The sequence below is a fragment of the Lycium barbarum genome, chromosome 12, assembly GCF_019175385.1.
Source record: "Lycium barbarum isolate Lr01 chromosome 12, ASM1917538v2, whole genome shotgun sequence".
NCBI classification, from domain to species: domain Eukaryota; kingdom Viridiplantae; phylum Streptophyta; class Magnoliopsida; order Solanales; family Solanaceae; genus Lycium; species Lycium barbarum.
In genome coordinates this window covers 65,100,989-65,167,310 of record NC_083348.1, presented here as the reverse complement: position 1 = coordinate 65,167,310, position 66,322 = coordinate 65,100,989, and the positions used below count along the sequence as shown (strand labels likewise).

The 66,322-nt window shown below is 35.3% G+C and overlaps 3 protein-coding genes across 8 annotated transcripts; 1 reads left to right on the top strand and 2 right to left on the bottom strand.

Annotated features, from left to right (window-relative positions):
* Positions 1 to 6,211: 6,211 nt before the first annotated feature.
* Positions 6,212 to 9,617, bottom strand: LOC132621546 (ninja-family protein AFP3). Its single transcript, XM_060335865.1, has 2 exons — positions 8,729 to 9,617; positions 6,212 to 6,719 (listed from the first exon to the last, which is right to left on the bottom strand). Exons 1-2 carry the CDS (start codon positions 9,252 to 9,254, stop codon positions 6,328 to 6,330), a joined length of 918 nt encoding a protein of 305 aa, XP_060191848.1. The 5' UTR covers positions 9,255 to 9,617; the 3' UTR covers positions 6,212 to 6,327.
* A 5,025-nt stretch (positions 9,618 to 14,642) lies between these two features.
* Positions 14,643 to 31,501, bottom strand: LOC132621824 (nuclear transport factor 2-like). 3 transcript variants are annotated; one of them, XM_060336270.1, is made up of 9 exons: positions 31,344 to 31,472; positions 28,551 to 28,610; positions 26,788 to 26,965; positions 22,834 to 23,131; positions 22,327 to 22,752; positions 21,917 to 22,038; positions 21,766 to 21,831; positions 15,346 to 15,409; positions 14,643 to 15,185 (listed from the first exon to the last, which is right to left on the bottom strand). In XM_060336270.1, the coding sequence occupies exons 3-9, from the start codon at positions 26,962 to 26,964 to the stop codon at positions 14,956 to 14,958; spliced, it is 1,383 nt and encodes a 460-aa protein (XP_060192253.1). In that variant the 5' UTR covers position 26,965; positions 28,551 to 28,610; positions 31,344 to 31,472; the 3' UTR covers positions 14,643 to 14,955. The 3 variants fall into 3 exon arrangements, with proteins under 3 accessions (XP_060192253.1, XP_060192252.1, XP_060192254.1); XM_060336269.1 differs by lacking the exon at positions 28,551 to 28,610 and having other exon boundaries at positions 31,344 to 31,501; XM_060336271.1 differs by lacking the exon at positions 28,551 to 28,610 and having other exon boundaries at positions 22,327 to 22,698; positions 31,344 to 31,501.
* Positions 31,502 to 48,135: 16,634 nt separating this feature from the next.
* On the top strand, positions 48,136 to 62,646 carry LOC132623352 (uncharacterized). 4 transcript variants are annotated; one of them, XR_009576207.1, is made up of 3 exons: positions 48,136 to 48,651; positions 58,031 to 58,149; positions 58,321 to 60,555. XR_009576207.1 is itself a non-coding variant. In XM_060338094.1 (2 exons), exon 1 carries the CDS (start codon positions 48,262 to 48,264, stop codon positions 48,640 to 48,642), a length of 381 nt encoding a protein of 126 aa, XP_060194077.1. In that variant the 5' UTR covers positions 48,136 to 48,261; the 3' UTR covers positions 48,643 to 48,651; positions 58,031 to 60,575. The 4 variants fall into 4 exon arrangements, 3 of the variants coding, with proteins under 3 accessions (XP_060194077.1, XP_060194076.1, XP_060194075.1); XM_060338094.1 differs by having other exon boundaries at positions 58,031 to 60,575; XM_060338093.1 differs by lacking the exons at positions 58,031 to 58,149; positions 58,321 to 60,555 and adding an exon at positions 57,984 to 58,000.
* Positions 62,647 to 66,322: the final 3,676 nt, after the last annotated feature.

The following is a 66,322-nucleotide window of genomic DNA, read 5'->3' as shown; positions in this document are numbered from 1 at the left end:
ATGAGTCTACAACATGTTTTTACAGATTTCCACATTGTCCTTAGTTTCAGTTTGATTATATTTAGCAGGTTCGTATACAAGTGTCCAGCTCGGGCACCGGTCATGGCCCATCGGTTTGGGTCGTGACAAATAACCACTTAATCCTCATCATCAAACTCTCACATTATCCTATGAACTAAACATCACATAAGCAGAATTCAAGTAAGAAAAATAATGGACTAAAATGCTACCATAAACAGACTCTCTTTAACTAAACTAAACTGAACAAAACATAAACAAGAAAGCAATAAACTGAAGTACTGGCCTAACTAGAATCTTTATAAACTAAGCAAGACATAAAATAAGAAAAGGCATTAAACTAAAAAGGGTATTAAACTAAACTACATAAGAAGACTTCAAGTAGTGAAACATGGAACTAAAAATGTTACTTTAAAACAGAATCCTCATCAACTAAAACTAAACCAAACTAAACTGAACCAAACATAACATAACAACAAACTAAAGCAACACCCTAACTAGCATCTAATGAATTAAACCAGACAGAAGGTAAGAAAAGGCATTAAACTAAAGGCATTAAACTAAAACTACATAGGCAGACTTCAGTAATGAACACATAGAACTAAAAGGTTACTTTAAAACAGAATCTTCATCAACCAAAACTAAACTAAACTAAACTGAACCAAACATAACATAACAATAAACTAAGCACCACCCTAATTAGCATCTAGTGAATTAAACAAAACAAAAAATAAGAAAAGGCATTAAACTAAAATGTAGTTACCTTTTGTGGGTGTAACCGGGGCACAAACGATGGACTAAGAAGCCTTATGCTTCAATTCCCAACTCAGGCCATCACAGACACCAACAACAAATTAACAAAAATGAATTTTAGGACTGGAAACTTAAAGAAAATGAAAATTTTGACTTTGGAAACATTCAAGACTAAAATGGCAAATTTCAGTCTATATCAGGATTTTTCCTCCTTTTTATTTTGAATGAATGGGGGTTTCTAAAACTAACATTATCGATGTGGGACTTGCAAATTTATGCAAGTCCTACTCTCAAACTTGAACCTACGGCTCAGATCTATGGTACAACCGTAACATCAACAGCTTACAACCCTTCACTACCGACATTAATGGCAAAAAATAAAAAAGGAAGGGGAGTCGTACCTTCAAAGGCTCGTTTTGCCCGATTTTGGGGAGAGAAGGACAAAGCATTGAATGCTTTGCCTTCTCTCTTCATGCCACCAGATGTGCGAGATGGGATGGGACCATAAAAAGAGCGGGGGTAGGTGGTGAACAGGAGACGGCGCTGGGGTTTTGCTCCCTAGTCGCCTCCCTCTTCTCTTCTTTACATAGAGACCCCTAGGGTCATTTTGTGGACGGGGAGGGGGGGGGGGGAGTATAATACTCCCCCCATTTTAATCCCTTATTGGACCGGGTCTCGGTCCTTTAGGCTGGGCCTGGTCCATTATTTTCTGAAAAAGGCTGGGCCAAATCCCTCTTCATATATATATATATATATATATATATATATATATATACATACATACATAGATTGTATATGCACCATGTATATTGGTATATACATGGTGTATATACATATATATGCATAAAAAGGTCGGGGGAAAAATAAACTAGTAAATAAATAAGTAAAGAAAAAACTTAATTATTAGTCCATTGGGACTTAAAATAATTTAAACATGGCTCATAAATAAATAAATGAATAAAATTATTTTGCAGATAATGCTTTGAATTAATTAATCAGATAAAAGCGAAATTAATCAACTACGCAAACTTACATAGAATCAAGAATTAAAGGGTAAAATGGTCAATCCTTTCAATTACTCAAAATACCTTGGACAGTAATATGGAATAAAATCATCCATTAATCTAATTTTTCCTTGATTTAATTAATGAGACAAATGATTATCAAAAAGGGTTTTCTTGCCCCTCCTTTGATTAATTTCAACAATAAAAGAAAATTCTTCGAATATAATTAATTTCTACAAAAATTAAAATTACCCTGGAGACTTCTTTATCAATTTGAAAAGGTGAGATATTATCCGAAAAGGTGAGATATTATCCGAACTGAAACGAGATTATAAAAATACCACTAACATCATTAGATTGCAAATAGAGTGGATGATTATGATCCATACCCGATCCTTGATTGCTTTGACCAAGACCTGGGTTGTTCACATTTGTTGAAGGTTGAGTTTGGCTACTATTTCCATTGGTTGGAGGTGCTTCTTGACTCAATCCATTCATAGTAGTTGTTGCATGTGTTTCATGGGTTCCCATTTTCTTGAAATTTCTTGTAGAACACATGAATTTGAGTTTCTTACTCCAAGATCGATTTGATCAGATTTTGGTTGCGGAATTTTGTTTTTCAACCAGAACTAGCTACAGATTAAGCTAGCAGGCTCTGATACCATGTTATTCTTTGTAATTGAGATGACTAATTCATGAGAAATGATGAAGACGAATTGAGGAAGAAGATAGAGTTTTGAGAGAAGAAAAAAATATATTCTGTATTCAATCATCTGAGAATTACAATGAAGTAATTAACCTTATATACATTGATTAATCTCAACCATAACTTGGAAAGGTTAGTTAGAGTTTTAACTAACTTTGAGAAATTACAAATCTGTCCCTCTTGTTTTGTTTTCTTCATTTCATACTCCAACAAAACTACTTAGCACTGTGACATTTGATGTAAAGAAGGTAATGTACAAAGTTTAACTGCTTATATATTTTCCTTCTATTTACCTTAGGTGGCCATCTTATAGGAGGCGAAGCCAGAATTTGAAGTTTGTGGGTTCGGGGTTCTAATTTTTTTAAGTTACTGGGTTCTAAATTAATAATTTGTACATATTTAATAAAAAGTGTAATAAAATTATATGACTCGGGCAAAAGCTACTGGGTTCGGACGAACTCACGCCCGAAGGGCTAGCTCTGCGCCTGCTTGTGGCCATGTATATAACCGCTTGTACTTTTTTAAAAAATAAAAATAAAAATAACCCACTCATCAATTTTAAATTCTGGACCTCAGACCAAATGACCACTTTCAGCTAGAGACTATTGGTCAAACATAACCAACTTTTGAAACATAAGGTCACTAGTGACCATTTGTGCAAAACGCCAAAACCAATCACACCTCCAAGTGGAGAATTTTTGTAATTCATTTAATTTGTTACCTGAATTCTCGCTTTATTAGTAAACATTTTGTGGTATACACCACGTTGTAACCTCCTCCGCTTCTTTTTTTCTTTTTTTGGATGAAGTAAGGTGTTTCATAGATAGGCATCAAGTAGATGCAGAATTACAAGAGAAACAAAAGGGCTCATAGAGAGCACAAGCAATAGTTGTTAGCTTCTTTACAATATGTCAAACTAGCACTAGAGAGCTAACAAAGTCCAAAAAATGTTCAGTGCTAAATACAGGGGTTAGATTAACCCAACTGAACAGAAGAAATAGACAACTAGCTTTAAGAGAGTGGTTTGGAGTTGAAATCACATCAAAACATTTATGGTTCCTTTCAGTCCATAAACTCCAAAAAATAACTCCAGGGATCATCACCCAGACTTTCTTGATGGACTTATCGACTCTCCATGACTTCCAGCCTACATAAGCCTCTCACATTTTGGGGCGTGACCCATTGTAAGCCAAAAATACAGCAGAACATATTCCATAGGTCTTTGCCACTGCACAGTGAAGGAGCAGGTGATTGACTGTTTCTGGGCTGTTTTGACAGATATAGCACTTATCTTCCAGTTCGAAGCCCCTCCTCCGCTTCTTCTTTCCCTCCTCCCTTTGTATAACAATAACAACATCCCAATATAACCCTAAAGGTGAGCTTGGGAAGGCTAGAGAATACACAGACCTTAACCCTATCTCATGGAGGTCGAGAGACTATTTCCAGAAGATCCCCCTCACCCACCCCCATGTATAATTAATAAAAATCACTGCTCCGTGTCCCCAGCCACCAGGTGCACAAGAAGAGGGTGAGAAGTGCACAACTAGTAACTTTTGGGGCTACTATTTTAAAAATAGCCAATAAACAACGTATTTAAAATTTAGCTACTTGTTTCAGATGGAGCAAACTTTTATGCCTCGGGGCTGAAGGTTGCCAGTTGAACTGTTGTAGCCAAATTTAGACCCGTAGTCTGAAGTTCAACTATAATTGAACTTTAGAGCAGTAACTTATAAGTTGGCTGTGGCCTCTTCTTGTGGTCAATTTGCAAATATGCTGTGGACCTGCAGTTGACATTTTGGTGCAATTGCTTTTTCTTCATGTTGCATGTTTCCTCTTTTCCTTATTCGAAATATTGAAGTTCTATTGCTTCCTCCTTTTAGTTTGATGATAATGGTATTCCTTACTTTTTTTATAGTGAAATTCAACTTCAGTCATGTATTCAGAACAAATAAAGAGTAAAAATTTCTTTAAATCAACTGTCTGGTGAAATTAGTCAATTATATGAGCTTATGAGATGCAAATTTTCTCGAAGAAGCTCCAAAATTAATGTAGGAAGATGAAAAAGAAGGAAGTGTACCAGAGTTAAATGTGTACTAATAGCCCCGATCACTGTTGGTCAGAAGACGTAACCTCCTAAGCACGGCCCATTATTGGCCTGAAACCAGTAACGAGAGCAGTCCCCCCACGAGCAAATGGTCATCAGAACATTTAGTAATTGAAACACCCCTAAATGGATGCTCATATAATTCATCCAAACCCGTTGCTCTCTATGAAAAACTCTGACTATTATCACAAGACTCGTTCGACGTAAGTAAGGGTGGTAACCGGTTTGGTCTTACCGGTTTTAACCAGTAACCGGACCGGTTAAACCGGAACCGGAACCGGAACCGGTAGCACCGGTTAACCGGTTCCGGTTAACCGTTTAATGGTTTACCGGTCCGGTTCCAATATTTTGGAAACCGGAACCGGTTAAACCGGTAAAACCGGAACCGGAACCGGTTAAACCGGTTAAACCGGTAAAAAATTAAAAAAAAAAAAAAACTAAAGTATATAAGTAGTATATATAGTATATATATTAAGTTATACACATATATAAGTATATATAGTATATAAATATATATAGTATATATATTAAGTATATATAGTATATAAATATATATAGTAGATATGTATATATAAGTATATATAGTAGATATGTATATATAAGTATATATAGTATATAAATATATATAGTATATATATTAAGTATATATAGTATATATAGTAGATATGTATATATAGTATATATATTAAGTTATACATATAGTATATATATTAAGTTATACATATATATAAGTATATAGAGTATATAGTACATATATATTAAGTATATACATATATATAAGTATATATGTATAGTAGATATGTATATATAGTATATAGTACATATATATATAAGTATGTATATATATATTAAGTATATATAGTAGATATGTATATATATATATAGTATATATATTAAGTTATACATATATATAAGTATATATAGTATATTAAGTTATACATATATATAAGTATATGTAAGTTATACATATATATGTATACGAAAAGCACTATTCTGTATTGTTGACTTGCTGTTAGGTTGTTAGTCAGTAAATATTTAAACTTTAATTATAAAATTGTATAACATATGAAAATATAGCTACAATATACAAATAAATACTATAATATATATATATATAATACAAAAAACAAAAAAAAAATAGATTTTAATCACTCCCGGTTCCGGTTTGAGGTTTAAAACCGGTAAACCGGAACCGGTTAGGCGGTTCCGGTTTTGGAACCGGAACCGGCCGGTTTCCTAACCGGTTCCGGTTCCAACCGGTTATAACACCCTTAGACGTAAGCTACGCTGAAATACCTTAATGTAATTATATACTGCATATACTTTTCGTCACTCACCGCTTCGCAATTAGTCTTGGAACGGTTTTCAAGATCACATATTAAAATCATGAATACATTCCACTCTTGAAAACGGGACAAAAAGCCCAACCCACTATCAGGTTAAATTTTTTGTCGAATAGGAACTATTGGTTGCTTCCAATTAAAGACCAAATCAGCAGGCCTGATTTCAGCAACGAACACCTGTGACCACTTCAATTGTTATTCTATAAGTTGCAACAGAGGTACTGTCATCTTTGTTACTCCATATTATTTCTCATATACTAACATATATGCAAAACAGGCAGAATGACTGAAAAACAACCATAATAACTTTGATTAGAGGAACTTAGTCCGCACGACAAAAGGAAGATTAAATAACAATGATATTAAAGCTAATCCATTTTTTGGGGCAAAAAGCTATCATCACAACAAAGGTGAAGGATTAATAACAATATGCCTTAAAGGGTGTTCTACATCACCTCCACCAGCATGTTTGACAAACTCAGCTGGAGATAGAAAAGTACCATGACAAACACAGAGTATCTTCACTTCTTCTCCCTTCCTATATCCGTATAAGAATCCCTCAATGTTCTTTCCGTTTGGTCCCTCGCCTCTTGTGGAAACACAAGGCATGTTGAGCATGAAGTTTCTGAGCGTTTCTTTAGCTTTTTTACCGACTGTCCCTGACGAGACTGGTGGTTTTTTATTTGTCATTTCGGGTGCTATTGCTACAACAGGTTTCTGCTCCTGCTCGTGCTCGTGCAACGGAGATTGGCCGCTGGCGGGAGGTCTTGCCTCAGTGCTATCACTTGGCCCTGCAATAAAGAGAAGTGCAAGGTACAAATTGCTAGTTAATGATGAATAACCAGATATAGACTGCGAAAATTCTTTACTTCGATCACTACAAGGAAATAAAGTTAGTATGAAGTTAAGATTCATTCTACTTGCTACAAGCAAAAGATTAACTTGGCATAATGTCTCAGGTCGAGGCGAAATCCAGGAACTAATCTATTATAATATTATGTATGCACTGTTCAAGCCTAAAGTAATGAGTCCAGTTGATCACATAAGAACCGCCTCTGATTCAGGCTGGACAGCCAACAGCACACATTTCCCGTTATAGAGTTAAACGCCGTTGCTACCAGTGAAGGAAAATACAAAAGCATTTAACTCTCCTCAAGGGCCAAAGAAGAATAGTGTAGAATTTTTTGGACAACGAAGAAGAATACATAGACAATATATTAATTAGACATATAATCTGGCCTCCGTGTGTCAAGTGTATCCATTTTCTAATCTCTTTCTAATCTCTCATAAACAAGTAGAATAACTTTGCCTTAACAAATTAGTCGAGGACTTGCTATGCACTAGACATAACTACAACTATTGTGCTAATTAATCAATATCTGCAGGGCCTAAAAAAAAGATTACTGACACTAGGGCAAAGCAGAGAGCAAGAGAAAATTTCCAAATAACATTAACTTTTGCAAGAGGCTTAAGTTCCACAACAATATTGCAGCATGTTGACGACCTTATTGTTCAAGTACAGATACCATATTTCACTAATAGAGATGAAATACGAGACCCGAACAATAATTTAGAGGGTCTCTTCATTTTCTGCAAATGAAACTGCCCAAATAGATGTTCATGTTCTGCTAACCACCATTCTTCCGAGAACGGAATCACACCTTAAAGATAATTTTCTTCCCAACTCTTGATTAAACTACTTATAGATTATTGACTAACAAACATTACCAAAATAGTGACCATCTACATTTCTATATATCTGATGTGGAATTGAAAGACTTTTAAAGAGGTTGTCCATGATGGATATTATTTAAGAAAGCTGCTGGTTACCTACTCAACTTGAAATTTCACCATTTCTTACAAAGTAGAATTAACTATATTCAGCAGATTGACATGGATAACTATGATTATATTTCCTCGTTTCTTATTCAAAATCTTGAAAGATTAGACCAAACGCAACTTTACTAGGTTTCTAGTGCCAAGCCACTCGAAGTAGCTGGTTGATACAATTTTTCGTGAACTTGCACATATTTCTTCCACCCAACTCAATATCCTATATCTGTCCTATGAAAGTAGGCAGAACCAGAAGGTACTTTTCTCCTAACAAACTTCTACCTAGAGCAATATTAACAACATTTTCACAAAACAGTTAAAGAGCAATTTTGCATATGTCAACAAGGGATTAGGTTTCAATAAGATCGAGTTTGAAAACTGCTCTGCCTATAGCAAATGCATTACAGTTGCCCACCAAAAACCTTAACCTTATCCCTGGAAGTTCTTGTTAATTAATTCGACCGTCATCGACTCATACATCTCTCTATTATTACCTCAAATTAGTACTAACCATATGCTACTGACTCCAATCTGAGTTTGGTTTAAATGTCCAATCCTAATACAACTCCCTTTAATGACTCAGCCCGTTTCGACTCGCTCAAATCTAGCCCAACCCACTCATTTGACACCCCTAGCTGCTTGAGATGTAGACCACCTACCCTCCTATGTTACAAGTATGAGCGGCTAATTTCACGCTCAAATACAGGAACAACTTTACCATTGCTGCTATAAGCATGAGGATCCCCTTCATGAGATGGCACATATTTTTTTATTCTTTTGGTTGGGAGGGGGGCCCGGGGGGGGGGGGGGGGGGGTTGTAACGCCGTGCAATGCTAAATATGGCTAATAGTTCTAAGATCGTGTTACAAAAATAAAAATCATCCAAAACTAAACGACTAATTTTAAAAAATAATGAAGGATTAAAAGGAAGAAATTCAAGTGGATAAAGCAATTAACTTTTTGATACCTTGAACAGGTTGTGGTTGGCTTTCCAAATCAGTCATCCCTGAAGAACCACTACCTTGTGATCCTCCTGAAGAAGGCAAAGAATTCCCACAAGCTTCACCATTATTACTATAACAACAATTTCCATTTTCTTCATTTTCCTTAATAGTAACAACTCTAACATTCTTCATTTTCTCCAATCTCTTCTTTTTTGCTTCCAAACGCCTTAAAGATTGCAATTCTTTCCTTTTCCTCCACTCTTCCTCTGTTTCCACAGGCAAAGAGCACGTCCTAATTAACGGTAATTGAAATCCATTTCCATTACTATCATCACCAGAAAGCACAAAATTCGTTATTGAAGAAGAACGGTTCAGTTTGTTTGCTCTTTTTGGGTCAACCCCAAATCTACCGTTCAATGAAAGTCCTAAACTTAACTCTATATCATCTTCACCCTCCACGTTTTCATGATTCCTTTTTCCATTAATGAATTTATCCAACATATCTCTTGAAAAACACCCCTTTTCTCTGTTTTCTTCAGCTTTCTCCATGTAGGAAAAAAAAAGATCAAGAAAGTCTTTAAAACAAGAAAGCTATTGAATTTAGGAATATACCCAAATGAGAATCTTGATCTAAAATTGAAAAATGATTCTTTTTATAAAATGGGAATATAAAAACACCCTTTTTCTCTGTTTTCTTCAGTTTTCTCCATTTTTGAAGTCTAAAAAACAAGAAAGCTATTGAATTTAGGAATACCCAAATCCAAATCTTGAACTAAAATTTTTAAAAAGTTTTTTTTTTATAAAATGGGAATGGAAAAACTCCAATAAAGCTTGAAAAGTGTATTTGTCGGAATTTTAAAACTGGCCGGAAAAAATATAGAGTCAGCCATGGGAGGTTATATTACAAAAGAGAAGATTAATAAAAGGGTGGGAAGGGTTGAATTTAATGGTGTGGGTTTAATGAAATGACAGAATTGTCCTTAGAAAGTAAAACGTAAATGGATAAGGACTTGACACGTGGCGTGTGGTGAGAGTACTAAAGACCCACGTGGCTAAGAAAAGGACTTTGGAAAGTGATGCCAAACAGACGTTACGTAGCTAGAATCTCAGAGGTAACCGACAAAAGGAACACGTGTCAGTTACCTAATGAGAACCCGAGTGGCCCTGCTACGTGTTTAGAAAATATCTGCTTATACATACTGTATCTCTTTTCATAAAGGTTGTTGAATAAAAAATCGTTTTCATAAATATTAATTACCCACTAAATTATAGTACTACTGGAACAAATAAATACAGACATGTTTTGCGTGCAAATTTTCATTTCACTGAAAATAATTAAATGTGATAAACTAATTAGATTAGAAAAATTTAATCTAGAGAGAATTTCAGGGAATAACATTAATTTTACTTGTGGTTTCCGATCATTAAAAGTTAAGGAATTAAATAAAATTTATTCTAAAATATTTAAGAAGTAAATCACTTCATTGCAAACGATTATGCTACTTAAATGTCATATTAAGTAAAATTTCGCATTAAATACTGTAAGCTTAAGTTGAGATTGATTATGGAGTAGACAGTTATCCACTATACTTTTTGAACTTTTATTTTTGTAATATAATTGTAGTGTCCAGGCTAATTTTCATGCATGCAATTAATTCACAGGATATCTATCACTTCTCATAAACATAAGTGTCGGTAACTATTTCAGAGTTAGGAAGTAAGAAGAGAGCACCTAATATTTTTTACTTCTACAGGAAATTAAATTTAAAACCTCGTGATTCTCGATTCACTTTCATCCTTCGCAATTTTTTGAACTATTGAGTATAATGTTTCTTTTTAACTTCCATTGAAAAACTTGACCTAAATATGTATGCTCGTTGACAACCATCTACCCCTCTAATTTCTTTTTATCTCTTACTAAAAACTAGTGGTGAGAGTCTTTAAAATCAAGAATTCATTAGAAGGATCTTTCTCAAATACAAATAATTTGATCTCCTAATTAAGTCTTACGTTAAGCGATAATTTCCTAAAATATTATTAGTCCAAAAGGTCCTTAGATTGCTTTTAATTCCGATACATTCTAAGCATTTAACTTATAATATGTATTGAGAGTATAAATAACTATTTAATCTATTATATTATATTATATTATCTGCAGTTATTAATTAGTGTACTCAATTAAAATTGTTAGAGAACTATACATTATAGTAAGTAATCTTGGTTTGATGATGTTAAAAAGTTATACATTGCTGGTGTAGAAGAGTTACACTCAATTAATTGTATATAGTATAATTGCACTACAGTATATAAACGAAATGTGTTTAATGATTTTGATTTAATGAAAAGTAATTAGAACCACAGAAGAAATGTTTTGTTAGTTACTTCATCCATGACGCATTTGACAATTAATTTTTTACAAGCAATCTCGGATTCATCAGCAGACAGCAACAGCACATTGCCCCCAGTATAATGTTTTATTCCAACTTGGCCTACATTTTTTGACTTTGTAAATACTACTGTATTTTTTTTCCTACAACTTGCTCTTCCTTTAATCATTTAGTACAGTTTTAATACAATTTGCAGCTAATTAGTAACTCTGTTTCCTTTCTCTTTCGTTTGATATTGGAATAATGAGAAAAGGACGGCAACAAAAAACTATGATATTGAAAAAGTAATAACAAAACCCATAGGCATTTAGGTTAATAAAACAATAGGGGATTTGCATGATGTTTTATGATTGGACCCAACTTGTTCTTTCTTACATGTCATAGTCCAAGAACACACACTATATATCCAACTTTTGTGTGTCCTCCCATTAGAAAAAGTCTAGTTGCATTACTCGAATACTACAAATTAGTTCATGTAAAAAAAAGAAAGAAATGAGGACAAAATAAAGTTGCACCGATTTTGATTCTTATAATCAGTTGACTAGATTCTTAAATATTACCAAGATAGCTTATTTTATAGAAAAATTTGAGATTACCTTTTTTGTCTTTGACTATTTGCATCGGCTGAAAAGATTAGTAGCATTTTCACTTATTCTAAATATAATTCAGACGCCTAGTTCATTGAGTGCGATTAAAGGTGGTAACCGGTTTGGCCTTACCGGTTTTAACCGGTAACCGGACCGGTTGAACCGGAACCGGTAGAACCGGTTAACCGGTTCCGGTTAACCGTTTAATGGTTTACCGGTCCGGTTTCAATATTTTGGAAACCGGAACCGGACCGGTTAAACCGGTTTAACCGGTAAAAAATTAAAAAAAAAAAAAAACTAAAGTATATATAGTATATAGTACATATATATAAGTATATATAGTATATATAGTATATTAAGTATATATAGTAGATATGTATATATTATATATATTAAGTTATACATATATATAGTATATATAATAAGTTATACATATATATATAAGTATATATAGTATATAATACATATATATAAGTATATATATTAAGTTATACATATATATAAGTATATGTAAGTTATACATATATATGTATACGAAAAACACTATTCTGTATTGCTGACTTGCTGTTAGGCTGTTAGTCAGTAAATATTTAAACTTTAATTATAAAGTTGTATAACATATGAAAATATAGCTACAATATACAAATAAATACTATAATATATATATATATATAATACAAAAAACAAAAAAAAAAATGATTTTAACCACTCCAAACCGGACCGGTTCCGGTTTGAGGTTTAAAACCGGTAAATCGGAACCGGAACCGGCCGGTTTCCTAACCGGTTCCATAACCGGTTCCGGTTGGAACCGGTTGCCACCTTTAAGTGCGATTATACTTTTTTGATCGAGCCCTAATAGTACTTTATCCAATCCATATTATCCTTGTTTTAAGGTCTTTGCATGTCATTTAAGAAAAATATGTCGTAATAGCCTCAACCATAACAAATGTCTAAATTGTCCTTTTATCTTCTCTTAAAATCTTACTTCATACCAACAGTAAGGGTAGACCAAGAAAAAAACAATAAAGTTGTTCTCATTTTTAATTTCTTATAAATATTTTAATCAATTTAATTTGCTAAACGATTAATAATTAGAACCAAATGAAAGGTAATTAGGACTTAAGTATGTTCAAACTTTCTTTTCTTTTGCTTTATTTAGTTAGTTAGACCAAATAAAAACCTAGGGTAGTTGTTTAAATAGAAAACAAAGACCAAATGACATGATTTTAAATGGCAAGTTGGTCCCAAAAAAGAAAAAAGAATCTCCCAATAATACGCCAAGGATAAAAAAAATCCAGCAGAAAATCTTAGGTGGGACACACAAGATAATCCAACTTACAGACTCAATGGAAGTGCGAAACGTGGAGGAATTATTGGGTTTGTGGAAGTGTACCTGTCAAACACTCAGTGGTTAAAGTCAGACAACAACTTGCTTGCAGAAGACTTGGCCATTGGAAAAGTGAAAGGGCCTTTGTCAGATTAAGATAGCATTTCTGTATGTAATAAATACTAGTCACTCCGTATTTTTTTTATACAATGGTGTTTGACTTAACGTGAAATTTAAAAGGGAAATGAAAATTTTAAATTTATGATTTAAAATAAGTCTTGTATATTTATATGATTATAAATTATCTTATAAAATTAAATAGTTTCTAAAGATATTTCTTTTAAAATAGACTAAAAACAAAAAAGCATAGCACATAAATTGCGACTGATGAAGAGTACTGCTTAGGCCAACTTGTTGTGTGTAGTGATACCACATAAAATGTGTCGCCGGTGGATGCCATTTCTTCTTTGTGGGGCCTATAACTTAGACTTGCCCCCCTATGTTTGATAAAATAACACTGTTTCTTTAAAGTGACATCTACTTTTTCCTTTTACAATAAAGAGTCAAATTTCGAAGTTGATTGTATATTTTGCTCTTCGTTGGACATTGCCTAAAAAAATCCAATCGGAGTTACTTAGTTGGCGTTTCTACGTGCCGGTGCTGACTTGAATTTCGGGTGACACGATAAGGCGGTCAGATGTGACGAGCAGTCAAGATCGAAGCGTTTGAGGGGAGCGAGAGGGGGCGTGGAGAGAGCTTGTAGGATTTATCCCATTAAAATATAATATTTAAATAGATAAAAATATATTCAAATATCTAGTTGTGTTATTGTGTTATTTAACTTAAAAATAAAAGTTCAAACTTCGTTAGTTTCAGTAGGAAAATGGTCAAATTTTTTCTTTCTTTTTTTTAAACTTGAAACTCATCTAAAAACAGATCAATCCAATATATAACCAAACTTTATTTCGAACAAAAAATGAAAGATTTGTAAGGACAAACGGGAACTTATAATAACTAAGGGAGATGAAATTATTGATATTGACTATAGTTCACATAAGTTGAAACCTGAATAATTCGTGTAATAAAAGAGCCAAGTTTCATCAAAGGAATCGTTGAATGTCACGTGGAATTACACATCAAGAAATCCTAAACTCGCAATGCTCTACTTTCAACTTACTCCATGATTTTCAGTTGTTTTTGCATGGGAGGAGTACATTATATCCTATGGTTATTTCACTATAATTTTCATTTGACTACAGCCCAAGAATGAAAGTGCCTTCCATGGGGTCAAATCTGTTGTAGTCAATTAGGCATAACAGCAAGAACGTCAATCGCAACTCTTAATCCAGATATTTTCATTATTCATCCCATGATGATAAATGATGCCACAAAAGTCCTACCTGGCCAGTGGACCACCACAAACAGCTGTAGTGTGGGCGGCAATCCACAAATTGAGAAATAAAATTTTTAACAATCCATCAGGATAGGAAATATATAAACAAAAAGAGAGGTTAAACTTTCTACCAAAGGTCACATCAAGATAGCAAATACTTCATTGATGCTAAATTTACCTTTCTTTTTCTTCCCAATCTTAGCTTCAGCAAAGAAGCAAAGCTAATTCTTGTGCAAATCACTCTTAGCATTCAACACAAGCCTTTTCCTATATATAATTGGATATAACATTAAGCGCTGCGAGTTACATTTTCTACCCTGTGAAACACGAGTCACAGGTCACCTACGCAAAAATTTGTTAGTAAAAGAAAATGCCCCACACTTTAACTTGAGAGAACCCAAGCAGTCAAGGAAAAAAGGGAAAAAAGACTAGAGCAAAGAATTAATGTCAACCTCAACTTTGATTTAAATTGATACCACTACACAGCTAAAACTGTTCCGCTGCTTGCACACTGGCAAACAAAGAAACTAGGTCAAAATTTATCCAGCCACACAAATCATGCTGTAGCAGAACTCTGACTAGGTCCACCTCTCCGTCCCCCTCTCCCTCTTACTTGATAGCCTTCACCACCTCGTCCACCTTGACCCCTTCCACGCCCTGAAAAATCACGTCCTCCAAATTCATTTCTCCCATAGCTTCGAACTCCACCAAAGTTTCCGCGGCCCCTGAAATTGTCATTTCGGAACCCTCCTCTTCCAGTATGGAAACGGCCTCTCCCACTACCAACTGCAACATCAAATAGGAAAACCAGGTTTATAATTATATATGAAGAAGTCGTGGTCCAATCAACTCCTACAGATTGATGGGATGAATAGATTGCAGAATTTGATGTCTATGTGGACTCAGCATCCGAAACTTCTAAGGATAACACACACTTTTCACTTACCTCTAGTTGTAGTTCTCTTCATCTCAACAACAGCTTGACGACCCCCAATGGTACAGGGTGAAGCCTGATGAAAAGAATTGCCACGGTAAAACAATGGATCCACGAATTTAACAGTTTCAATTATAAAAATGTTTGAAGTACTAGATAACAGAGAAGAATCATCTAATACCCTGAGTATAAGATAACTAAAAGGATAGAAGAGAGAGAGAAGTTATTTTCACACACATTATGCAACTAATTTGCACATTCCCGATCCTACTTCAGGCAAAACTTTGTATAACCATAAATGAAGCCCATGGTCTCAGAACTAGGATTAACTAATGCATGTCGACCCCAGTGATCCCAAACTCCTCAGCTACCAATTAAATAATTCGTCATAAATACATGAATATCTAAGTTCAACTTTAATTGGTTTGCATCTTTAATAATTAAATACTTTGCATAATTGCTACTGCTATTTTAGGTGAAGTTTCAATTATGGTAAGTCAGGAACACGCATAAGCAACAGATAATAGGCTTAAGTTGTCAACATCTGCTCAAGTCCAATGTCCAGAGAACACAAGCAAGAGAAACTAACACCACATAATCTTTTCTGTAGCCAACGGGGTTGTATCCATAATATCATTCCTGATATTCCTTCTTGGGTTGAAAGATCTTTTCTGTAGCCATTAGTAGGCTAATCTATATTGAACATTAGCTTCTGGGACATTTTCTTAATAAGGTAAATAATTTTATTAACAATTGGGGAAACCCCATTATACAAGCCGTATACCATAAGAAGAGAACCTACATCAAATATGGTTCTCAACAAAAGAGATCCAATCCTCTATACAAATAGGGACCTCGAAAGTATACCAAAAAGAAACTAGAGACAAAACATTACTTTGCATCTTTACAATATCTTGTTCCACCCCTTCAAAAGCCCTCCTATTTCTCTTTCCAAATGACCCACATGATTGCTAATGGGGCAACCCTCCATGCCCTTCTGCTTCTCTTCCCTCTCCTATGAGACCAACTTTGTAAAACCTCCTTCACTGTGCCTGGCATCCCCCATTGCATCCCAAACAAATTAAGGGCAACCCTCCATAACCGACTAGACACCTCGCAGTGCAATAGGAGATGATCTACACTTTCGCCTATACTCTTACACATAAAACACCAACATAGGTGATCCCCCTCTTCCTTAGATCCTCCAATGCTGAGATCGCACCTCTTGCCGCCACCCAAACAAAAAAAATACCTTCCTCGGTGCTCGAATCATGAGGGAAAACACGCTCCTCTCTCACTAATAGTCTCTTTTAAAAAGAGCTAACAGTGAATAAACCATCTCCACTCTCCCGACAGCTCCATACATCTAATAAGTTGTTAGGTGTGACTAGCCCATACAATAACTCACTCAAATTGTAAAATTCTTCCATCTCCTAATCCTGAAGGTTTCTTCTGAATCTTAAGTCCCAATGAATAACCCCCTCATGAGACCTACAAATTTGTTGACTATCATCTCTCTTTGGCATGAAACACGATATATGTTAGGGAAGGCTTCCCTCAACTCGCTCTCCCACACCACTTGTGAGCCCAAAAGTTAATCCTACTTCCATCTCCAATACATGTCCACAAAAGTCTTCCCACCTCTTCATAATACTCCTCCATAACCCACACCCAAATGGAGTTATAATGTTTCTAGTCCTCCATCCCCCTTCCACTATCCCATACTTTTCCGCTACCACACCCCTCTAAAAAGCATTCTCCTCCACCCCAAATCTCCATATCCACTTTCCTAACAAAGCTTTATTAAACATCTTGAGATCTTTCACTCCGAGAACTCCCATTCTTTTGGAGATGTGAAACTCTCCAGTTCACATGATGATGCTTCTTGATGCCATCCGCTGTATCGCATAAAAAGTTACGATGAAGTCTTTCCAACGTTTCAGTCACTTTGCCAGGAGCCTGCAATAGTGACATGAAATACATAGGAATGCTGGAAAGAGTGCTTTTGATCAAAACTTCCTTGCCTCCTTTCGATAAGTACCTCTTTGCCATCCAGCTAGCCGCTTCTCTACTCTCTCAATCACGGGATTCCACACTGCAAGATCTTCGTTGGACGCACCCAAAAGTAGACCCAAATAGGTAGTAGGTAGAGCACCCACCTTGCAATTTAGCACCTGTGCCATCTCCTCGATGTTACCCACTACTCCCACTGGTGTGATTTCACATTTTTTAAGATTGATCTTAAGTCCTGACACAACCTGACGAAATAAGGATCTGTCTCAAATGATCTAACTGGGACATCTCTGCATCACAAAAGACCAACGTATCATATGCGAATAAAAGATGCGTAACTGTCACATTGCTATGACCTCTGAAAGAAGCATCAAAACCCTTCAAGAGATCTCCACTTATTGCCCTATCCATCATTTTGCTCAATGCTTCTGTAACCAAAATGAATAACATAGGAGATAAGGGGTCCCTTTATCTTAGACCCCTCGAACTCCCAAAGAATCCGGAAGGACTCCCATTCACCATAACGAAGAATCTGGTAGTAGAAATGCAAAAATAGATCCACCTCCTCCACTTGTCCCCAAAGCCCATCTTCAACATGATGAACTCCAAGAATTCTCAATTCACATGATCGTATGCTTTATCCAGATCCAACTTACATAAAATTCCAGGCTCACCTTTCTTCTGTCTGGAATCAACCACTTCATTTGCCACCAAAGCTGCATCTAGAATCTGTCTTCCTTCCACAAAAGCGTTCTGAGAAGAGGACACCGTCTCATTCAGGACCTTTTTTAACCTATTATAAAGCACCTTAGACATGATCTTGTAAATGCTTCCTACCAGACTAATAGGTCCAAAGTCTTTTATACTTGTCGCTCCTTCCTTCGCACAATGGTAATAAAAGTGGCATTGAGACTTTTCTCGAACTCCCCAGTTTCTTGGAATCTGCAATGGTCTCCATCAAATCACCTTTAACTATCCTCCAACACTTTTTTGGAAAAAAGCTAAAGTGAATCCGTCTGGTCCCGGAGCCTTGTTCCCCGCACAACTCTCCACCGCTTCTCTCACATCTTCTTCTTCTATAGTCCTTTCCAGCCAATCCCTCATCCCCTCCCCCCACCCCCCCCCCCCCCCCCCCACCCCGTCAAACCTCCAATTTTGGTCTCCACCCGACATCTTCCTTGAACAGATTTCATAAAACCCTATAGTGGCCCCCTTCACTTCCTCCTTCCCCTCATACACTTCATCATTCACCTCTAAGGACTCAATAAACTTCCTCCTCCTATTTGCTATTGCAACCCTATGAATTTTTTTTGTATTAGAATCCCCCTCTTCCAACCATATCACTCGATTTTTGCCTCCAACTAATCTCCTGAGCAACCGCTAAGACAACAATCTCACCCTTTATCTCCTCCTTCCTAATCATCTCCCTCTCATCTAGCCCCATCACCCCTTCCACATGCTCTATTTCTGCCACCTCATCTATTAACTCCCTCAGTTTCACTTCCACCCTCCCAAACACCTCCCTATTCCACTTCCTTATATCTCCTTTTAACTATTTCAACTTGCAAGCAAGTCAGAAAGATGGTGAACCAACTACTTTATACCCATTCCACTAAGCATTAGCACTATCAACTAAACTTGATGCTCTGAGCCACATATTCTCGAACCTCAACAGGGTACGAATGTTCCTCCTCCTACTCCCATCTAGCATAATAGGCAAATGATCCAAGATCAATCTGGATAAAGCTTGCAAGACGTCTGGAACAATCTCCTCCCAATCGGTGGACACCAGGAATCTATCAAGTCTAGACTTAGATATAGAGTCTCCTCCTCTGGCCCAAGTAAAGTTTGCCCCATCAGCGGAAGATCAATAAGGCCCTAGTTATCAATAAACACCGAGACTCCCGCCCTAGAAATTGTCTGACAACCAACCCTCTCTTCCGAGAATCTTATTGTGTTAATATCTCCTCCCAACACCCAAGGTACCTCCCACCCTCCATTAAATTAGTTATCTCTTCCCAAAAAACTCTCTTTAGATCCCTCCCCACTAAACCATACACCCCCCCCCCCCCCAAAACCCCACTCTTCACCACTCTATAATTTTTTTTTTTTACGGACTGCGATCATGACCTCCCCCTTACTTACCTCCACAGCCTCCATCTTTCTTTCATCCCATAATACTATAATACCCCCTGCATTCCCTAACTCCGGAATCCAATCAAATTTCACCCATCTTCCCCCCATGGACTTGTCACAACCGCATCAGTCATTACCTCTATTTTAGTTTCTTGAAGGCACAAGAGATCCGGTCCCCATTCCCTAACTCCTGTTTTGATGATGCCCTTTTAATTGGGTCATTCATCCCACTCACATGCCATGTTATGATTTTAACTTTCATGGACACCATTTTTAGCCTCACCCCCACTCCTCCTCTCCCGTACCTCCGCCCCTAACCCTACTCCTACCTCTTCTCTCATACACCATCCATTTAGGTTCTTCCTCCTTGTCTTCCAATTTCTATTTAAGATGTGAGGCCTTAAATCTATTCATTAATTGATAATCTACTTTTACCGACAACATTTGCTCTGCACTATTTTTTTTTATGACATGGGAACCCGCAGCCGCTACCCTTCGGGTGCGCAGAGGGTAAACCCAACTCCTATGCAATAACTCGCAAACCACACAGGAGAGATAACCCGCACTTGGCAAGCCCCATGCGACGAGCTCGACCCAGAAGGCACACAGCAGGGGGTTTCGAACCTGAGACCTCCATTATGAAAGTCCGATGCTCAACCAACTGAACCCCCCTTGCGGGTTTTGCTCTGCACTATTAGACAATAACTTTTCTTTAATAATACACAAAATGTATGTGTACACACACACACCAGTGTTGTCAAAGGCGTGCTTTAAGTGCGCTTAATTCTTGAGGCGAGGCTCAAAACATGTTGAGTGCTTCGCCTCGCTATATGTGCGTTTCAATGTCGTCATCAAGGCTCTAAGACATCCTTTCCTTGAAATGTATGCCTCTCTCGAAGAGGTGACACTAGATGATTGATATTTCACTTTATCGTGATGTTTTTACAATTTCTTTGTCCATATATTTGTTATTCATGCTTACTATTATTAGTCTTGGACTAAACATACATATATTTGTAAATTTGCACCATTGTGCTTTTTTTTCAACTAAAGCCCACACTTTATTTGCGCTTTGGCGCTTAAAGCCCCAGCTAACCTTAGAGCTTTTTTGTGCTTTTCGCTTTTGATAACACTGACAAACAGACACCACTTATTTTTTTTAAATACTCATGTTATAGATGTAGGAGAACAATTTCGTTCTTGTGAGATTTTGATGAATGAGAAATTGTTGGAATTATATGAAGGAGTCTCGAAAGCAGGGCACTAGTCAAAGCAGTAAAAAGGGCAAGTAGCAAGTCGGAGCAATTAAGGGCTTTGCAATCATTAACGGGGAAAACTGTTTGTCGTGTCGGTTAATATTACAAGTCTGATGGTATCCGGCATTGTAGGTGTTTTATATGTGAAAGGGCAGGAGAGAGTGCTAATCACCTACTTTTGCATTGTGATTTTACCTGGCAGATTCAGACTATGTTTTTAAACATTTTTGGAGTACAATGGGTCATGCCATATGATGTGAAGATTTACTTCTTAGCTGGTATGGCAGAAAGTTGATGGCAGATTTAAAAACGCCTGGAAAGCTGTCCCTGTATGCATCATGTGGAGTTCTTGATTTGAAAGAAACAGGAGATATTTTAATGGGGAAACACAGCATATCTCTTTTGTAAATTATGGATGTTTACAGAATTTATATTGTTGGTGCAAGGAACAGATGGTTGGGGAATGAGCTGAAGATCATTTTGTTAAGGATGTAATTTCTATTCTTTTGTACTTTTGCAGTACCTCCTCAGTACTAGCTTTAATAAAAATTATCAAATAAAAATATTAAGGTCTATCTTCTCGTATTATTTTCTTCCCTTCACATTCATCAACAATTTTCAAATTGAAAGAATATTTTTAAGCCTGCGTTATAGCAATGTAGCACCACGACTGGAAGATGTGTGACCTTGCTCGCTAGCACAAGCCTTGTCAGACGGCTTGAGAGTGAAAGGTTCTTTACAACTCTACGCAAACAGTTGCTATTTTGACAAATAACCATTATATGCTGAACAGCACCCATATCAAAATCTGGCACGTTAACCATTATATTCCAAATAGAACTAACTTCAAAATCTGGCATGTCATTGACCATGCACAGTCACTCTTTATGGTGATCAAGGGTCTATCATGCATCTTCTTGAAGAAACTACTGAGGCAACATATCATTTACTACCAAGTGTATGAAGTTATCACATTCTAAATTCTAGAGAAGATAGCCTGTGCAATGATATTTCAAGGGGCACAAACCTGTATGGCATCGTACATGGAGCTCTCATCTTCAAATTCAACAAAGCCAAAGCAGAACCCTTGATGCTGCAGAAAAGGGAAGAAGTGGACACATATTAACGATCTGTAGGAGTCAGTGAACCAAGATGAATATAATGTGTGCTGAACCAACCCTGTTACTTCTAACTTGTACACCTCCTTGCTTAATAGGCCCATATCTTTTAAACTCAGCCTCAAGTTGGGCTACAGTTACATCTAGAGGCAAATTGCGGACATAAATGGAGTGTCCCTCAGCTGCAAGTATTAAAATTAAGTTAGATGACAATGTACTCTTAATGAGACTGTAAACAATAAGAAAACAGAAGCAGAATAAGCAGACAAGCATGCTCATGCAAGTAGATCATATAACCCAAGATCTGGATCAAACTCAAAACGCATCTACTTAACGTGCTCCTTCATTTGCTCAAAATCAAAGATGAACATCCCCATTCCATTTTTTGTCACATACAGATGTGTCCAGCATAAGGTTTTTCCTAGATGATAGTAATGAGTATATTTCAGGCAAGTTTCAAGAAAATATACCTTCATCTTCAGTGTGATTAGTTTCAGGTACATTAGTTCCACTAGGGCCAGTAGGATTTGATGCTTCAGGGGCTGGAGTTTGTGCTACTGCAGCAACTGGCTGCTTTACAGCCTTCGGAGGAGCCGTTCTGGAAGTATTAGTGGGTACATAGATTTTGATTGGCCCTTTCTTTGTTTGTGAACTGACAATTGATGCATATGACATCTTTGGAGCATTCTCTTGGGCAACAGAATTAGCTGATTCTGTATTTGCAGGGTTCTGGTCCTCATTGAAATAGGATTCAGCTTCCACAACAATCTCTCTTTCATCACCAACTTGTCTTCCATCTTCCAAAGGTTCATTGGCTTTTTCCTCAACATGTTGAGCTTCTTCTGCATATGAGCCAGCTTGGTCGAGATTTGGAGGATCAACCACATGAGTATGTTCTGGAAGCAAAATGAAAATAGTAAAAGATTAAAGAGAATACAAGAACAAGTACAATTATCGAATCAGAAAATATATCCAACCTGGATCAGGAGTCAAAACCTCTGACTGCACATCCTCAGTTCCATTAACCATTTCTGAGACGGTATCAGTCTCATTTTCTTCTACATACCTAAAAACATCATTCAAAACAAAATAACCCTTGTCCTGTGGGGCAAGGAAAAATGTCTGGGTGAATTTCCTTCTCAAGTTATCCTTTCCGGTTAAGCATCCAGTTACCAAAACAATCACCCCATCCTTAAAGGATTCTTGCGCGTCTGCAGTCTTTATTTCTGCTTTGTAGTTCTTGTAGTCTAATGAACATATCATCTCATTGATATTCTGCTCAAAAATCAAGAAAAGCGATAAGGTTTTAATATTGCAAGATAGTATTCAATTTATCACCTTATTACGAAATTCTAGCTAATGCTTCTTTAATTAATACCTCTAAACAGGATTCCAAAAAAAAGAAGGTGCAACAAAGAAGAATACAGGAAATACACTTTTGTCATGCTGCTAACCATGTAAGCAATTTAGCAACACTTTAAGTGACAAACCCCAAAATTGAAGACAAACTTCTACCAGAACTTGAAGTTTGACAGTTCCTCTTTCAGCATTGCAGAATGAGTTGGTTTAAGGCAATAGATATGAGGAAGGCATTTCTAGACCGAGGGAATTCTCAGAAGTCTCAAATAAATTCGCCAGCTCTTAACACCCAATGATCTACTTATCAAAAGAAGATACCCAACGACCTTGAAATTTCTATATCTTGCACACTGGACATGTTTAACGTCATTTCTTAAGCTCTGAGTCCCTGACAGGACTTCTAACTTCGGGACCGCAACAGTTCCTCTTGGTCATATTCTGTCATATTACAGAATAGAATGGACAGCATGAATCGAAGTCATAGCTTCGAAAGTATTTGTGATGATAATAACGAGTAATAGAATCTAAAGATCCCATTCAAATTTTTTCATGTCTCTAAAATGACGATACTTGTCCTTCCAATCGAAGAAAATCAACAGGCCAACTGATTTTTTATCATGTGTGGTCTTTTACAGGCAATAGTGCACATCTATCAGTATACTGTTCTGCTTCTAATAGCTACTGAACATTTAATTGAAACCTAAATATCAACCGTTTTACATTGCTTGGTTCAATTCAAGGAAAGTAACAAGCTTAGCTCGTGAACGGTATCAAAAGGTTTTCCAAACCCAAACCAAAAACCAACTAAATGAACCGTTTGGTTTCAACACCACAATTGCAAAACGGCCAAAAAAGTTGTTTTAGATTTGGTTTTTAGTTCCTACAAATTAAAATCAGCGTCCCTCTTTACATGTAGGTCCCCAATTTCTAGCCAAATTTCTTTTGCTTACTGGCTGTTCGGACCTTATGGCATGGTTTTTTTTTTTTTTTTTTTTTTGGTAAAGTAAGATTTTATTTAAGTAGGCGTTTGGCCATCAATTTTCAAACCATGGTTTGGAACCATGGTTCAAACCAGCGTTTGGTCATCAATTTTCAGTCATGGTTTGAAACCATGGTTTGAACCCAAATCATCCAAAAAGCATGGTTTGGGGTTTGAAACCATGGTTTCAACTTTTTTAAATATAAAATTTAACCCATAAGTTAATATTTTGTAAAAAAAAGACCCATAAGTTGGTAAATATTTTTAACAATTACCCCCATCAATCATTTACCAATCTCATTAATTTCCATCAACCTTTATTTATGTCTACCAACCTTTAATTTATGTGAGAAGATTATATTAAATAGTAGTTACATTACTATTCATGTTAAATTTTTGATTTTATTGAAGTAAAGTTTGATTAATTGATGTTGCAATTTTTAGAAAAGCCTTCTAGTAGTGTACTAATTTTGTTATAAACTATGATTTGCTCATTTGGTAAGATTGTATAAGAATTGAGAATGTTTTGATAGTTTTCACAATTTGTGGGGTTTTTATGTCTATAAGAGAAAATACAACTTAAAATATCCAAATTGTATGTCCAAACATGGTTTGAAACCAGGTTTCAAACCATGTCCAAACGGGGCCTAAATACAATATCAAGATGATACTGTGAAAGTACAAGGTAAAAACAGGCTAGATTAAACCTCAGTAGTCTAGCATGTCCACCATGTTATCTAAATTCATAACAACATTTGCATCTTTCGAATAATACAGGTGGTACAAACAACTATATTTCAGACTGCAACTGCTCCTTTTTGCCTTCAGAACACCTCAAATTTCTTTCTTTCCATATAGTCCAGGCTATGCTAAGAGGAATAGCTCTCTGGATCTTCTTCAGGGATGCATCAGGACCAGGGGCGGATCTAGGGGGATGGGATTGTGTTCAACCAAACCCCCTCAGCAAAAATTTACATTGTATATCTAAGGTAATTATTTTATGTTTTATGTGAGCACAAGACTAGAGATTGGCTCAATGGTTTAGGGGGTTCAAAATTCACCTTGAAGTTCCAAGTTCAAATCTCAGACACTACATTTTTATTTATCGAAACCCCTTAATGAAAATCCTGAATCCGCCACTGATTAGGACATGCAGTTTCCCAACACTCTAATACGTTCCTGAACATCATAGGACTGGTCCAATTAAGGCCAAAGTTAGCTATGAACGTCATAGACCTCATGGCAGGAAATTGCTCTCCCTTTTTTCTTTTCCCACAGCTTGGTCCATATAGCAGAAACTAACTTTTTGGCTTTTGGCTTTTCGAGAATTTGGGAATAAGTCTAGTAGCATATAAAGTGAAGTCAGATTCTTCTCTTTAACGAAATGCTCAATAGTATTAGGGTTAGTGTATAACCATATTCAATAGAACAAGTTCTGAAACCCCATTTTGTGGCCGAAAAATCTGTTGTTTCTGTCTCCGAAAATCAATGGATGACGGGTCATCTTCCACCTTTCTTTACTTAAATACCAAACCAGTTCACAGCAAAATTGAACCCGTGACGTGCGTGCACCGCATGTCCATGTTGTATTACCTTTGCCATTGTACCAAGGCATTGAGGGCCAGTTCTCAAAACCAATTCCGATACTATCCAACCACAAGTATGTTCTCTGAAACACAATCTAAATTAATTTTGAGACCAAATCCACACACGACCTTCTAGGACCCCACCAAGTGACTACTTCAAGTCTTCAACCTCACTTTCAAGTTCATGAACCAAATGCTCCATGACTTTGTCAAATCAAAAGTAAGTTTTGGTGTTAGTAAGCACATCTTCTCTACAATATCAACGAAGTGCCCATTTCGAACAAGTATACCTACGATGTCAGGTACCCATTTCAATTTTCTCACAGGAAGTAAAAGATGCTATAGGCAAATAATTGGTATGCCTTTTTTTTATTTTGATAGGTAACCAATTGGCGTCATCTATTTTTACATTCGGAAGAAAGATATCTTTCGACAATGTATCAACAATCACTCAGAATTTCCCAAATTAAAATAATTGGGAATAACCCAAAGCTTTCAGCCCTTTTCAGTCAGCACCCTAAAACTAGTAGTTTCTGTGCTGGTATGACCAAGGTATCCACTTCAAGTCAAGGAAAAAAATAGAAGACTCCGTCTACATCCAGAAATCAGATGGTCTGTTTTTCATTTTTGATAAACAACATTTAGAAAGAACAGAACTCAGTTATTTCTATTCATCAAGAAATAAATAAAATCCTCTTTCACCACACTGGAGCAGGCAATTAAGCATTAAAATCTGAAGCTCTACGTATCAGTTATAGTAAGCACAGCTGAATTTCAGGGGTTCAGGGGCCAAAAACTGTCCAAGCTTCAAATATCTGTATAGCTGCTATTACTGGAGGAGATCTAGGGTAAGTGGAAGAAACATTCAAAAGAAACCTTTGGTCAAGAGCAAGTATATGGAACAGATAAATACGATTTATGACTTAGTTGATATTTCTGCTTGCACAACACCATTCCAGCACATTACGTATCATAGAAGTAAATAAAGCAATTCTACTTATACTCACTTTCATTGTTGTCACGGATGACATCACACCACTAGAATCTGGGCGACTTAAGACACTCGAGTCCTGGTAGAATCGGAATACTAACTCTGGGGAGTGATGCTGAATTTGATAATACTGCTCAACAAAAGCATTTCCAACGACTTGAGCAGAAGGTGGAGCTGCGGCTTGCATTGCCATTCTGTAGAAATTCAACAAGATGGTTGTCACTAAAAAACATCCTGGTTGTCATTAATTGTGCAAGAAAAAGACATCAGCTGCAAACATCAGTATAGCTTACACAGAAACTACCAGAATACATATTACTCCATGAAGCAAAGGAAAAAAGAAAACCAAAAATGTTCAGAATCTGCACATATGGGAAACATTACTATGGGTCAGGAAATCAACTATGAAAACATCCCTGTGATAACTTTGACAGTTGTATGACGCCAGATCCTAGGACACCACAAACAGGGTATACAAAACTAATCTTTGTACAACCTACATCTTGAGGGTTTTCTTTTGGCAGTTTCTAGTAGTTGGCAAAAGCCACGTACTTGCAAAAGAAAAGGTCAGGTCCTAATATAGCCTTATTAAGCCTCACTAATCGAAATATAATATACATATATGTTAAGCCCTAAATAACAAATACTGACACAAGCACATCCTCCATAAGCAGATTAGTGCCGGAATAAAGAACAAAAATGTCAGGTAAAACCGTTAGTGGTCGTTTGGTAGTTAGCCAAAATTATCGCGGGATTATAATCCCGGGACTAATTTATCCCACTTCTTGGGATTATTTTATCCCATCTGGGAGATGGGATAAAATAATCCCAGGATAAGTGGGATATCCCACCCTTAGGATAAGGCTTCATTTTGTACCGTGTTTGGTAGGAGGTATAAATTTATTCCTGGATAAATATATACCTCCTACCAAACACGGTACAAAAAATTAGTGCTGGGATATCCCAGCCTATACCATGCACCAAACGACCCCTTAGTGACAACAAAAGATCAATTCTGGAAAATGAACCAGACTAATGGGTAAAGCAGAACCCTAATAAGTCCACAGCATATTTTGGAGGAAGCGGGGCTGGGTCTCATTTCACGAACACAACTCCTAATGACTAGCAGAATTAAAATTCATGAACAAGCACTAATTACAAGTGAGATACATAAAGCTCAATCCACAGATCTATTCTAAAGTTTACCCGCAAAGGTGGCTCAGTTGGTTGAGCATGAGGCTTCCATAATGGAGGTCTCAGGTTCAAAACGCCCTGCCTACAACAGCAGGGGGATTTGCCTTCTGGGTGGAGCTCGTATCATGGGGCTTTCCTAGTGCGGGTTATCTCATTTGTGTGGTTTGCGGGCTATTGCACAGGAGCAGGGTTTACCTATGCGCACCCGAAGGGTAGCGGCTGCGGGTTCTCTTGTCGTCAAAAAGATCTATTCTAAATTTTAGCCCTTCATCCAAACCAGAAACCAAGCAGTTCAAAAAATAAAAATCAATTAAAATCAACGTTTTCAAAATGGAAACTTTATGAACATTGATCACAATTCCAAATGGCTGCTGATCACGAGGAACACGGCGGTGCAAATGAATGTTAAAAGAGGAGGGTGGGGAGGCAGAAAACAAAAAAATAAAAAGTTGCTTCGGGAAATGTTGAAGTTAACGTGATAGAGAAAAGCAGAACAGCAACTCAAACAGTTACATTAACTAAGCAGATCATTAACTGTTGCGGACCAAAAAAAAAAAAGAAGAATTAAATGCGAAGAGAAGGTACCAGATTGAAAGTTGTTGAAGATGACGCCGGAGAAAGTGAATAGATTCAGTAATCAGTACCCTAGCGAAACAAGTGAGAGAGTAAAGGATTTGTTTGGTATTTTGGTTTTATAGACGAGGAATGAATATTGAGCGAACAGAAAAGGGTCAGATATACCCCTGTACTATCCGAAATAGTTTACATATACCCCTCGTTTTACTTTCGATCCAACTATACCCCTTCCGTTATACTTTCGGTCCAAATATACCCCTCCCATTATACTCTGACACAAATTTGCCCTTAATTTTAACGGAGGGACACGTGTCAAGCTTAGAATCAAATGACCCACCCCTAATTTTAAATACGCAATGCCTATAGGAACCCACTCGTTTAACCTGTCCCGACCCATTTTCATTTTCTTTTCATCATCTTCTTCTTCTCTTTGTAATCGGAAAAAAATAGTATCTCTGACGATCATCCATCATCTTCTTTGTCAATGGTGGACCCATTTGGAGCTTTGAATGCAATAAGCGACTGAGTTCTCTAGCAACACCCACTCCGCCAACGAAACCAATTCTCAAATCGTCCCTTTACTGGACTTACAATTCCACAAAATCAACACTTTCAATTGCTTTCATTGCTCCTTTGCCTTCTTCCGATGGCTAGGTTTCTTGGGGAATTAATCCCACTGCCCCAACAATGATCGGCACTAGTTGCTTATTGCATTCAAAGCTCCAAATGGGTCCATTATTGACAAAGAAGAAGATGGATGATCACCGGAGATACCACTTTTTCCGACCACAAAAGAGAAGAAGATGATGAAAATGGGTCGGGTTTCTAAAGGAATCGGGTATTTAAAATTGAGGGTGGGTCATTTAATTCTAAGCTTGTTCCTCCGTTAAAATTAAGAGCAATTTTGTGTCAAAAGCATAATCTGAGGGGTATATTTGGACCGAAAGTATAACCGGAGGGGTATAAAAATATATCCCTCGCAGTACTTTCGGTCAAACTATACCCCTTCCGTTATACTTTCCATCCAAGTATGCCTCTCCCATTATACTTTGGCACTGATTTACCCATAATTTTAACAGAATGACGCGTGTCAGCTCAGAAATAAAAAGACTTGGCCCAATTCTTTTACCTACTACCCGACTCAATTCCAAAATAAAGGATCCAGGCCCATCTCCAACTACCACAGCGGCACCGTTGGCCTCGGCTCCGACATGGGTGTGTTGGCCATGAAACTTGATTAAAGAAGATGAGCTTACAAACACACCCACTAAATCCATGGATTTGGAAACTAAAAAAACACAAAATATTGGAGGGACTTCTTCCTAGTCCTTGTTAGCTTGCTGCTTACTGCCATTTTATGAATGAATCTATGTTTTACCCATTAATAAGCATAAAATATATATGTGTTCAGTGTCAGTTAACTAGTTCTAGCATGTTACTATCCAATTTCCAAGTTATCAACCCATGTTAATAATGAGTGCCAAAATCTATTCAAATGTTAATCAGTCAGTCTATGGTTGCTCAGACAGTGATGTTTATGTCTAGATGCAAGTTTAGCAATCATAGTAATGAATCCAGCTAAAAGCGCAGCCACAAGAATACTCCCAACAGTCCATTTAAAAATATTCCTACTCACAATAATACAACCAAGGTCCACATACTTCTTCTTCTTCTGCTCCGTCCGTCCGTCGGACCCAACAGCCAGCTCTGTTGTCTCATCCAACCATCGAAGCCAAGGCCAACGGCGCCGACGTGGTAGTTATAGATGGGCGTAAATTCCTTTTCTTTGGACTTGGGTCGGGTAGTGGGTAAAAAAATTAGGGTGGGTCTCTGAGCTGACACGTGTCATTTCATTAAAATTAAAGGTAAATCAGTGCCAAAGTATAAGGGAAAGGGTGCATTTGGACCGAAAGTATAACGGAAGGGGTATATTTGGACCGAAAGTATAACGAGGGGTATATTTAAACCATTTCTAATACTACAAGGGTATATTTGGCCGTAAGCAGATTAGTGCGGGAATAAAGAACAACAATGTCAGGTAAAATCGTTAGTGAATTCCAAAATCAACCAAAATAAAAAAGCACAGTTCTGGGAAATGAACCAGACTAATGGGTAAAGCACCAACCCTAATAAGTCCACAACATTTTTTGGGAGGAAGCAGGTTAGGGTTTCATTTCACAAACACGACTCTTACCAACTAGTAGAACTAAAACTCGCAAACAAGTACTCCCTTCGTCCCAATTTATGTGTCTTACTTCCCTTTTTGGATTGTGCCAAAAAAATGCCTTTTCTATATTTAGTAAGTAAGTAAGTTGACAATTCAGGCAAGTTTATAACGACAAGATTCAAAGGACATTTTAGTACATTATACAAATCTTTAATTTAGGACCTCAAAATTCAAAAGTCTCTACTTATTTCTTAAACTCCATGTCTAGTCAAACTAAGACACTTGAGGGAGTAATAATTACAAGTGTGAGATACATAAACCTCAACCCACAGATCTATTTTAAATTTTAGCCCTTCCTCTAAACCAGAAACCAAACACTCCAAGATAATAAAAATTAATTAAAAAAAAAAAACAATTCAATCAATTCACATTCTCAAAATAGAAACTTTAGGAACATTGACCATAATGATCACGAGGAAAAAACAAAACAAAACAAAACAAAACAAAAATTTGCTTCTAGGAAATATATTGAAGTTAACGTGATCCAAATAGAGAAAAGAAGAAGAGTAACTAAAACAGTTAATACATTAATTAAGCAGATCATTAAGTGTTAATTTAATGCGAAGAGAAAGTACCTGTGGAGGATGAGTGAAGAGATTGAGTAATCAGTTAGGATTCGTTTGGTAAGTCCTTACTTTGGTTTCGGAGAAAAGGAATGAAATATTGAGTGAAAGCTACCCGTGACCGTGAGTGACTAAAGGGGTTTGGTTCCAGAAGTATACACCACCCCTGTTTCATTGCAACTAACTCCCAAATATTTGTTAGTTTATACAATTTAACCCCTCAACTCTTTTTCTTTACTCTTTCAATTATACCTCGATTTACTAATGTTTTTTTTTATTAGTGATCTCTACGTTACACTGCCTGCTTATAACTTGTTCCAAACCAATCCACTCTTGAATGTTACGTAGGGATTGTCTTTATCATTTAGTGTGTGTTCAGGAAAATGTTTTCTTGAGCAATGTTTTTCATGAAAATAAATGGGTTTTTTACTTATGTTTTTGTGTTCGGTACGTAAACAAAAAATATTATTCTAAAAGTATTCGTATACAATCTAGATGGATACTATGGAGGGTGGGTGGGGGTAAGGGTGGAGAGGTGGTGGGGGTAGGTAGTGAAGATAAGGTGTGTTCGAGGATAGGGAGGAGATAATTACTTGTAGAACTTGTTTTTACTACTTTCATTAGGGAAATCATTTTTCTCATTTTTAAAGGAACTTATTTTTCTAGAGAAAAAGTTTTTAAATTTTTTTGACCAACCTAACATGAAATAATTAAAAAATATTTTCGTCTGTACCGAACACACCCTAAATGATAAAGACAATCCCTACGTTACAATTAAGATTCGTTTGGTTTAGAACAAGTTAAGCAGATATGGTAATGTAGAGATCACTAATGCAACACATTAGTAAATCAAAGAACTGTAACACTAGGATTTATTTTTTCCCGACATTTAGTTTATTATATTAAAATTTGAATATAGATTGTATAACTTAAACTTGTATTTGCTATAAACCTATATATAATATAAAGCTAGGCATGTAAAAGGTGATGCGACAATCCCTACGTTACAATTAAGATTCGTTTGGTTTAGAACAAGTTAAGCAGATATGGTAATGTAGAGATCACTAATGCAACACATTAGTAAATCAAAGAAATGTAACACTAGGATTTATTTTTTCCCGACATTTAGTTTATTATATTAAAATTTGAATATAGATTGTATAACTTAAACTTGTGTTTGCTATAAACCTATATATAATATAAAGCTAGGCATGTAAAAGGTGATGCGACAATCCCTACGTTACAATTAAGATTCGTTTGGTTTAGAACAAGTTAAGCAGATATGGTAATGTAGAGATCACTAATGCAACACATTAGTAAATCAAAGAAATGTAACACTAGGATTTATTTTTTCCCGACATTTAGTTTATTATATTAAAATTTGAATATAGATTGTATAACTTAAACTTGTGTTTGCTATAAACCTATATATAATATAAAGCTAGGCATGTAAAAGGTGATGCGACACCTCTCTTTGGCCAAGAATCCTATTTATCTTTTTTTGAATTTTTCCTCTTACTTTTCTCAATTATTTTGTTTTAAAAAATCATTTTCATAACCTACTCTTTCTCTTCATAAATTCTACTCTTAATTAGTATTAATAATATCCATAACTCTCAAGCCCATAAACCCAATTATTTAATTTTGCATAATATCCCAATGCCATATGTTTCTTGCTTTGGAGAGTAATAGAATGAAATTTTTGCTTCATGTTTGCGTCAATATGCTTTAAGGTATGGGAATTCTAAAAGTTACTCTTTCTGTGCTCTATATTAATTAGTTGGACTAGTTTTTTTCTAATGCTATGTGTAGTCTATTGGTGGATTTTTTAACTCTTGTATTTTTTCTTCTCCTAATCTCACTAGCACTTTTGTTGCAGATGATTATGAAGATTAACACTCTGGCTAGTTTCCCGAGAATATGTTGTAAAACTTGTAATAACAGCTGCTTATGTACTGAGTCAAGAGTTTTGGTTAGCAGTTGTTTCCTTTTATATTATAATGCTTAAGCAGTTGTTTATATTTTTACATACAAAATACCCGCAAGTCTTGTGAGTATTACTTTTTGTTATCTATCTTTTTATTACCATTATTTAGAAATGACAGTTGAAAAGTACGAACAAGGACGAATAGGGGAAAAAAATATAATCCTACTGTTTATTTTGGACAAATTTGGAACTGAAGTTACTCTGTATATATACATTCTCCTTCCTTATTCTAGAACCAACCCAATCAAAGAGCTCGCTTCTTTTTCTCTGCTTCTACCCTCATCGATTCTTCTTCTCTGCTTCTACCCTCATACTGCTCCTCAATTCAAATTATCGTTCTTTGGTTCGAGTTTGCCCTCGGTGTTATTGTATTTCGGAGGTACAATAAGTTGATTTCCTTTTTTTATTTCTGTCTTTTCACCACTCTCTCTTCTTCAATGTGTCTAATTCAATGGTGGTTATGTCCTACTAGAACTCCATGTGCACCGGTCCTTATGTCACAATATGATGATTAAATTTGTTAACATGAGAGGAAATAGACCTAAAATCACATTGATGGAGGCACCTCCATATGCACCACACAAGAGGTTATTGAACCTTTGAGCTGCTAGATGGTTTGCTGCTATCTGTTGGGCTCCCCCTATTGTTGTTATGTGTTTCTCTATCGAAGATTCCTGCTTAATTCAAATAAGAAACCCAGACGAGAAAGTCAAGAATAATTCGGGTTACTAATTGTTCAAGTCTGAATGGTAGAAGTGATCTCTATTTTATTTGTGTGAAAGAATAGTTCAAACTATTAATTGATCTGCTCAAAATGGTGAATATTTTCTTTTTTCTTTGTGGATTTGGAACTTGATTGTCATGCATATTTTCTGGTTTAAATTTATATTGAAATTGATAATCTCTACTTCGGGGAAACCAAAAAAAGCCAAAACTCAGAATGCAAATGTGGATTTTACAGCTTAATGAATCAAAATTCAAAGGTGTAAGTGAAAAAATTTACGCTTGGGGAGTCGAATGGATGAATGCTTGAATATATGTTTTAATTTTAAACTAATAACAATACATGTTTCGGGCCAAAAATGCCCTTGCCATCAACCTTTTGGCTCTAAAATACCCTCATTTTTAATGGCCCCCACTGAAATTAAAATTAATCAATTTATTTATTACGTGGCGCGATTCTATTGGTTAATTTTGAGTTGATTTAAATTAATTAAAATTTCAACCCAAACCTAGATCCATCTAAGAGCCATACCCGCCCCGCCTAAAAGCCCCATTTAACGAAGAAAAACACCCCTCAATTCTCATTTTGTTAATTATTTTAAATCTGATTTGGTCTTCAAAATGTTCATCATTAATTTGTTGAACCCAGTTTCAACAAGCCACCTTAATCCAGCTTCAAAGCTCTCCAAAATTAAAATACAACTTCACAATGATGCTAAGAACAATAATCTGAATCACCCACTTCAAAATGAGCAATAAATTATAGATCGAAATTCGAATCTCCGTTAGAGGTTCATTCGAGCTTCAATAATGTTCAACAGAGTTTCAAACCAGTTTTCTTTTCTTATCAATATTCAGCTCTTTTACAACTGAGTTATAAATTTAAAATACAACACCAATCAGATTTAAGCTCAAAATCGCACGTTTACTAAAATCAAATTTATCTACTGATTTGAATTTATCGACTGATTTGGGGGTTCAAGGATTTCGAATCTGTTTGGGGTTCTGTTTAAAGTTGAAGTTGCTGAGTCTTTGAGTATAACCATGCATCTTTGAGGTCGTTTTGGTTTGACCTAATTTGATTTAGTTGTTGTTCTGGTGAATAAGATGGCAGGAAAAAAAAACGCATTACAACTCCATTTTTGAAGCTGAAGGATTTCAGATCTCAATTCAAAATCTGAGAACTAAAGTTTGTAGGTTACCTGTTGTTAAAATCGTTTGCGGAATCATTTGTTGTACTTAGGTTTAGATTTACTTACTAATTTGGGGATGTATTAAAGGAAAATTATAATCACCACTTGAGGGTTTGAAAAAGCTTGAAGAACACCCAAATGGGTATGTTGTGAATCCATAAGAATTGAGGGTGTTTTCCTTAGTTAAAGTTAAATGGGGCTATTAGGCGGGGCAGGTATGACTCTTAGATGGATCCAGGTTTGGGTTGGAATTTTAATTAATTAGGATCATTATAAATTAGCCAATAGAATCGCTCACGTAATAAATAAATTCATTAATATTAATTTCAGAGGGCGCCAATAAAAATAAGGGTATTTTAGAGTCAAAAGGTTGACGGCGGGGGCATTTTTGGCCCGAAAGGTGAAAGAAGGGTATTATTGTACCAAAAATGATAGTTCAAGGACATTTTAGGCCCTTTTCCGTACATTGTATTAACTAGTCTATTAAATACATTATTGAATAAATTAAGATGGACATCCACTTTAATGGATACATTGAGCTCATTACAGAATTCTAGAAGAACTTCCATTTCTAGAACTGCACATCTACTCTTCGCCAACAAAATCACAACTTCGAACAAATTCTACCCTTATATCCCAGAGAATCACAGAGATCCAAAGCGCCACAAAACTTCTAACAATACTCCCTTGATAATAAAGTAAATGTACTCGTTACATGTAAGCACATTTAAATAATCATACTACTCTATCCGTCTCAATTTACATGACATTTTCTTCTTTTTTATTAGTCCTAAAAGAATGATATTTTGCTATTCTTAGTAACAATTTAACTTTAAGCTTCTCATTTTACCCTTAACGAGATGACTTATAGTCACACAAATATTTATGACTCATTTTCTATCACAAATTTCAAAAGTCTTTTTTCTCATTCTTAGATTCGATTCCGAGTCAAACACCTCACATAAGTTTGTATTGGTACTATATAGAAGCATGGGTTTCCCCATGCTTCGTCGTCAGTCCTCTTTAAAAGAAAAAAAATATAAAGTGGGTCCCATACTAAAAACATCAAGAAATATTAAAAAGAAAAAAATTAGACCTCACCATCTCCAAACTCATGTAAAAAAAAAAAAGGTGGATCCCATATTAAAAAAATCAAGCAATATAAAAAACAATGTGCACCCTGATACGCTCAAATTACACCTATTAATGGTATAATGCGGACGTTGTCAAATATAGTAACCCAACAAGGTTGGGGTCGAATCCCACAGAGAACAATATGTAGGCGATTTAAGCAGATTAAGAATTATCACTAACAATAGCTAGACCGAACGCATCAATGGTGATTTTTAATAAGGTTTTGATAAAATACGAAAATGTAAATTTTAATCTAGAAAGCAAGAAAATTGATCAATGGCAACAAGAATGGGATAAAGGAAACTACTTCTCAAGTAACGATCCAATATATTTCACGAATTATAAATAATAGCAAGTTTATGTTATTTAGCCTCGGATAATGACTCTAAATTAACTTCTTCCGAAGATTAACTAGACTACCCAATTGAAGATCCCTCAAGCAATTAGGAGCATTAAGAACACCCGAATATGGCTACAAGTGGTATCGCCTATTCCTAGGTCAATTTCCATTAGATGAGGGTTAACGCCCCAAATTCATGTTAATTATTCTATCCCAACCCCGTTCTTCCTCTTTCGAGTTTCAAACAAAGTAAATGGGCGAGCTCAAGGGTTAGCTAATCCATTGAAAAACATTCAAGAACAAGAATAATTAAAATAACAAGAACTTACTTGATTAAGAATAATGCAGATGAATAAATAAGCATCACAAGAGTATCAATCTTAATTGTCACCAAGAGATTTCCATCAACAAGGATTAAATAAAAGAAAGAACATTTTTGTAGAAACCCTAGCCTCCAAACTTGTGAAAACTGCCAAAGATATGTTTAGAAAACCCTAGTTGGCTTTTTATAGGAACTGGAATGACAGAAATCGTCAAAGCCCAAGTTTTGGTCGAACTGGGCAGAAAATCCTTCTACGCGAACGCGCCACGTTTCTGCGCGAACGCGTGGAATCACGCTCTTCATGAAGCGCGGTCGCGTGTCGTTCCTGCGTGAACGCGTGGACTTAATAACGCGCGCGAACGCGTGGATTACCTGCGCGAACGCGCAGAGTAATTTTCCACGAAATTTTCCAGAATGTCCAATTGTTTCCAGTTTTGCAGCTTTTTTTTTTGCTTGTTTTCCACACATTGGCTCTAGGGACCCCGTATTACCTGAAACATACTAAAACCCACGTAAAATAACATAGACTTGCTTAAAAACAAGTAAAACTTATAGCCGAAAAGCGTCGATTGTGGCGTAAAATCACGCCACATCACACTCATATTAAAAAATCAAACAATATTCATGTAATTCCCAAAGTATCCCCATTAAGTCAATAATGGTGGATCCATTGCCACATGCGTATCAATCCATTAGTGGGAGCAAATGAAATTATTTCTTCAAAAGGTTAAGTAGTCAAACCATACAATTTCTTTTCTTTTCTTATATTAGACTGAGATCTAATCTAGATATTTAACTGTTGTATTTGCTATTCCTCTATGTCATTTATTTGTTATGTTTACTAAATAAATATACTTAAAATATTTATATTTTAAAAAATAAGATAGAATTTAATAAAAATATAAGGTGGGCCCCATACTAAAAACACCACGAAATATTTTTTAAAAAGGAAAACAAAATGTGGACCCCACCATCTCCAAACTCATGTAAAAAAAAAGAGGTGGATCCCATATTAAAAAAATCAAGCAATATAAAAAAAAAAAATAGACCCTATATTAAAAAAAAAAAAAAAAAAGCAATGTAAAAAAAAAAAAAACGTACACCCCATATTAAAAAATCAAGCAATATTCATATAATTCTCAAAGTATTCCCATTAAGTCAATAATGGTGGATCCATTGCCACATGCGTATCAACCCATTAGTGGGAGTAAATGAAATTATTTCTTCAAAAGATTAAGTAGCCAAACCATACAATTTTTTTTTCTTTTCTTATATTAGCCCGAGATTTAATCTAGATATTTAACTGTTGTATTTGCTATTCCGCCATGTCATTTATTTTTCATGTTTACTAAATAAATATACTTAAAATATTTATATTTTAAAAAATAATATAGAATTTCAATTACTTTTTCATTTTTATTCTTACTCTAATAAATGTGGAAAGAGATTAATTTCATAAAAGAAAAAATAATATTAAATGGAGATCAAATAATTAATAAGGTAAATTAGTCAAATTATAATTCTAATTGACGTTTCCTTAAAAAACCATGCAAAAGACAACATGATAAGTAAAATTAGCTAAACCAAGAATATTTACCAAAAATTAAAAAATAGTAGTTCTTCGTTTAAATAGAAAATCAAATTTCTACATTGTTTCGTTTTAAACATGTAAAATTAATTTAATAATTTGAATTAGAATTATTCAAATCAAAATTTGATAAAAAATAATAAGTATTGTTTAGGTCCAATCTACATACATTAATAATAGAGTATTTTACACCTTTAAATTAATCAAATTAAAATTCAAAGTATCAACTGATGCTTAAATCTTGCTATTGTTTTATCTCAAAGAGAGGAAAATAGTTTCTTTTTAAACAAGTCTTCTCTTTTAAAAAGTATTAATAAATTTTTGCCAACTTTGTATTCGTAGCAAACACTAATATAATAAAGTTTTGGATACGGAGCATAAACTACAATGTTATATTAATCGTGTTTTGAACATAGTATATATATATGCATAAAAATAGTGTAAACTTATGAATGTTTATTAGAAATATAAAATATATATATTATCACTACCCAAACACAACTACATAGACATAGATACATTATAATCTAAAGCGTTGGGCGCACGGGCATACGCCATCTAGTTGAGACTGAGAGAGTGCCATTGATCTAGCAAAAAATAAATATGTCGGTATTTCGATATAACGATTTGAATTTGAATTTTCTAACTATTTAGAAGAGTGAGTTTCCTCACTTCTTCGTCGTCAGGCACCAAATTTTGTCGTCCGTTTGTGGGCCCAAAAAAATAATAATTGTGGGTCCACATATTTTAAACAACTACTAATATTTAAAAAAAAAATGTGGGCCCGCATATTTTAAACAACTATTAATATTTTGTTTTAAAAAAAATTGTGGCCCACATATTTTAAACAACTACTAATATTTTTTTAAAAAATTGTGGGCCTCATATTAAACACCAACCAGTAATAAAAAAAAAGAGAAGAAAAAAGTGGAACCCACCACATCCAAACTCACGAGAAAAAAAAAGTAGATCCCATATTAACAAAATCAAGTAATATTAAAAAAAAAAGTGAATCCCATATTAAAAAACAAACAATGTTAAAAAAAAAGTGCTTAGAAAATCAAACAATTAAATCAATAATGATGGATTCATTGACACATGCGTATCAACCCATTAGAGGGAGCAAATGAAATTATTGTACAGCAACATACTTAAAATACAAAAATGCTTAGAAAATCAAACAATTAAATCAATAATGATGGATTTATTGCCACATGCGTATCAACCCATTAGTGCGAGCAAATGAAATTATTGTACAACAACATACTTAAAATACTTATATATATATATATATCCGTTTTGCAATTTTTGAGAGGGAGCAAATGAAATTATTGTACAGCAACATACTTAAAATACAAAAATGCTTAGAAAATCAAACAATTAAATCAATAATGATGGGTTTATTGCCACATGCGTATCAACCCATTAGTGGGAGCAAATGAAATTATTGTACAACAACATATTTAAAATACTTATATATATATATATATATATATATATATATATATATATATATATATATATATATATATGTTGACACCCAATTTTGTCCCGCCTCTCTTCCAAAATACCTATTTACGCCTCTAATATTTTTAGAAAAATTAAAATATATATATAGTCATTTTTTACTAAATTATCAACTTCTCATCAATACCGGCACTTTATTATTCTGTTGCAGTTACTCTTATTATTATTATTATTATTATTATTATTATTATTATTATTATTATTATTATTATTATTATTACAGTTCACAATTTTTATCATTTCAGTATTTTACCAGCTTACGCACACGCATCACATTTATCTTTGCATAATTAAATAATAGTATTTATCTTACTGTGGATTTTCGAAATATTATTGCACGACTATTACGACGCCATTTTTATCTGAGCATTAATGTTTGCATATTTCATGTTGAGCAATATTTTAACACAAGTTATTTAAATAGGTCTCTTATTCAAATTTAGAAGCCAAACTATTTCTTGCACTCGGTCCGTATTTTGACTTACCGGACCCCAAATCAAAGTCCGATTAATTCCTAATGTTTTTTAGACTAAACCATATTTCTTATCTCAATTTTTGATCAATCCATGTTTAATTCACTAACCCATTCTTTTAATATCCGGTCTAAAAAATCAACCCAGTCCATTTATGGACTGGGTCCGACCCATTTTCAGACAAAATAAGGGAAACCCTAAAAGGGTTCCCCTTCATTTTTCCATCCCCATCTCCTCCGCGCCTCCCTTCCCCCTTTCCCTTCTCTTCCTTCGATCTCTCTCTCTCCCGCTCCACCTTCCTCTGTCCCACCACGCCGCACTCACCCCCACCACCGCCGCTCCTCTCCACTTACCCCTGTCCCACCACGCCGCACTCACCCCCACCACCGCCGCTCCTCTTCCCTTTTCCCCACCACGCCGCTTGTCCCCCCGCTCCTCTCTTCTTTTTCTTCGACTCAAACGAGCCAAAACGCGATAAATAATTGTGGAGTGGAATCGATTAAGGGGGACGGTGGGGATTCAGAAAATTCCCCAAGAATTGAAACCTTAAAATCGTTGAAATCCCCCTAAGAACAGGTCGTTTTTTTTTTACGGCAGAAATCCTTTAGAAATTAAGGGAAATTCGAAGAAATCGCAGAAATTTCCCATATAAGACATTAATTCTTTAGCTGTACTGTTCGATATCAAGTCAAAATCCACACCTTTTGTTCTGTTTCGTCCTTAGCATCTGTCTAGATTCGAAGGGTATGCAAATTCGGGGTTTTTAGTGTTTCGAAATAAATTTGAAGTGTTCGAGGTGGATCGAAAACTCGATACTCACTTCGCTGCACACAAAAGAGGTAAACCCCAATACATTTTTTACTCATAGTCCTTAATTTCTGTTTTGGTTAATATTTAGTGTATTCTGCTATATGTTTAGTCGGTTATGTAATTTCTTTGCCTTCGCGTTATTTTTGATGTTTGGGAGCTGTTAGGATAGGATATCAATCGGTAATTGAATTTGAAAGATGACTATTGTAGTTCGGATGTTTAAGATTGAATTTACAAGACTCAGGACACACTCAAAATCGAATATACATGGGATATACAGTGGGTTAACAAGATAAGAAAAGATATACATTCGATATACACCAGATACACACCTCCTGATATGTATATTTTAGGTATATTGTATATATGTTTAAAACAGTTCTGAACTATCCCTCTTTACTCTATTTGTTCTAAGTAATGTACCCTGCGACGAATGTAATCTGCTTAGATTTAAATACGAGAAAATGATTATACAACCTGTCGATGTTGGTTGCTGAAATCTGTTTGGTCTTGTTCTTTTTCATCATTTTCCAATTTGGTGGATAGTGTACGTGTTTAGTTCAGTTGTCATTGGAGTTAAGGGATTAGTTTGCTCCTCCTTCATATTTTAGAAATAAGGCTTGTATGAAATTTATGATTCTGTTTTAGTTGTGTAAGGATTAAATTCAGATGATGTTGTGCGTGTTTCCCAGCTGGTTTCTTTCTCTGATTAAGTTGTGATGAAATACGGGGGTGTGAACTTAGATGCTTATTTTCAGTATTGCTTTTCTTATTCAGCCTCCACTATGTTGTCAAATAAGATTAAGCATAAAACTGATACAAATTATTAGTCAATATATGTGCACTAATCTGATTCATGATATGTCAATGGCAGTTTAAAGTCTGGCCTGTGCCTAAGTGATGTTGGAACTGCTTTATACTTGTTTGACTGTTCAGTAGCTCACTTAAGGCTAAACATTTGAGTCTTATGAGTTGAATGCTTACCCTGTTTAATCTACCATTATTTTAGTTTAGCAGTTTGGTTATGGGCAGTATGGGTCATACTAATATGGTAGCGTTAATGTCAGCAAGTCTTAATAGGATTAATAAGAATGTGAATTCAACTTCAATCAGTGCATAAATATATAGGGTCCCTGATTTAAAAGATTTGAGCTCGGAATGTTTTCTGTTTGTGCCTCTGTCTGCACCTTGTTTCATCAGAACTTACTCTTAATGAACACCTATTCCTTTGCATATAGTATGACTTCATTCGCATCATAATCTGGGTACAGTTGGTTAGCATGTGTATCTTACTTTGCTTCACTTCATATATATACTAGATACTTTCCCATCTGTTTTGCACCCTTCACGCAATGTCTTGACTTCATGGCCTATTTAGCTTGCTGGAATCATCCCTCGATATATTACTGTGTGTTGATATGCTCTCTAATGTGACCTTGCCTATATTTGCCATACCGACTTAAGATTCAGCATGACCTCTGATTTGGGGTGTTTGCCTAAATCCTGTGCACACATGATCTCTGTGAGGACTCTTGTTCTTGGAGAGATATCTGGAAGGTCATGCTTTGGCTTGGGACAGCCATTGATATAGACTACCAGGATGTCCTTATTTTGTCTCTTCATAGTAACTCAGTTCTCCACCAATCATAGCCTGTTATTGCATTTCATGCTGAAAGTATCTTACCTGATGATTTCAACTAAGTTTAGTATGTTTCTCCTGCATTGCTTATAGCTGCTTGTCTTCTTTGATTTTGTCTGTTGCATGCCTATGCATTTCTGAGCCTAAGTGTGCCTTAATTCCGGACTGTAATTCCGGACTGCTATCATTTTAATTGGGATTGCATCTATTTATTTGACTGTTTTGTTCGGTATCTCGGTTTCACTGCCCATTTCATTCGTTTCAAGTGTTATCAGTTCGATGGCCAGCTCTCTGTTTTTGAGTTGAATGTTTCATTTGTACATGAATATTTTGTCTTTAAGTTTCCCATGCGTGATGATTGCATACTAATTCTTTTCCTTTCGTCTTATGCATGATCATCACATACGAGTTCGAGGGACTCACTTTTCCTCCACATTTGGTTGGGCTAAAAGCCCAACACGACTTTCTCTTGTGTCCAGCCAACCCGCAACAAAATAGAAGACTTTTTGGGCCAAGGCCCAATAGCGAACGAAAAACAGCCGCCGCAGTCCCTAAAACGGGCTGATCCATTTAATTTCCATCCTTTTTATCTTATTTTACTTTATGTATTTAGTTTGTATTATTCGACTAACCCCTTTTACTTTGTTTTGCTTTCTTAACTTAGATGAACTCTAATAAATTAGCGGGTTAGTTTTAGCAAAGGGTAATTAGTTCAAGAAAGACAAACAAACAATTCTATAAATTTTACTCTTTCTTTTTCTTTTCATGTTAAAACCATTTATAGTGTTTAATATTTATTTATTTAAAGATCTATTTGCAAAAAAATAAAAAATGATTATATATATATATATATATATATATATATATATATATATATATATATATATATATATATATATATATATATATATATATATATTTAAATGAAAGAAATTATGTTCTTCTTATCTAAACCTTCAAAATGTCATTAGTATGTAAAAATATAAAATCAAGTATTACGTTTATAAATAACTCTTCAAAATTTGGAATCAATCGCACATCATTTTAGCTAAACATAATTAATAAAAATTAATGAAAAAGGAGGGAAATTTATGTTCTTTTTTTATCATAATTTTCTTCTAAAGAAAAAATAAGTCTAAGCATTTCTATAACACCGTATTGATATAATATAAGTGTATTGATATAATATGAGTTTACTTAAGATTCACATTAGTTATTTTATATTTGTTCATGCTCTTAAAATCACAGAAAAGAATTATTAATATCTCTCCGTTTGGTTTGTTTCAAATATTTATTAAAATACTGTACAAACCTGCGTCTTCTTCTATTTGTATATTCTATGCAAATCTTATTTTAAGAAGCATTATTATTTAAATCTTTTTAGCAATTTTATAAGTTTTATTCAAAATGACGTTTGAAATCTTCCTTTATATAAATTATTATATTTTCTCTAAATCTTATATCAAGCAATAGTTTATATTTTTTTTAAAATTTCAGTAGTATTTATAAGCTATTTTCTTTAACTTTAAATATTATATTTGCATCCCTAGCCTTAATTAATCAACCTAAGTTGGTCGGATAACCGTAAGTTAACGGATTCTAAAGGATGCCTAACCCCTTCCCTTTAGGATAATATAGAGCCCTTACCTAGAATCACACTGGTTAAGCAGACTATTAATTGAGGTTTAGTTTTAACTTTACCTTAGTTAACATTTAGATGCCCTAATTCATCGTTAAATTAATTAGGTGGCGACTCCTTAAAACAAAATAAACAATTTAGGAATCACCAATATGTCATACCCTAATTGACTTCGGTTAAAATGGGGTGCGACAATATATATATATATATATATCCGTTTTCCAATTTTTGAAAAAAAAATTGTAGGCCCATATAGCCTGATGGATTCATTGCCACATGCGTATCAACCCATTAGAGAGAGCAAATGGAATTATTGTACAGCAACATAGTTAAAATACTTTAAAAAAAAGTGTGGTCCCCATATTAAACACCAACCAATATTAAAAAATTCAAAAAAACACCAACCAATTGAGCATTTTAAAAAAAAAGTGTGGTCCTTATATTAAACACCAACCAATATTAAAAAATAAAAAAAAACACCAACTAATATTTTAAAAAAAAAAGAAGTAAATAAAGTGGAACCCACCATCTCCAAACTCACGGGAAAAAAAAGGTGGACTCCAGATTAACAAAATCAAGCAATATAAAAAAAAAATGAATCCCATATTAAAAAAACAAACAATGTCAAAAAAAAGAGTGCAGACTTTGTATTCGTAGCAAACACTAATATAATAAAGTTTTAGATACGGAGCACAAACTACAATGTTATATTAATCGTGTTTTGAACATAGTATATATATATATATATATATATATATATATATATATATATATATATATATATATATATATTATATGCATAAAAATAGTGCAAACTAATAATGTCCAAAAGAATGGGCCCCATACTAAACAACACCAAGCAATATAAAAAAAAAAAACTATATAAAGCATGGGTTTAGACCCATGCTTCGTCGTCTGTTGTCCCTTAAAAAAAAAGGGGGGGGGGGGGCATACTAAATAACACCGAGCAATAAAAAAAAGGGAAGAAAAAAATGGAACTCACCATCTCCAAACTCATGGGAAAAAAAAAGTGGACCCCATATTATCAAAATCAAGCAATATAAAAAAAAAGTGAACCCCATATTAAAAAAATATAATGTTAAAAAAAAAGTGCAGACTTTATATTCGTAGCAAACACTAATATAATAAAGTTTTAAATACGAAGCACAAACTACAATGCTATAGTAATCGTGTTTTAAACATATTATATGTATATATATATATTATATGCATAAAAATAGTACAAACTAATAATGTCCAAAAAAAAAGTGCACCCCATAAAGGGTGGACCCCATACTAAACGACATCAAGCAATAAAAAAAAAGTGGATCCCACCATCTCCAAACTCATGGTAAAAAAAGTGGACCCCATATTAACAAAATCAAGTAATATAAAAAAAAAAAGTGAACCCCATATTAAAAAAAAAATAATGTAAAAAAAAAGTGCAGACTTTGTATTCGTAGTAAACACTAATATAATAAAATTTTAAATACGGAGTACAAACTACAATGTTATATTAATCGTGTTTTGAACATAGTATATATATATATATATATATATATATATATATATATATATATGCATAAAAATAGTGCAAATTAATAATGTCAAAAAAAAAAAGTGCACCCCTTATTAAAAAATCAAACAATATTCATGTAATTTCCAATGTATCTCATTAAGTCAATAATGATGAATTCATTACCACGTGCGTGTCAATTCATGAAATTGCTTTTCTTCAAAAAGTTAAGTAGTCAAACCATACAATTTTTTTTTATATTAACCTGAGATCTAATCTAGATATTAAACTGTTGTATTTGCTATTCCGCCATGTCATTTATTTGTTATGTTTACTAAAATAATTATACTTAAAATATTTATATTTTAAAATAAGATAGAATTTAATTACTTTTTTATTTTTATTCTTACTCTAATAAATGTGAAAAGAAATTAATATCGTAAAAAAAATATCAAATGCAGATCAAATAATGAATAAGGTAAATTAGTCAAATTATAATTCTAATAGACGTTTTCTTAAAAAACCATGCAAAAGACAACATGACAAGTAAAATGAGCTAAACCGAGAATATTTACTAAAAATTAAAAAATAGTATTTCTTCGTTTAAATAAAAAATCAGTTTCTACTTTATTTCGTTTTAAACATGTAAAATTAATTTAATAATTTGAATTAGAATTGTCCAAATCAAAATTTGATAAAAAATAATAAGTATTTTACACCTTTAAATTAATCAAATTAAAATTGAAAGTATCAACTGATGCTTAAATAATGCTATTGTTTTATCTCAAAGAGAAGAAAATAGTTTCCTTTTAAACAAGTCTTTTCTTTTAAAAAATATTAATAAATTTGCTGATTTTGTGTTCATAGCGAACATTAATATAATAAAATTTTAGATACGGAGCACAAATTACAATGTTATATTAATCGTGTTTTGAACATAATATATATATATATATATATATATATATATATATATATATCACTATTAAAAAATAACTACATATATATAAATGCACTATAATCTAAAGTGTTGGGCCCGTGCGCAGCACGGGCATAGGTCGTCTAGTATATATATAAGGGCAAACTTAGGGACTTTTGTAGTCCTCACAAGAATTTTCAATTTTTTAATTTTTTTTTAATTAATTACTTTTAGGTCCTAATCTTATTTATTTAAGTCAATTTTTTTATTTTTTTTTGTTTTTAAAGTCTACTTTTCAAAAGCTATCAAACCTCCTACCTCATTTTTCATGTTCTTTGGTTTTCTATTTGGTGCTCGATATCCGCATTTGAGCCCAATTAATCCAGATAATTCGCACTGTATTGCGCCCATTCGGGGGAAGCGCTCCCTCCAAAGATTTTTTCCATATCCATGTTCGAACCCTTAATCCATAATTAAGGGAGGAACAGCTCCATCCGCTGCACAAGTTAAATTATGTATTTGTCTTAAAAGTTCATTAACTATGTGTAGATTATTTATTTAGAACTAAATAACTTCAGAAAATTAGGATACATAACTTATTAATGTCAAATTCTGGCCCCGCATTTGATTTGAAGTAAATAATTTTATCAAAATGGAAGTTAAAATATTAAAGGAGTGGAATGAAAATTTTGCTTTCATATATTGAAAATATACTTATATGAAATTTAATTACTACTAACGTAATTACCCACTTGTGGGACTACAATGAGTATATGATTGTTGTTGTTGTTATTATACACTTGTATTAATACAAATTATATTTCTTTAATTAAAATATCTACCTTTATATCTTGAGTTTGTGCCCGGGCTTATCACGGCCTCATATAACTAGTTCACTAAAAAAAAAAAGTTGGAGTTTCTCCGTTAACACCTCTTCGTTCCATATTTATACCCTTGCCGCCAAATTAACCGAAACTATTCATTCGAAAAAACAAGAAAAGCAAAGAGAATTCTAGAAGAAGTTCCATTTATAACCGCACCTACTCTTCAGCATCACAACATCACAAGTCACAACTAGCACAGCACCACACAGATCAGAAGCACTACAAAACTTGTAACAATGTCCTCCACATCAAAATCTTTAATCCAAACACTAAAACGCTACTTCAAGAAACCTTGGGAAATAACAGGACCACAATCAAGTCCTGAATATGTACCCTCCATACCAAAAGCTACAGAGTACAGAATATTCTCACCTGCAACTCCACAAGCTGAAGCTATAGTCCCATCATCAAATCCTGAGACTGTATATGATATCAAGTACTTTTCACGTGACCAAAGGCGTAATCGTCCTCCTATAAGGAGAAGTGTACTTAAAAAAGCTGATGTTGAGAAGATGATGAAGGAGAAGACATTTGATGTTAATGATTTTCCTAAGCCGTATTTGACTGCTAAGGTTGAGGAAGATGATAATGCTATTGGTGGTGGCTACCAGAAATAGAAATAGAAGGTATAGCATATCGCTTGTTTTTCCTCTCTTATTTTCTTCGTTTGGCTGAAGAGAAAATATATGTTTTGTTAGTTTTAGTGCATTTATCTATTTTTGCTGTTAGGTCTTAGGTGTTCTTGCTTTGACCAAAATATTAATCCTTCCGTCCCCATTTATGTTACACTCTCTACCTTTTAGTCAGTCCAAAAGAATGATACCTTTCTATGTTTAGTATTCCGTCCCTCCCAATTTAAGTGTTGATCCGTTCCAAAAAAAAGTGTCTCTTTCTGTATTCAGTAAGTTGACAATTCACAACATTCTGCATGGCAATTTTAAAATCACAAGGATATTTTAGTACATTACACACATTTTTAATTTAGGACTAAAAGATTCAAAAGTCTCATTTAATTTCTTAAACTTTGTGATCATGATCAGTCAAATTAAGACACTTAAATTGGGAAGGAGGGAGCATTTGGCTTTTAGTTTTAGTGCATTTATTTTTTTCCTGTTTAGGTGTGCTTGCCTCGGGAAAAAATAATTTTCATGGAAGTGTTTTTGGTGGGAGATCAGTGTTTGGTTGGATGTAAAAGTGGGTGATATATGGTAATAATCCTACAAATTGTAGAATAAGGTACGAAAACGATGTTTTTAGTGATATTTTTTATATTAAAGGTGGATAGCATTGTATAGCTGTTGATTGAAGCAAGTAATAGCTACAAAGGGAAATGACTTCTGCTATGGTAGAAGTTTAGTGGAGTAACTAAATACTGGAGAAGTTCCGTAAAAAAAAAAAAACATTCTTGCCATGCTACATGTTCAATGGAATGATTAGGTATTGGTTTTTAATCCGTGTATTCTTTTCATGAAGTTAGAACTTCTTGTTAGAGCGATTAGTCAATACTAGTGTTTTGACTGCTAATGCTAATGCGGGGTTGGTTCTGAATAAGGAGTGGAGACAGATTCATGATATTGGTTGGTTATTCTAAGAGGACAAAAAAGCTAGGTTCTTTATTATATCCTTCATTGAAGGATGAAGTGAGAGTTCGCCACTTTTAAGGAATCTGCTTTGGATTTAATCTTTAAACTGCATATGATATTCAAAGAAAGAATTTGGTGAACTCTTATAGAGGAAGTCTATCTGATAAGATTCTACAAACATGACATTGAAAAGTAAGAAAGCTAAAAAATGTTAAGAGGAAACGAATGCAATGCTAGTGAGAAACAAACAAGTTATAGTGGAAAAGGGAAGTTTTTAGAACAATAGACTAGCAGAATATATCCCAAATCTTCTATGTATTATATTTTCTTCAAGGGTTACCTTTATCTCATCATCCTTCTACATTGCAACCTACAACAGTTTACTAGGTCCCCACTCTGATCCCCAGCCTCCCAAAGATCTCTGGCTCATTGAAACAAATTGTACGTATTATTAGTGTGCTGGTGTATAGGACAGGTGGTATGATTTGGCTTTTGAGGTTGGGACGACTTCGATTGTTCTCTGATTATCCTAAGGTAGTTCTTGTATTCGAAATCCTACCATTGGGGTAAATAGTGTTAGGAGCTTAAGCGGCACTCCAGATGTATCGAACTTCGTGGTTTTACTCTTTTCATATTACTATTTTGATTGTACAGTAGGTGGTGTGTTTGCAAAATCCATAACTGGTGACCATTCGTTACCAAAGTTAATGAATCATACACAAAATGTTGTTAGTTTTTTGCTTAAATATGTGCAATCTGGGAAACAGAGAACTGTGGTTGAGCTTCTAACAGTGAGAGAACTTTGGGGATTCCCACAGGTCACAGAGGAGGTTTTTGTATGACCAAATCCTAGGAAGAAAGAAGACTTACGCTAGAATTCCCTATATCTAGTAGGGTATACAAGACAAAGTCGTTGTAGATCTTTCATTCGAGGTGAAAAATTCACATAAAAAGGATTTAAGACTTTAATAGCATCTAGAATCGATGACTACCTATTCTCCATTGCGTCAGATGATGCTTTTAGAAATATCAGGCCATCCTTCATGCATAAAACTTTTTTGACTTAACCGGAACCATCTTGCTTAAATTTTGCACAGATGATAGACCTACTTGTTAAGTTAATGTTTTAATTAATTTTGAAACATTTCATCTGATAAAAGTTTTCAAACTAAATGAATGTGAATTTGAAGATACATTCTTCATTTAGTATTTTACGTTTTAGGTTCTTGAAAGTTACATGAAAGTTGCATGTATTTTAAGAAAAAATCATGAACCTATTTTAAATCCTATTTAATGAAAACTTTTATGTTATGTAATTTTTATCCTATAAATAGTGTTTCATTCTTTTGGAAAAGGCAAGCACTTCAAGAAAATAATTTTCGCTAAAAACTTTAGAGACATTGATCAAAAGGTGAAATCACCAATTCAAGAATAGAAGAGAAACTTTCTTGAATAATACTTGTTGTGGCTTAGTTGAATCCCGAAGATAGAGTTGTTATTTATTCTTCCGTTTGCTCGTGGGAGAGACTCCAACTATCTTCAAGAAACGTCTTAACGTGCCTCTAAGCAAGTTTATTTTGGATTTCTTTTATTATTATCATCCTTGTTCTAACAATTTGAAGATAGTTCTCTCTATGGCTACTACATCAACATTGAATGGTGTTCCATCTCTGCCTAATCCTAATTTTAAAATATTCGATGGCAAAGACTTTCCTAGATGGCGTGGAAAGATGGAATTCTTTTTAAGACGATTGAAGTTGGCATATGTTCTTGAACAACCTTGTCCTAATGCTCCTGGTTCTGAGGTAGCAACTGACGAGGCTACTTTGATTAAAGAACAAATTGCCAAGTGGAAAGATGATGATTATTTATGTAAGAATTATATTCTTGGAGGAATGTCCAACAAATTTTATGATCAATATTATACCAAGTGAAAATTTGTTAAGGATATTTGGGACACTCTCCAAAATATCTATTTGGCGGAAGAGGCGAGTTCAAAGAAATTTCTTGTTTCAAACTATATGGAGTTCAAAATGGTTGATGATAAGTCAATCACTGAACAAGTGCAAGAATTCCAACTTATAGCTAATAAAATTGCTATCTCTGGAATTGCTCTTGATGAAAACTTTCATGTTGGTGCTATTGTCTCGAAACTTCCTTCCTCTTGGAAAGAATACAGAAGCAAACTCTTACACAAAAAAAAAAAGATTTGACTCTTGAGCAATTGTTGCAGCATTTGCAAATTGAACAAGAGACTCGATATCGTGACAATAATATTTTGAAGGAACCCGTCATGAAAGCTCATGTGGTTGAAGAAAAATCAACCAAGAAGGAATCTGTTAATAAGAAAATTCCGAAGGCAAAGAGAAGTACGAATTTTAAGCGTACTAGTACCAATTCTAAGTCGGTTGAATGTTACCACTGTCACAAATTTGGTCACTATGCGCGTGATTGTAAAATTCTTAAAGCTGAAAAGAAGAAAGAAAAGGCAAATAATCATGGAAAAGATGAATTTGTAGCAATGGTTACCGAAGCATTTGTAGCAGGAAATCAAGTGGAATGGTGGATAGACACTGGCGCAACTCGTCATATATCAGGTGATCAAAATGCTTTCAAGACCTATGAATTAGTGGGGGACGACAAAGTTTTGTATATGGGAAACTCGTCCTCTGCTAAGGTTGTGGGAAAAGGAACTGTTGAATTGAAGTTTACTTCCGGAAAGATAGTCACACTGATGGACGTGTTGCATGTTCCTGAAATTCGGAAGAACTTGGTGTCAGGTACGCTTCTTTCGAAGCATGGTTTTAGAATGATTTTTGAGGCAGATAAATTTATACTGTCTAAAAATGGCATATTTGTTGGAAAAGGCTATGCTACAAATGGAATGTTCAAACTCAATATTGATAATGAAAATATTTCTGCTTATATTGTGGAGTCTCTAGATTTATGGCATGAACGTCTTGGTCATGTGAATTTTAGATCCATACAACTTATGGTGAAAAATGGATTAATTAAGGACTGTGGAAAAGATCATACTACTAAGTGTCTTACTTGTAGTAAATGCAAGATAACAAAGAAACCTTTTAAGACGGTTGAAAGGACATCCACACTTTTGGAATTAATTCACACCGATATCTGTGAGATGGATTGTTTGTCACGTCATGGTAAGAGATATTTTATCACTTTCATTGACTATTACTCAAGATATACATATGTCTTTCCATTAAGAACAAAAGATGAGGCATTTGAGTCTTTCAAAACATATAAAGCAGATGTTGAAAATAAATTGAGTTTGAAGATTAAATCAATTAGATCTGATAGAGGTGGAGAATATTTAAAATCAGATTTTATTGTTTTTTGTGAAAAAGAAGGCATTGAAAAACAATTGACTACATCTTATACACCACAACAAAATGGTGTAGCAGAAAGGAAAAATAGGACTTTCATAGAAATGGTTAATTCTATGCTTTATGGATCTGGTATGCCTGGAAATTTGTGGACTGAAGCCTTATTTTCAGCCTGTCATATTTTGAATCGAATACCTTCCAAGAAACTTGAGGCATCCCCTTATGAACTTTGGAAGAATCGAAAGCCAAATATAAATTATTTTAAAGTATGGGGTTGTTTGGCTCATGCTAGATTACCAGATCAACATTTGGCTAAGGTTGGCTATAGAGGAGTAGATTGTGTGTTTATTGGTTATTCTCAGACCAGTAAGGCTTATAGATTTTTAAATCTTGAGACTCCAAGTCCTCACACAATTATTGAATCTTTACATGCTAACTTTTCTGAGCATATATTTCCTAAGAAAAAAAGAATCTTTAGAACAAGATGCAAGTTTTTTTACATCTCCTCTTAAAAGGAAAACAGTTGAGTCCATGGAAGAAATCCATCTGAGGCGCAGTATAAGATCAGCCCAACCAAAGAACTTTGGACCTGATTTTCAAGTTTATTTGGTTGAAAAAGATCATGAAAGTTACCTGAAGCAGTATCTTCCCATGATGCTCCTTTTTGGCGTGAAGCTATTGATGATGAAATGCATTCTATCATGTCAAATAATACATGGATTTTATCAAATCTTCCTCCTGGGTGTAAACCTATTGGTTGTAGATGGATTTTTAGGAAGAAATTAAAATCTGATGGTACTATAGATAAGTACAAAGCTCGCTTGGTAGCAAAAGGTTTTACTCAAATGAAAGATATTGATAATTTTGATACCTTTGCACCTGTAACTCGGATGACATCTATTCGGCTCTTAATTGCTTTAGCAGCAATTCATAATATGATAATTCATCAAATGGATGTTAAGACCACGTTTTTGAATGGAGATCTAGATGAAGAAGTTTACATGAAACAACCAGAGGGGTTTATCATTCCTGGTCAGGAACATAAAGTTTGTAAGCTTCGTAAATCTCTTTATGGATTAAAACAAGCTCCAAAGCAATGGCATGAGAAATTTAGAAAGGCCATGATTTCTAATGGCTACTCAATCAATGGTGGCGATATATGCATATTCAGTAAATTTCAAGAAAATTTGGGAGTTATAATTTGTCTCTATGTGGATGACATGTTGATCTTTGGAACTGATATTGAAAGAGTTAAAGAAACAAAATCATTTCTTGCTTCTCAGTTTGAAATGAAGGATCTTGGAGAAGCTGATGAAATTTTGGGCATTAAAATTTTGAGATCAGCTAATGGTTTGACTCTTACTCAAGCAAGTTATATTGAGAAAGTTCTGAAGAGGTTTGGTCATTTTGATGACAAGCCTGCTCCTACACCATTTGATCCTAGCATCAAACTAGTGGGAAACTCTAGTGACATTCTTGATCAATTGACGTATTCTCAGATTGTTGGGAGTCTTATGTATGACATGCATTGTACCAGGCCAGATATTGGTTATGCAGTAGGAACTTTGAGCAAGTTTACCAGTAACCCCGAAGTTGAACATTGGAATGCCTTAATTTGTGTTTTAAGGTATCTAAAGGGCACGATTAATAATGGCCTACATTATTCTACCTTTCCAGTAGTTATTGAAGGCTATAGTGATGCTACTTGGAATTCTGATCCAAATGACTCTAAATCAATTACTGCTTGGATTTTCACTTTGGCCGGAGCAGCAATCTCTTGGAAATCAAAGAAACAGACATGTATTACTCACTCAACCATGGAGTCAGAATTTATAGCTATGTCTTCTGCTGGAGAAGAAGCTGACTGGCTTCGAAGTATGTTGATAGATATTCCTATGTGGAGTAAGCCAATGCCACCTTTGACTATCTATTGTGATAATAAAGTTGCTATTTTTCGGGCTTCAAGTGATTGTTACAATGGCAAATCAAGGCAAGTTCGTCTCAAACACAATCATGTGAGAAGACTATTGGAGGATGGCATAATATCACTTCAATATGTGAAGTCCATATTTAATCTAGCAGATCCTTTGTCTAAAGGGTTAGGCAAAGAGTTAGTAATGGAAACTTGTAAAGGGATGGGAATAAAGCCTGATGTAAATTAATTGTACTTTATGGTAACCCTACCTAATGATGTAATCTTAGGTTCAAAGGGAAAAAACAAGTAAAGTTACAATTGCAGAGCACATCAATAAAACTTCAATTTCTTCAAAGAGTGAGTAAATGTGCATAGGTTGAGATTCTATTCTCTTAATAAATCTATAAGACCGATCTCGGTTGGAGTTAGTATGACGACTCTTGATAGATTTACCAATATTCCTACTGTAGAGGAGGATGAGATTATATTCTCTTAATAAGTCTATAAACCGGTATCGGTTGGAGTGTGTAGGAACCCTCTTGAAAGATTTATCGACACTTTGCTTTAAAGGAGGATGAGATTAAATTCTCTTAATGAATTCATAGACTGTTTGGTCGGAGTATGCAAAGTTACTCTTGATGAATTCACCGCGCTAAGTGCGAAGTGGAGGCCGCTTCAATAAGATTTTTAACAGGGAAATCTTAAAGCACTTAGTTTAAAGGATTCAGGACACATGGCCGTAAGGTGTCAAAGGATTACGATTTTCACCGGAACATAGTAATGTGCGTGGAAATTTTTCTACTTCATTTAATGATCTACTCAGTTCAAGATTCGTTCACTAAGTAGTCAATGATTTAGAATGTATTCACTAGCTAATGGTTCAAGTCCAAAAGACACCATTATTGATGCATATTACTAGATTAATGTCTCAAAAATATTTTCAAAATTTCTTGAAACAAGTGGGGGATTGTTAAGTTAATGTTTTAATTAATTTTGAAACATTTCATCTGATAAAAGTTTTCAAACTAAATGAATGTGAATTTGAAGATACATTCTTCATTTAGTATTTTACGTTTTAGGTTCTTGAAAGTTACATGAAAGTTGCATGTATTTTAAGAAAAATTCATGAATCTATTTTAAATCCTATTTAATGAAAACTTTTATGTTATGTAATTTTTATCCTATAAATAGTGTTTCATTCTTTTGGAAAAGGCAAGCACTTCAAGAAAACAATTTCCCCTAAAAACTTTAGAGACATTGATCAAAAGGTGAAATCACCAATTCAAGAATAGAAGAGCAACTTTCTTGAATAATACTTGTTGTGGCTTAGTTGAATCCCCAAGATAGAATTGTTATTTATTCTTCCGTTTGCTCGTGGGAGAGACTTCAACTATCTTCAAGAAACGTCTTAACGTGCCTCTAAGCCAAACAAGTTTATTTTGAATTTCTTTTATTATTATCATCCTTGTTCTAACACTACTGTGATCTCATATGGACAGTGGGAAAAGGGTCGGCTAGTTTAAATTCAGAAACATGTAGCTAGAGTTAGATGGCTTTAAACAAAAAAAGGGTAAAGGGCAAGGACCTTGTTTTGAAGTAAAAGACAAACCAAACTTCATACTCAAAAGTTAAAACTTCAGTAGAAGATATTGAGAGAATGGAAATTGAAGATTTTTTGCAGAGTAGAGCAAAGGAAGTACCAGATTATGGAGTAAATTAACAGTACAAATCAGATCTTAAAGGGGATGATGAGTTCGCACGGAAGAATTACTGATCAAAGGATTTCTAAGAAGTTACTAGATTTGAGGAAAGATCATGAAGGTGAAAATGTATTTGTCTATGGTTGCAAAAAATAAAAGATGACAACACCGCTAGTTTTCAAAATATGACAAATTCTAATGGAAGTTAATGATATCGACTAGCTAGGAAAGGACCTAGAAGAAATCAAAATGGAAATATTGAAATTTTACCAGAACCTTTTCAGTGGACTCCGAAACTCTCTTTTAAATATGAGAATCTGTATGTCGTCATTGAAAAGGAAGGGATTAGCTGCATGGACCATTCCTGAAGGAGGAATAGCTAATAGGTTATGAAGGAATTTAGGTTGCTTAATGTTTCACCATGGCCTTTTTCAAGAATGTTGGGAATTATCGTAGGATATTCTTAATGCTCTAGGAGCCCGTTTGGATTGGCTTATAAGTTGCTTATAAGCTGTTTTCAGCTTTTTTGAGTGTTTGGCTGGCCAGCTTATAAGCCATTTTGTGCTAAAATAAGCCCAAAAAAAATAATTTAAGCCCGTTTGGCTTAGCTTATCTAGAGCAGCTTACAAGCTGAAAACAGCTTATAAGCCGAAAAAAATAAGTTGGGCTACACCAATTTTTTTTTTTTGACTTATAAGCTGTTTTCGGCTTATAAACAGCTTTTTTTAAGCCCATCCAAATAGGCTCTAGGTCATTTCCATTTTTTTTTTCTTTTTCCGTTCAAGACTTTTGATGGGCTCCAATCCTTCCTTTGTTGCTTAAACCAAAAATGTGGTATAAAAGGATTGAGGGATTTCAGAGCATTAGCCTTGAGAGAAGCATATACTTTTATTGTTAAGTTGAGATTAGCATTTATAAAATCATTAGAAAACTGCTAACTACAGACTAAAGACTGTTAATAGAAAATTGGTGTTTGACACTTGGCTTTTGATAAGAGGAGCTAAATCACTAATGCTGTTTCAATTGTCAACAAATGCTTGGAGAGAATTAGGACCAGGAAAAGTTGGACTCCCTGTAAACTGGAGGTTGGAAAAGTTTTTACCATGTAAGCATTTCCTATATATTTTGGAAGACATGGGATTTGGCATCACCACATACAAAATTTTCAATTTTAATTAGTGGCGATTCTTACCTTCTGACAAGGGATTGAGGCAAGCAGATCCGTTGCTACCCTTTCTGTATATTTGGATGATGGAGGGACCTAAGCCAGATGCTGGAATTTACTTTGAGGAGGAGATGGGCTGATGATTTAAGAGTTTGGACATAGACAGCTATCAAGAGAAGTAGAGAACACGTCACACATTTTTTATGCTGAATAGTTGATGACACATTGATTTTTTTTTTGAGATGCAGCGGAGACGCAACTGAAGTTTCTCAGACTCATTCTGTTGTTTTCTCAGAATTCATCATAAATTTTCTATGCCAAGTCAATGAAGATCTGAGCATACAATGACCGACAGAGATTCTTGGTTGCAGAGTTGGTGAATTTTCTACTGTATATGTTGGCTCACTTCTGGAGGTGAGACATAATTCCATCTCCCCATGGAAAGGGGCAATAATGAAGTTTGAGGGGGGAAAAATCAATTAGAAAAAGACTATTAAAATATTTATGCATTGGAGGCAGATCAGCTTTGATTAATAGTGTAATAGACGATGCCTATATATCTAATGTTTGTTTTCCAAATACCAGCTGCAGTTGAGAGAAAGCTGGACAAAATTAGGAGGAACTTCTCATAAACTTTCATTTGGTAAAGTCGGAAAGGTTATTCAAGAAAAAGGTGGTTGATTATTGGCAAGAAACCTGATCACATTGCAAAAGCCTTATATATGAATGGTCATGAAGATTAGTCAAGATCAAAAGGAGTATTAGAAGACTGTTTGATTATTGCAAATAGGCTGAACCCATCGGAGCCTCCTAAGGTCGGCAACATTGTTCACCTAGGCACCTCTATTAAGACTTCTACCATTTAAACACCTACAGAGGGGTCCGATCGTGTCATTTAGACATTTTTCGCTGATTTGGCAAGTTGTGTGGTTTTCACATCACACAGGCGCGTGGAAAGCCTAAAAACATATATTTATTTATTTTTCTTTTTTTCTTTTTAATTCTTTTTATGTCCTCCTCCTTTATTCTTTTCTCTTTCTTCTCCACTTAATATTCTATCATTAACAAACCTTTCACCATTTTTATCTCCAATTGCGTAAGGAGCACGGCCAAGAAGATTGGTTCATTGGATAATTTTGAATTTTTATTTTTGGAAAAGAGAAATTGAGAACGAATCAATTAAAAACATATAAATTGAAAAGAGGAAGAATGTGAGGTTAGATTGGAGAAGTGGTGCAGGGAAGACCCATTTATGGAGTATCAAGGAATCAGGTGTTGGGATTAATTATCATGTTCCTATCAACTCCTCTAAGTACATTTGGTTAGATGGGGTCTATTTTCAACTAAAGCCCTTATTCAGAGAAGGTGAGTGGACTGATTCGCACGAAGCTTCAAGAGGTTTAATGGAGTTTTGAAATTTTAGCTCAACTTATTCAATTTAAAGTGTCAAAATAATATTTTAATACGAATTTCAGCATAAAAACACAATAACTATTCACTTTAATCAAGATTTAGATAGCGAATTTGAACTTCCAGATCTGAAAGTGATGGATGCACAACAATGGTGAAAGTGGAGGAGGCAAATTGGTGGAAGTGGTGATGGAGAGGAAAATAATTTTTTTATTTTTAGTTGTTGCTGAAAAGTATTTTTTTCTTTTCTCTTTTTTGGCATAATTCATTTTTAACTATTTTTAATGCCATGTGTCTTAATTTAATTTGTCACTTTTACATGTCATTGGCGAGTGTGTTATACATTTTTTATATATTTGGCTGGTCAGCGAAAAATTCTAAATGACACAGTCGAGTCATACGATAGATGTCTAAATAGAACAATGTTTAGTTGAGGTGTCTAAGTGAAAAATCTTGACAACCACGAGGGGCCGCTAATGGGTTTGGACTTGCAAATATATCATGTTTTCTATAAGTATATGAATTCTCCATCAGAGTGTACTTCAAAGAGGAATGGCAGGAAACCAGAATTACGGCTTCATCTTTGGTTTGACATATTCCTCTTAAAGAGGAGATCCTTGATTTATTTGACCTTGCTGTTAAGGTGGATGTCACTCTCCCTGTGTGTGTGTGTGTATGTGTTTTATAATAAAAAGGACTGATGTTCCATTATCCCGTGAAGGAAGAAGGGGGCTGAAGTCACTATATCACAATGCAAACAAAATCATGAACAAGAGCTAATGTTTAGAAGAAACTGGCAAAATATGAATGGTGACACTTTGGTCTTTTTAGTTAGGAGCTAGAAGTAGCTAATTCTGCTTGCTTAACCTGACTCCTTGAGAATTGGTGAAACATGGGGTTCTTTCTTCCTGTCAGGTCATGTTATACACATTACAAGCTACTGTGAGTTTTAAGTTCTAACAATGACTAGCCGTGAAGATAATTTGGTGAAAAATGCACCTCTTAAGGTGGACTTGCTTCTGTTGTTGTCTAATCTATTTCATCCAACAGACTTAGGGATTGTGAATTTGTGGATTTCGTCGATTTAGGGAAGCTTGTTCCGGTCACTTATTTTGCAGTGTTTACATTGTGACATAGCATGCAATATTTTCCTCTCACTTTTTTCAACTAAGCGGGTATCACCCTTTTCATTGAAGGGAGGCATTTAGAGCTGGTATGGAGGAATAATTGACATATACAGTCAGTATTAGAAGATTTAGGATGCAATTCCAGAACATATTTTTAGTTTGTTTGGAAGGAGAATGTCTTGATGCTCTGACAACAGAACTGTTTGCAGTAAATTGTCTAAAATAGAAATGATGGAAACTATTTGCTGTGCAAAATGAGTGTCTTATAACTTGGGTATACTACTAGAATTTCTCAACTATCTAGAACCACCATAGGGAGGTTGTGCCTTTTCTGATCCCTTCCGTATGTAGTTATCAACAGATTCATCTAACACAAGTTTTTGACTAGTAGGTAATGCATAAGATGCAAGTAGATCAAATGCTTTGAAGGTTAAAATGGGAAATTGGAGTAGTTATGTTGTGCCGAAACTAAATCATGATGAAACAACCATTTTACTTTAAGGGGAAAAAAAAGGGAGAAACGAGCAAGCATTTAACTACATTTGAGTATATATTGGAACCGCAGTGCACTCCAATTTTCCTGAGTGTCTACCATCAAACAGAGTTAGAAGCTTGGATGGCCACTCAACTTTGGGTAATTGACAACCATAGTCACTTAACTTTATTTTTGTCTTCTAAAATTTGCTCAATTTTGCCTAGTTAGCTTCAATGATCATTTGTATCTGGAAATACAATTTTTACTACCTATTTAATGACGTGACAACTATAATTTTGTAGAAAAACAATATTGAAAAAATTAAAATCAATATTTAAATTTGTTTAGAATCCAATTCATCATAATTACTGCATATCATATTAAGAATATTATTCATCATTAAGACATAAAAATAAAATATATTGTTGATGAATTGGATCCTATTTTTTTTTTTTAATATTTCTTTCTAGAAATTTATAGCTGCAACGCTATTAAATAAGTGTCGGAAGACGAAAGTTATATTCTAGCTAAAATGACCATAGACGGTAACTAGGCAAAGTTGAGTGACTTTTGAAAGACGACAAAGTTGAGTGACTATGGTGGCCAATTACCCAAAGTTGAGTGACTATGGTGGCCAATTACTCAAAGTTGAGTGATCGTACAAGCTTTTAACTCCAAAGTTGAGTGACTTTTGGAAGGCAAAACAAAGTTGAGTGACTATGATGGCCAATTACCTAAAATTGAGTGATCATTCAAGCTTCTAACTCCTATCAAACAATAGTCGGTCTACTTCTGAAAGGTATTGAGAAGATTGCAGTTGATTTAGGTGAGAATTATATATGGTCTTTGGGATGGGTAACTTATTTGTTGTTGGGCCGATAAGTTACTAATGCTAAATTTATTTTCAAGGGAGGGGCTTGGACCAACAGTGAAGTTGTGTCAATCATTGACCCTTGCATACGGTAGACTGTCTGGATCACACCCCCTTAGAGTGGGCTCCTTCCCCGATCCCTGAGTGAACGTGAGATTCTTTGTGCATCACATCGGGCTGCCCTTTAGATTTGTTTCGAGCTAGTCTACAAAAAAAGCTAAAGGATCAAGAGCAAAAAGTGCGAAGCATGTGCTACTACCATGCCTTTTTGGACAACCATTTGCCTTTTTTGCAAAAAACAAGTGGAGTAAGATGTTCGCTAAAGCAACAATTTATCATTGAAATGATAAAGAGATGGATCTTTTTGAATATACATATACGTCAACGTGTGCTCAGAGATGTTTAGTTTGGCTTTGATTATGTGCTAAGGTGTGCTTTCCAAGTAGGAAGCTAGGCTTCCATAACCGGAATTCGGAAGTGATTAGAGAAGGACATTTAATGCTATTAGCCAGTCAATAACCATCAGAATGCAAGTATGAGAGAAAAGTGTAATATGCACTGTGCCTTGATTCCGTTTTGGAGGAGAATCCCCTCTCTTTGGTCCTAAATTTTCTTTTGTTTACCTGTAATTTTTTTGTCTAATTCATATCTGCTTGCCGCTTCTTTAGCTAAGCAATTCCTTCTTCTCAGCTTCGGGGAGATTTATTTCATATGATTCTTAACTAATGGAATTCCCTTTCTACCAGGCTCTCTGGTCGTGGCAAACTCGTGCTGCTGCTGCAATAACGTGCTTGATGATGCTTTGCAATATTATGTGATCATGCCTCGTGAAATAAATTGGTTTGCAATGAGACTAATTTCATGAAGTGGATATTCGTGTGTGTTCGATCTCGTGTCGTAAATTGGTCAGACTCAGATGTTGCTTTCTGTTGTCTTGACATATTGTGTAGATATGGTTCTAGCACTAAATGATGTGCCATTTGGAATTTTCAATAAAGTTGGCAATAAATTCAAATGAGGTCATGCTATGCTCTTTAGGTTGTCTGTCTTGCAATACAGCAAGTTCCTTCGTCTTACTTCAATGAGCACTGGTATTGCAAGATGTAGAAAAATTTCTGGCTTGGCCAATATGTTTGCAGTATCACTTATTGATGGTGCCATGCATGAAACTCGTGTTCTTTGATGATGATTCCTGTAAGGTAATTAGTTTACTAAGTAGGCGTTGGATATGAGTATAGTGATATTTGAAAAGAAAATAGTATTTTGAAGAAGAGTATTTGAAAATTAAAGTAGCATTTAGACATGCATTTCAATTGAGAAAACTAAGTAGGCGTTGGATATGAGTATAGTGATATTTGAAAAGAAAATAGTATTTTGAAGAAGAGTATTTGAAAATTAAAGTAGCGTTTAGACATGCATTTCAATTGAGAAAATGTTTTAAGTCTTGTGAGGGAATTTTCTTTCGAGCTGCAAACTTTTTTTTTTTTTTTTGAGGTTTGGAGTGAAAAGTCGGCACAATGTATAATCAAATAGTAAGGTTTTTAGCGAAATTTTTTGGAAAAGCAATTAAAAAAAGAAGTTTGTGATCCATCATTCTGACACTTCCAAGTTCCCAAAAAAAAAAAAGTATTACTGGTTGAGTTGTGTTTGTCCCCATAATTCTAGCACTTCCAAGTTCCAACGACAAAATCTCAAACCCTACAAAATTATAAGTTTGTATTAATCCATCCAACCAACTTTTGTAGTCATTGTTGATATTACGCTACTCGAACGCACATATATACTACATCATGGGTACCCCGGTTTTGGATAATCAATTAAAATTGTAAGTGAGGTATATGATATGTGGCTATATCTTGTGCTTATTTGATAAAGAGAAGAAATATATGAATATGCTATAAAGGAGCAATGGATGATCAACGGTTAGCTATGTACTCGTATATCTATTAATATATAAACGATATTTGATTTAGGAAACGTAAGAATTAAGCACAAGAAACGTTGATCGAATCTGATATATTGAAAGAGAGATTTGCATGTTTTTCTATTACAAGAGTTTTTGGTCATATAGAAGCCAACCCTCTAAAAGGAGGGCAATGCCCCCTATTTATAATGTTGCCCCATGGGCTTTGTACAACATAAAAAAATAATGGAATAATGAAAGTTCTGAGTTGGATTAGGTTAGATTAGGTAGACCGTACGGTCTGACACCCGTACGATTGGCAGTTGAACACAGCCGGACGTCATTGACGCGTGACAACTGCGCAATGGATCTCCCCGACCACCGGCCACGATCAAACGAACATACAACCTCGAACAGCCGGTTATGGAAGAACCGGACCAAATGACGCCCATCCTTTGCTCCGGTCCAAACGCTTCCCCGGTTCAGAATGGGGGCCTTCATGCGCGTTCTTGTCCCTTTCTTCCCTCGGCCTTTGATCTATCCGGTTTGGCATATACCCGATTTTTACCGCATACAGATAGTCCCCACACTCCCCGGATCGTAGATTTGTCGTAGTGATGGGGAGTGGATGAATCACTAAGCCGGTGACTCCCTTTGTCCGTTGTTATCGCTTCGTTTTTGGCGGGAACAGTTGCCCTACGTTCTTCTGCCATCGGCCACGTGTCTCGTCCCGGATGGTCTGCTCTGACAAACCGCCGCACGCACGTCGTTTCAAGTCATTCCTCATTAATTATGGGGACACGTGGCGCTCCCGGATTGGCCGGGGAATCGTAACCGTCACAGTCCCATGCCTATATAAGGCTCTTCCATTTCTTCATTTGAACATTTAGCTCTTCGATTAATCCTTTCTGCTACAAACATTCTGCCTCTTACACATTCAATATCTCTGCTCATAATCATCTGAAAAACTCAATTCTTGTTGATCTGCTGCTTGCACCACGTGAAAAGGATCGATACCGCTACCTTCTCCACTCGTTATTTTCGCCTGTTGCTGCTTCCTCCTGGTTGTTTTTGCCATTTTTTGAACCTTCTGACTGTTCCCTTTGCTCTTTTGCCTTCCTTTTCGAATCTATACAACCTCTTCTTTTCAGATTCCAAATGTCTGAAACCACCTCCCATGACGATCCCTCGGTTTCATCCCCAGGAACCAAGCCTGCGTCTCCGGCTAAGGCGAAGAGCTCCTTCGAGCCTACAGCCTCGGACATTATACCGGCCAAGCCCAGCTTCAACAAAGATCTCGAAGTTGAAAAACCTTCGTCGGTGTCCGATAGGGGGTACGACGTGAGGCGATACCCCTCATCTATTACTGAGGAGAAGCTCGACGTAGTCCGGGCTGACTGCGGGTGGGACACCCGTCCGGTTCGGGTTTTTGCCCCCAGGCCAAGTGAGTCAGTCACCAACCACCGGGAAGGTTTTTTGTATGTGTATACTTATCCCTTCACTCTCAAGCTCGATCCACCGGTAGATCCGGTCATCCTGGTTATGTGCCGGACTTACGACGTGACCCTGGCACAAATCGGTCCGATTGTTTGGAGGGTCGTAGCATGCCTCCGGCTATTGGCCAATAACGCCGAGAAAGAGCTCACGTTGGCCCACTTGATACGCCTATATTCCCCGAGGTTGTTCCGGGCGGCGTAATAAAACTAGCAAAACGTAGCCGGAATCCCTTTTTCTCGAAGATGGATGAAGGTAGAGATCGAGGCTGGTTGGAGCGATACGTCCGGGTGCGGACCTCGGACGTCATTCCGGACGATTACATGCCCTTTCCGGAAAAGTGGAACAACAATCGTAAGCCTGAACTTCGGGTTATAGCCTTCGTATGTTTTGTCACTCTTCGGTCCTACTTTCTCACTGCTTTTCTTACTTTTATTAGCCAACGGATACATTCCTCCGGTCGTCCGTAATCTGAATGAATGGGTCACCGCACTCCTCAGCCAGCATGCCCACGACAACCGGACGTGGGCCCACCTGTCACGCGGCTGATGGGTTGCTCAAAACCACGGTAGTACTTTGCTTCTACCTGTGTTCACTGCGTCTTTTACTATCCGTACTCATTGTCTCTTCGGTTTTCAGGTTTGCCCAAGGGCTCGGTGGATCCCAGGCCGGAGTCGGCCGCCAAACCCACAGCGTCGGCACCTGAGTTCGATTCAGCGGGTGCGTCTCGTGCCCTTGCTGCTGCTGCTGCTAAAAGGAAGAGGCCCTCGGAGAGAGGGCAAAAGTCGAAGAAGAGGGCGAGGAGCGTAGCTCGGACCTAACGGGATGAAACAAAGCTTGATATCATTATTCGGAGAGTCGATGCCGATTCTCCCGTGGCCTCGATCCTGGAGGAGGCGGTCGCCGTTCCACCCCTTCCTTCTGCTGCTGAAGGACTTCTGGTTCTGGTCTCACACACAGGTGCGGAAGAAATTCTTTGTTATATCCCGCATTTTGTGCAATTGGATAATTCAAGACAATCGCGGGAAGATGACAAGCAAGGCCTTACTTTTATTTTTGTTAAGCATACGAGTTGCTTATGAAAAATTTAGAATGGGAAATAATGAGAAAGGTCAAGAGCATAAAGGGGAATTTGCAATATGGCCCGTGGGAATATGGAAGAAGACGAAGGGCAAATTTGGAAATTGGAAAAATACCTTTCATGAATTACAAGAACTAGCCAAATATAATTGGGCTTGAATTTTTTTAAGAAAATAAGAGGCCCAACCGGCCATGGACATGGGCTAGGCCCATGTTGAATTAAATTT

Excerpts from the sequence above, each read along its gene's own strand:
- LOC132621824 (XM_060336269.1), bottom strand. The coding sequence starts at position 26,964 with ATGGCAATGCAAGCCGCAGCTCCACCTTCTGCTCAAGTCGTTGGAAAT. Across the intron at positions 22,039-22,326 it reads TAATCACACTGAAGATGAAG|CTGAGGGACACTCCATTTAT; the intron begins GTATATTTTCTT and ends TAATACTTGCAG. Across the intron at positions 15,410-21,765 it reads CCATGTACGATGCCATACAG|GCTTCACCCTGTACCATTGG; the intron begins GTTTGTGCCCCT and ends TCTTTTCATCAG.
- LOC132623352 (XM_060338092.1), top strand. The coding sequence starts at position 48,262 with ATGTCCTCCACATCAAAATCTTTAATCCAAACACTAAAACGCTACTTC.
- LOC132621546 (XM_060335865.1), bottom strand. The coding sequence starts at position 9,254 with ATGGAGAAAGCTGAAGAAAACAGAGAAAAGGGGTGTTTTTCAAGAGAT. Across the intron at positions 6,720-8,728 it reads CCAACCACAACCTGTTCAAG|GGCCAAGTGATAGCACTGAG; the intron begins GTATCAAAAAGT and ends TCTTTATTGCAG.